The sequence below is a fragment of the Theropithecus gelada genome, chromosome 1, assembly GCF_003255815.1.
Source record: "Theropithecus gelada isolate Dixy chromosome 1, Tgel_1.0, whole genome shotgun sequence".
Lineage (NCBI taxonomy): Eukaryota > Metazoa > Chordata > Mammalia > Primates > Cercopithecidae > Theropithecus > Theropithecus gelada.
The window spans coordinates 17,915,567-17,987,655 of NC_037668.1; the positions used below are offsets into that span (position 1 = coordinate 17,915,567).

At 40.8% G+C, this 72,089-nt stretch overlaps 3 protein-coding genes and 1 pseudogene across 4 annotated transcripts in view; 2 read left to right on the plus strand and 2 right to left on the minus strand.

Moving 5' to 3' along the window:
* Positions 1-35,019: 35,019 nt before the first annotated feature.
* Positions 35,020-35,539, minus strand: LOC112611345 (late cornified envelope protein 3D). The gene has a single exon (XM_025365056.1). It carries the CDS (start codon positions 35,522-35,524, stop codon positions 35,246-35,248), a length of 279 nt encoding a protein of 92 aa, XP_025220841.1. The 5' UTR covers positions 35,525-35,539; the 3' UTR covers positions 35,020-35,245.
* A 6,346-nt stretch (positions 35,540-41,885) lies between these two features.
* On the plus strand, positions 41,886-42,585 carry LOC112631181 (annotated as a pseudogene). Its single transcript, XR_003121083.1, has one exon. The product of XR_003121083.1 is annotated as an NADH dehydrogenase [ubiquinone] 1 beta subcomplex subunit 8, mitochondrial pseudogene (transcript).
* A 6,745-nt stretch (positions 42,586-49,330) lies between these two features.
* Positions 49,331-50,446, minus strand: LOC112610796 (late cornified envelope protein 3D-like). Its single transcript, XM_025364313.1, has 2 exons — positions 50,417-50,446; positions 49,331-49,907 (listed from the first exon to the last, which is right to left on the minus strand). The coding sequence occupies exon 2, from the start codon at positions 49,884-49,886 to the stop codon at positions 49,608-49,610; it is 279 nt and encodes a 92-aa protein (XP_025220098.1). The 5' UTR covers positions 49,887-49,907; positions 50,417-50,446; the 3' UTR covers positions 49,331-49,607.
* A 21,601-nt stretch (positions 50,447-72,047) lies between these two features.
* The window catches only part of LOC112612546 (late cornified envelope protein 3C-like), a 405-nt gene continuing 363 nt past the window's right edge, over positions 72,048-72,089 (plus strand). The window contains exon 1 of the mRNA XM_025367219.1: positions 72,048-72,089. This exon is cut by the window's right edge and continues 363 nt beyond it. The gene's annotated coding sequence lies outside the window, so the exon portion shown is untranslated.

Genomic DNA, 72,089 nt, shown 5'->3' on the forward strand with positions numbered 1-72,089 from the left:
AAAGCCCACATATAATATTTTCCCCACCCACTAATACTAGAGTACATGTCTGTAATTGACATAGACATTTTTCTTTCTTGCACCATATGAATTTAAAAATAGTTCTTTCTGGTTCTGTGAAAAATGTCATTGGTAGTTTTACAGGAATAGCAATGAATCTGTAAATTTCTTTGGGCAGAGTATGGACATTCTAATGATATTGATTCTTTCTATCCATGAGCATGGAATTTTTTTTAATCTGTTCGTGTAACTTCTGATTTCTTTGAGAAGTGTTTTGTAATTCTTCTTGTAGAGATCTTTCATCTCCCTGATTAGCTGTATTCCTAAATATTTTACTGTTTTTGTGGTAGTTGTGAATGGGATTGTGTTCCTGATTTGGCTCTTGGCTTGACTGTTGTTGGTGTATAGTAGTGCTAGTGATTTTTGTACATTGATTTTGTATCCTGAAACTTTGCTGACATTGTTTATCAGCTGAAAGAGATTTTGAGCCAAGACTATGGGATTTTCTAGATATGGAATCATGTAGTCTGCAAACAGGGATAGTTTTACTTCCTCTCTTCCTATTTCAATGCCCCTTATTTCTTTATCTTCCCTGATTGCTCTGACCAGGACTTTGCATACTATGTTGAATAGGGATGGCGAGAGAGGGCATCCTTGACTTGTGCCATTTTTAAGGGGAGTGCTTCCATCTTTTCCCAATTCAGTATGATGTTGGCTATGGTGGCTCTTGTTATTTTGACATGTGTTCCTTCCATATCTAGTTTATTGGGAGTTTTTAACATGAAGGAATGTTGCACTTTATCAAAAGCCTTTTCTACATTTATTGAGATAATCATTAGTTCTGTTTATGTGATGAATCACATTTATTGATTCGTGTATGTTGAACCAACCTTGCATCCCAGGGATGAAGTCTGCTTGATCATAGTGGATTAGCTTTTTGATGTGCTGCTGGATTCAGTTTGCAAGTGTTTTGTTGATTTTTGCATCAATGTTCGTCAAGGATATTGGCCTGCAGTTTTCTTTTTTTGTTGTGTCTCTGGCAGGTTTAAGCATCAGGATGATGGTGGTCTCAGAATGAGTTGGGAGGAATCCCTCCTCCTTGACTTTTTTTTTTTGGAACAGTTTTAGTAAAATGTAGTACTATTTCTTCTTTTTACTCTGGTAGAATTCAGCTGTGAATCCATCTGGTCCTGGGCTTTTTTGATTGGTATGCTATTTGTTACTGTTTCGATTTTTGAGCTCAATATTGGTCTGTTTAGGAATCAATTTCTTTCTTCAGTTCAATCTTGAGTGTATGTGTGTCCAGGAGTTTATCCATCTCATCGAAGCTTTCTAGTTCGTGTGTATAGAGGTGTTCATAGTAGTTTCCAATGGTTATTTTTATTTCTTTGGGGTCAGTGGTAGCATCCCCTTTGCCATTTCTAATTGTGTTTATTTGGATCCTCTCTCTTTTCTTCTTTATTAATCTAGTTAGTGGCCCTTTTATCTTATTAACTTTTTCAATAAAACAACTCCTGGATTTGTTGATCTTTTGAATGACTTTTCATGTGTTGATTTACTTCAGTACGGTTCTGATTTTGGTAATGTCTTGTCTTCTGCTAACTTTGGGGTTGGTTTGCTCCTGCTTCTCTAATTCTTTCAGTTGTGACATTAGGTTGTTAATTTGAGATCTTTTTAACTTTTTGAGGTGGGCATTTAGTGCTCTGAATTTCCCTGCTAACACTGCCTTCATTATGTCCCGGGGGTTCTGGTATGTTGTAACTTTGTTTTCACTAATTTCAAAGATCTTCTTGATTTCTGCCTTAATTTCATTATTTACTCAAAAGTCATTCAGGAGCATGTTGTTTAATTTCCATGCAATTACATGGTTTTGAGAGTTTTTTTAGTCGTCTATGTTTATTGTACTGTGGTCTGAGAGTGTGTTTGGTATAATTTCAATTATATGATCAGCTTTAGAGTATGTACCACGTGGCAATGAAAAAAATGTATATTCTGTTGTTTTGTGGTGGAGAGTTCTGTAGAGGCCTATTAGATCTATTTGGTGCAATGTTGAGTTCAGATCCTGAATGTCTTCATTTTCTTCCTGGGTTATCTGTCTAATACTGTCAGTGGAGTGTTGAAGTCTCCCACTGTGTCTGGAATTGGTGTGTTCTTGGTCTCGCTGACTTCAAGAATGAAACCGCGGACCTTCCCGGTGAGTGTTACAGTTCTTAAAGACGGTAGTCTGGAGTTTGGTCCTTCAGATGTTCAGATGTGTCTGCAGTTTCTTCCTTCTGCTGTGCTTGTGGTCTCACTGACAGGAGTGAAGCTGCAGACCTTCCTGGTGAGTGTTAGAGCTCTCAAAGGCAGCGTGTCTGGCGTTGTTCATTCTTCCTGGTGGTTTTGTGGTCTCGCTGGCTTCAGGAGTGAAGCTGCAGACCTTTGTGGTGAACGTTACAGCTCACAAAGCCCGCGTAGACCTAAAGAGTGAGCAGCAGCAAGATTTACTGCAAAGAGCAAAAGTACAAAGTTTCCACAGAGTGGAAGAGTACCCGAGTGGGTTGCCACTACAAGCTCCAGCAGCCTGCTTTTATTCCCTTATCTGACCCCACCTACATCCTGCTGATTGGTCCGTTTTACAGAGAGCTGATTGGTCTGTTTACAGTCCTTGCCCTAGACACAGAGTGCTAGAGGGAAAAGTTCTCCAAGTCCTCACTAGGTTAGCTGGATACAGAGTACCAATTGGTGTATTTACAAACCTTGAGCTAGACACAGAGTGCTGATTGGTGTATTTACAATCCTTTAGCTAGACATAAAGGTTCTCCAAGTCCCCACTAGACTCAGGAGCCCAGCTGGCTTCACCTAGTGGATCCCGCACAGGGGCGGGTGGAGCTGCCTGTCAGTAAGCTGCAGAGCACCAGTACTTCTCCGCCCTGGGTGGTTGATGGGACCAAGCCCGCAGAGCAGGGTGCAGCCCTCCTTGGGGAGGATCCTGTGGCTCAGGAGCCTACTGCAGGGGGGTGGTTCGCGCATGGCAGGGTGCAGGTCGCAAGCCCTGCCCTACAGGAAGGAAGCTGAGGCCCAGCGAAAACTGGAGCACAGCGCCTGTGGGCCGGCACTGCTGGGGGACCTGGCACATCCACCTCAGCTGCTGGCCCAGGTGCTAAGCCTCTCACTGCCCTGGGTCGGGGGGCCGCCGGCTGTGGGGCCCCCTAAGGCCAGGCCGGTGGGAACTCGCGCTGGCTTGTGAGCACTGTGCGCAGCCCGGGTTCCTGCCAGCACCTCTGCCTCCACACCTCCCTGCAAGCAGAGGGAGGCGGCTCTGGCCTCAGCCAGCCGAGAGCGGGGCTCCCACAGTGCTGTGGTCAGCTGAAGGGCTCCTCAAGCACCGCCAGAGTGGACGCGGAGGCCAAGGAGGCTTGGAGAGCGAGGTCTGCTAGCAGGTGGTCTCCTCTCACCACTATTATTGTGTGGGAGTCTAAGTCTCTTTGTGGGTGTCTCTAAGAGCTTGCTTTATGAATCTGGGTGCTCCTGTGTTGGGTGCATATATATTTAGGATAGTTACATCTTCTTGTTGAATTGAACCCTTTACCATTATGCAGTGCCCTTCTTTGTCCTTTTTCGTCTTTGTTGGTTTACAGTCTGTTTTGTCTGAAATTAGGATTGCAATTTCTGCTTGTTGTGATTTCCATTTGCTTTGTAAATTTCCTCCATCCCTTTATTTTGAGCCTATGGATATCATTACACATGAGATGGGTCTCTCAAAGACAGCATTCCATTGAGTCTTGCTTTTTTATTCAACTTGCTATTCTGTGCCTTTTAAGTGGAGCATTTAGCAAATTTATATTCAAGGTTAGTATTGATATGTGTAGATTTGATCCTGTCATTGTGTTGTTAGCTGGTTATAATACTGGCTTGTTGTGTGGTTGCTTTATAGTGTTACTCATCTGTGTATTTAAATGTGCATTACCATTTCTAGCAGACCTAACAGTACTTCTTTAATATCAGGTAACACATAGTTCTTGTTTACATTTCCACAATTATCTAAAAAATGCAGCTTTTACTGGGGTGATCAGACCCAACACCAGGTCGTGGGGGCAATGAAGTCCAGCAGAGTCAAAGGAATGAGAAAAAGACAGTTTGAGAGAGAAAGTGGGACCAAAGAGCCATCTCAAGTGTGGAGGCTGCAAAGGTCCGAGCTCTGGGAGCCCACGCTATTTATTGGTGTTCAAACTAATAAACAAACAGGTGGTGAGGATGTGGGGGTTGAAAGGAAACAGTGTATCAAGTGAATGAGAAATATATGGCTGCTTAAGTGAATGAGAAACATATACTGCTTAAGGAGCCAGTAAGTCTAACAGACATGTTAGCCCTGCCTCAGCTTCTCTCCCAACATTCAGCTTTTCTCCCAATGGCTTTCAAGTTGGTTTCTTTGAGTTAGGATGCAAACAAAATCCACACATTCAGTTGATTTTTCTCTTAAGTTTCTTCTAATCTGTAGCAGCCCCTGTACTCTTTCGCATCATTTACTTTTTAAATAAATAGGTTATGCATCCTGAAAATTTTCTCGCATGTTGAGTTTGGCTGATTGCTTCTTTCTTGTGTCATTTGACTTTCTTGTTATGTTTCTATATTCCCCAGTATTTCTTATAAACTGGTAATTAGATTTAGAAGCTTAAATTAAATTCAAGTTCATTTTTTTTTTTTCGTGATAAGCATAAATAGGATGTGATGTGCACTTATTATTATACCGAAGAGGAGACACATACTGTCTGGGAGTTCTAAGTTTAGTGATGTTAAGATTCATCTGCAGATTTAGGGGTCAGCACCATCCATTTATCCATTTTAAGGCTCTCCACAAACCTTTCACCCAGTGGTATAAGCACCTCTTGGTTATTGTTTCTAGACCCACTTTTTTTCATTATGGGTTAATAAATAGTAACTTTCTCTCCCTCATCTTCATTTATTAACTGGAAGTTTTTTATTAAAAAATAACTTTTCCTCATCAACTATCTGGTAATCCAAAATACAATTTTATAGGAAATACAGAGTAAATGCGAAACTCTTCCTCTTGCCAGTTTTCAGAATAATAAGTTGGTGGCCCAGCAATTTCCAAAGATAACTCTTTTTATTTTTTAAAGTAGTATCATCATAGACTCATGGGTTTCTCTTTTTCTTTAATACATCTTGATCAATTGCAGTGATTATTTCTCTCATTTTTTAGACACTGGGAGTTCTTTAAAATTGCCCCCTGTGTTTTTTTGACACAGCCCCCCGAGTCTACCGTAGTTTGCTTGCTTTCTGTTACAATAAAATATCCTGGGCTAATTCTGTATATTACCTGCCTCAGATCTAGACCCAGGTATTTCTCCAATGGTTCCTTGCTTTGTTTTTTTTTTTTTTCAGTGGTAAATGGTATTTAGAGACCTTACTCTAGACACTATGGAGACAAAATGTGACTGCGTTTTTATTGCTGCTAGATCTTTTCTGTGAGCAGTTAGAAAACACATATTTAAAAAAAATGAATTAATAACCAATTCAAATTTAACATTTCAGAATAATAAGTACTTAACCTCTTTGGTTCTATACTTGCATTTTTTTTTTCTTATACTGAAAATTTGTTTTCTCTTTCTTTTAGCCTACAATATGGCTGTGTTATTTTCCAAGTGATAATGCCAACATTATTATTATCAATATGATCATTCAATGCTATTTACTTTTTCTCTGAAACTCATTTGTCCTTGGAATAGAATTGTGGGGTAAAAATGTGTTTTAGAATTACTTGCAGTAATTCTTTTCTGAATATAGTTATGCCACCAACCTGATATGCATTTGTACTTAATTTGGTTTGTTTTTACTATTTGTAGATTTTTATTTAATAATTTTGTTTTTAATTATGTATATAACATTTACATTAATCCAAAGTCAAAACTATCAAAACAAGATATATTCAACAAAGTCTAGCTTACATCTTTGTCCCCCTTCTTCCTCCTTTCTGTTCCATAAGTAATCGTTTGTATTAGTTTTTATGTTTAGCCCACATTTCCTTTAAGGCATTATCTCTTGACTGTATTTTTAACACTTTTATGTAGGCAAGAGAGATGATGCTTACCTACATCGTAAAGGAAGTAGCACTGTCCTGTTTAAACTCCTGCCCCAGGAATCCAAATCCTGTGCTCCTTCCTCTGCCCCATACTGCCCTCTACAGACACCTCGGAGAATTTCAAGGATTTCAAGGAGAGGCAGCCCTCAGTTCTTCCTGAGGTTAGCTGTCCAAATTAAGCAGACTCTCTGTGCTTCAGTGATACTACCTTCTACTCTAGAATTTTGTAAAATACGTGTGTGAACTGTTTTGGGGCTCCAGGCAGTGCTTGGTGTCTGGGCGAAAAGGTGTGAATAAGCAAGCACTCGTGTGTGTTGGGAAAACAAATTATCCCTAAATACTGTCATTTTCTCTTAACACCAGCTACGATGATGTGGAACTGAAGTACAATTAAAACGTATGAAGTGTTCTACAAGTTTAAAATGGCCATAGGTTTAAATATTTTTTCTAATTCAGTGTAATTTTAAATTGTCTTGACAACTAGGCAGAAAATAGAAACTACAGCTTTCCTAAAGAAAATTTCTGGCCGGGTGCGGTGGCTCACGCCTGTAATCCTAGCACTTTGGGAGGCCGAGGAGAGCAGATCACCTCAGGTCAGGAGTTCAAGACCAGCCTGGCCAACATGGCGAAACCCCGTCTTTACTAAAAGTACAAAAAGTAGCCGGGTGTGGTGGCGGGCACCTATAATCCCAGCTACTCAGGAGGTTGAGGCAGGAGAATTGCTTGAACCCGGGAGGTGGAGGTTGCAATGAGCCGAGATCACACCACTGGGTGACAAGAGCGAGACTCTGTCTCAAAAGAAAAAAAAAAAAAAGAAAGGAAGGAAGGAGGGAGGGAGGGAGACAGGGAAGGAGGGAAGGAAAGGAAGGAAGGAAGGAAGGAAATAAAATTCCTAACTGGGCAAGTGCACAGGTAAGACAGAGTTAAAATCCTACAGTATTGGGTATTGTTTACTCCCAAAGGGTTTCTTCCAAGTCCTCTCTGCTTCCGTCGGATCGCCTGGCCGGCAGGGAGACCTTGGGACAGCAAGAGCAAAGGTGGCACCGTTCTATACATAGACATGTTTTAGTGTTCTAGCGACCCTAGCCTCTTCCCTGCTTCCTTCTGCTCCCTGAGGCACCTGGAAGCAAAAGAAGGTTTTTGTTGTTGTTGTTGCTGTTGTTGTTTTGTTTTTGTTTGTTTTGTTTTTTGAGAAAGGGGCGCGAAGCAGGATGAGAATGGAGCCCTAAATTCAGGTCGTGGCTTTCCCAGCATCCAGTTTCTGCTTAGTAAAGATCCAAGAGCGCTTCCCCATAACTTTTGGATTTTTGTCTGTTTGAGATAAGGGTTCAAAAGCAGAGCATTTTAATGCCGTAGGTAGTTCACATGGATTCAGTAGAATTAAGTTATTTGAAAAACAAACAAATGATACAGGAGCTATAAAGAAGTTATTTAGGCAGTTAGTGAGTGTAAGAGAGTCCTTGGTAAGGCTTCCCTTTTAACAAAAAGCAGTCCCCAAATAATTGCTTTTCCAACAAAGAGCAGCTTGTAAAACTGAGCTGCAGACCTAAATAAGCAAGCTGGAAGCTTGCATAGTTAGATGCAGTTAGCTGTACTGATAGAAAAAAGGCTACCCGGGGGCCAGGCATGTTCAGCTTGGAGGATCCCTCTTCTCTTTTCTTTGTTGCCACTTGGGCAGTAAAAAGGCAGGCAACATGGTCCGGACAGGTAGAGACCCCATCTGCATAATAAAATATTAGATGGGGGGGATGGCCAGCTTCTTCACACTCTATGCAAACAGCACACCTGGTCCGACCAATCTCTTAGGCCCTATGTTAATCAGACACCTCCTCCTCAAGCTTGTCTATAAAACCCTGTGCATTTCGCCAGGAAACCCAAAGACACACTAGGGCACCCCACTCTCTCTGTAGGAGAGAGAGCTACTCTCTTTTCTCTTTCTTTTGCCTATTAAACCTCCGCTCTTAATCTCACTTCTTCTGTGTCCGCATCCTCGATTTCCCTGGCATGAGACAATGAACCTCTGGTATTTACCCTAAACTATGAGGCCGCTTCACAAACAAACAAACAAACAAACAAACAACAACAGTAAAAGTGGTAAAATACCAGTAGGAAGTGGTGAAAGTGGTGCTCAAGTGGGTGGGACCAGAAAAATCAACTTTGAGATTAGGGCAGGCAGGGAAGCCTTAATTTGTTCCCAGCAGAGCAGGCTCCTCCAGGAGGAGCTGCCACCGGTTTGGGTAGCCCACAGGTCATCCTCCCAGGTCTGGGGCAGGACCCAGGCAGGCTGCACAACTGAGCAACAGCCCTCGTGCTCTTATTTTCTGGGTAAGGCCCTGTCATTTTCCCGCACAGCAGTGGTCAGGAGAGGCAGTCACTGACTTGAGGTGACCAGGGAAGAGCAGGGCCATCCGTTTCTTCTGGGAAAAAAAAAAAAAAAATCAGAGTTTTAAAATCAGAGACATGCCCAGGGCTGAAGCCTGAAGCCGTTTCTTCCTCTGTGTCAGATAACCTCAGGATCCCTAATTCTTTGGAATCTCACCCTGCCGAATTACTGTCTTTCAAAAATAAAATTATTTTCTGATAATTACGGTAATGCACATTCTCTAAATTTTTGAAAACCGTGGAAACAAGAAAAAGGTGTGTGTGTGCACACAAAGGAGACACACTTTATATTCTGTAAATGCTGCTTTTTCACATCACATGATGACAGTTCGTCCAATTTTAAAAGTGGTTGTAATGACTGAGCAATATTTTACCCGTTTTAGGGATGCACAATTCTTTAGTTAACTATTCCCTTCGTGTTGAACATTGAGGCAGTTCTACTTCATTGCTCCTGTAAAGAATGATATACTTTTTCTTTTTCTGACTTTTACTCTAGGTTTAGGGAGTACATGTGCAGGTTGGTTACATGGGTAAATTGCGCGTCGCCAGGGTTTAGTGTATGAATGATCCCATCCCCAGGTAGTGAGCATATCGGAGAGTTTTTCATCCCAGGTCCCCCTTCACCTTCTTCCTTCTAGTCTCCCCAGTGTCTACTGTTCTCATCTTCGTGAAGAATGACGCACATTTTTAAAGAAAAATACTGTGTCTCTGATGATTTGACTAAAGGCATTGTCCTAGAATTAGTTAGACTCCATCAAATTGAATGACTTTTTAAGGTTTTGGACACACTAGTGGATGGCTCGCTACCACTGTTTTTCATGTGTTTAGTTGTTACACCTCAAGTGCCCAGAAGCTGGTTATTACAAAGAGAGCTAATTTGATAGGTAAGAATTTTTTGTTGTTCTTGTTTAGTAAAGAAGTTGAACCTATTTGTATGATTATGGATCATTTACAGTTCTTTTCTAAATTGCTTTTGTCCTTTATCAATTTTTCAAAATTCGAGAAATAATTAGTTATTTCTTAATACATTAGGACCTTTTGCTTATGTGTTGTATGGGGGTTATGCAGCATGGATAATAAGAATTAATAATAATGTTGAATATATGCTATAAACACATTTATCTTGTTTTCCATTTCCTTTCAAAACTTTGTTAGAATGATTTTTCCCCCTGGCACTGCAAATTCTATAGTCAGCTGGTGCAGCTCCCCACTGATTTAGAAGCTACCCCGGGGGGGAGCAGAGGAACATGGGCTGCAGATGGCTGCTAGGTGGCTCTGGGTCACTTTTGGTACCCCAGAAGGGTGACCTCGAGGCTGGCGGATGTGGTTGCAGTTGCAGTGTGGCTCTGTCCTTTCTTTGTCCTCATTTATGCTCCTGATTTTGATTAGTTTTCTACCCGGGTCTGCCTTTCTTTCTCTTGCGTGCTGTGCTGCTGAACAGGTCCTACTCTGTGCTTTGGGGCCAATGTGGGTCCAGCTGGGTGGCTTGGGGGCCACCAAGCCTGCCCATGCTGCTCTGGTCCTATTAGAGCAGGCAGCTCCGTATCCTAAGTGCAAGTTAGAGTAGGGGTGGGCAATGTACAGACATATGAGTGGGGAGGAGAAAGGAACATTATTCAAGGGAAACTTCAGGCTGCTTTCCAGAGGTGGAGCAGGTAGATGAGCTGACAATTACGGGTGAGACGGTGGGAGATGATCCCAACCTGGGTGATGAGGATGGGAAAAGAAGATTTGGAGCACTAGAGAGAAAAAGGAGGAGTTGACTTCTGTGTCCAGCAGGGTGGATAGAAATTCCCCAGGTCAAAGGGCAGTTTCAAACCAAGCACATGTAGCCAGGCACAGGTGCTGTCCTTGCCTCCCTCTCCTGCTTTGCTCTTTTGTTCCTCATTGTGTTCTCTATACTGTTCTCTCTTCTGTTTATGAAACATGCTGAGCCTGTTTTCATTTATTGAAATCTCATTGGACGGTTTTATGTTTACTTTTTAATTTTTTGTGTGTATATAGTAGGTATATATTTATGGGGTACATGAGATGTTTTGATACAGGCATGCAATGCATAATAATCACATCAGGAAGAATGGGGATCCATCACCTCAAGCATTTATCCTTTGTGTTACAAACAATCCAATTATACTTTTTTAGTTATTTAAAAATGTACAAATAGATTATTATTGACTGTAGTCATTCTTTTGTGCTATCAATAGTAGGTCATATTCATTCTTTCTAACCACTTTTTGTACCCATTAACCATTCTCACCTCATCTTCTATCCCCCAACTACTCTTCCCAGCCACTAGTAACCATATTTCTACTCTCTGTTTCCATGAGTTCAATTGTTTTGACTTTTAGATCTCACAAATAAATGAGAATATACAATGTTGTCTTTCTGTGCCTGGCTAATTTCACTTAACATAATGATTTCCAGTTCCATCCATGTTGTTGCAAATGACAGGATCTCATTCTTTTTTCTGGCTGAATAGTATTCTGTTGTGTATAAGTATCACATTTTATTTTTTCATTCATCTGTTGATGGGCAGTTAGATTGTTTCCAAATTTTGGCTATTGTGAACAGTGCTGCAACAAACATTGGAATGCAGATATCTCTTCAATATACTGATTTTCTTTCTTTTGGGTACATACCCAGCAATGGGATTGCTGGATTGTATAGTAGCTCTATTTTTAGTTTTATGAGGAACCTCGAAACTGTTCTCCATAGTGGTTGTGCTAATTTACATTCCCATGAACAGTGTACGAGGATTCTCTTTTCTCACGTCTTTGCCAGCATTTGTTATAGCCTGTCTTTTGGATGTAAGCCTTGTCGTAGGTTTTTAATGAATGATTTGACTTGAGCTTCTGGAAGTGTTATCTACCTACCATTAGGACCAACGGGAAAGTACAGGCGATGGGTGTTATCTGGCAGGCGATGAGAAGGACCTCAGCGATACTATGAACCCTGGAGATGTAAAGGAGGGAGCAGATGTTTGAGTCCTCCTGGAGACTGACTCACTGATTCCTTAGGGCTTGCAGGTTGGCTGAATGTGAGGCATGGGGAACCCTGAGACAAACAGAATGAACTTTTTTGGGGCCATTTAGCTCCCTTCACAGAATACCCTGGGTCTCAGCTTCCACAGTGGAGGAGAGGAAGTTGATGGGAACATCAGACTGGCCCGAGTCACCCACCCTTTGTTTCTTCCAGTATTGCTCCTCTGCAAGCCTCAGGGCCACCATCAGCAGCAGCTTCCAAATCCGTATTGTGGGGTAGGTTGGTCACTACATAAGGATATCTGGCCTGTGGGGAAAGTGGGTACTGAAATCCAGCTTGAACGTTGCTGGCCTACCTGTGTGTAAGCACAAGTCTGTGTCCACTCTTCTAATTCACTCAAAGGTGCACCATGGATTAGATGAATGAGTGGTCCTGGTAGCAGCTGGGGGCTGAGGCGGTACGTACATAGAAATGGAATACTATGATGTCTCTTTGATTTTTTGGTTTTATTTTAGGAATATCTTGGTTTAGGTTTGGCTTATGATTTCTGCTTTACTCTCATTTTAACACTTTACCATCAGTGGGAGATATCACTGTTGTTTTATGTGCAAAGTGATGGTTTTAATAAGGGGTAAAGAGGCATGGTTAGTTGACCACTGCACTTTCATCTGGGACAGCACCTTTCTTACCCAAACGGGATCGTATTGAAGCTATGACTTACATGGTTTGGGATCTTAGTGGTATAGATTTCAAAACGCAGTGTTAAACACATTGGGCTAGGCTGAAAAAAGTAATTTAGAAATAATTTTATTTCCTGGTTTGAAGTAAATCAGTATAGCATGGTAGTTGTGTTCATGGTCTTTGCATCCAGACTGCTGTACGACCTTGGCAAGTGAAGGCAACATGTGGTGATTATGTTTCAATAACTGTAACATGAAAGACTAAGAGTACCTACCCCAAAGGGTTGTTGGGAAGATTAATTGAGGAACTTTAGGTAAGACACGTAGAACAATGCCTGGCTCATCATAAGTGCTAAGTAAATGTTAGATTTATAATTAAATCCATTTATAAAACCAGCACCATTTCTCACTTCCACTTTTTTCTTCTTTCCAGTCTTCTTACGTAAGATACTTATTCATAGAACTCCAGTCTCATTTTTCTCCCTGCATCCACAACCTCTTCATGTTTAACTCTCCCCAATGCACTCCAGATATTTACTGAAAAAAAATGAGTTAATAGCTATTCCTGGGTCCTTCCTTTCCCACCCTGGTCTCTCAGCAGCTTTTCTTCTAGCTTTTGGATTCTTTGCCTCCCCGTTCCCTGTCTTATAGGTGGGTATCCTGGAAGATCTTTCATAACCTGATGGTAGTAGTTGCCTTTCACCAGAGCGTGGGCTCTTCATTACAAGGGAAAATCAGGTCTTATTGCTATGGCTATGAACTGGTACCCCTCCTCTTTCTGCCCCAATATAATCGCCCTACAGGCCCCTTCAGAGATGTTAGAACTTCTCCTTTTCTGTTCTGGAGTTGAGATATGTTTCTTGTGCCAGGCAGTGCTGGCTGGAGTAGCAGAGGGGAGGGGACACACACGGAGCAGCCTGGGCTGTAGCAAAGGCAGAGGGTACCACGTGGTGCTGATAAAACAAAGGCTTTATTCTTTCATAGGATCAGACACGGTGATGACAACTGGCTGTGCAGATATTGCACACACTGGCAGATACCAGGGTGGATATCCTGTGGGATCCTGGAGAATGGACATGAAGAGCCACTAGGGATAGCTCAGAGCTCTCTGGGGGGAACTTCTCAGCGCTGGCCAGAGGAAAGGAGATTTGAGTATAAGAGAGCAAGGCAGACCAGGATGCTTCTTGGACTTTCTGTCCTCTAAAGTTGCTTATTTCAGCTTTAAGATCCAGGTCAGTGGCAGCCTGAGCCCCTGCCCTGCTGACCACTGCCCCTGTCACAGGAGTTGGAGCTGTGGCACCGGCATTGGTGGGACCTGCGGTGCCTGTGGTGGTTCAGGCAGCACAGACACTTTGTATCCCCTCAAAGTGCTCCTGTCACTCATTCTCCACCGCCTGAGATCAGGTGTCCACAGTCCTCACACGCACAGGATTTGTCTTGTGATGTCCCCTCAAAGAGGGGACACAAAGTGTTGAAAAACATAGTGCTATTTCCCCCAGTTTTGCTGGTGATGGAGGCCAAGAGAATGTCAGCTGGGCAGAAAGTCAGTCTAATAAAGCTATGTCATTGTGGGGCTCTGGGCCTTCTAAAGGGTCCACTTTGGTCCCTAGTCCATGACTGTAGTTGGAGACACCACCTTCTGTGTTTCTTTATTATTTGGCTTAAGCCTCCTCCCCTTCCTAATGGCCAGCACCAGCCCTCCTCATTGCATGAAATTCCTTCTAATTCAAGTCCCTCATTCCCATATTCCTTCAATAATAAACTTCATCAATGTTTCCCATCCAAAGAGCACCAGAAAAGCACCTATAGTAGAATGACTTTATGTTGGGTGACTTGTGTTGCAATGATGGAGATAGGACACAATATGGAAGCATTAAGATGTGCTCACTGTAGGATTTGGGCTTGTGTGTTAGGTAGTTTGGGGGAATGTTGAAGGAATTAAAGTTTTGTTCTGGATTTGATGCTGTCAGAAAGCAAGGACACTTCAATAAGTAGGTATCTTAATGCTTTTTAACCAGGAAGTTGGAGCAATGAGGCAAGGTTAAAGTTGTAACTAGTAAAAAGGTAGAAGTAACTCATATGAGCTGAGACAAGTGAATGTTTGCTCATTTCTGTGGTGTGGGCAATGCTTTTGTTTCATTGATGCTCAGAGTGGTCTTGTTTTTGTCTTGCTCCCTGGAGGTCACAGAGTTAGCTTATCTAAGGTTAGAGTTCTGTGAAAGTATTTATATTCAACAGGAGAACATCAGAGCCTAGCTACTAGAGCCAGGCCAGCTTGCTGCCAGAAATCTGGGTTACTCCTTTTTTTCTCAGTGACAATTATGGGCCAGGCATCATGGCCAGTAGTAGTGGTAGGGTAGGTAAGAGAAAAGTCATGGCATCTGTCTTCAGTGAGTTTAAAGTCTAGCAGATCTAGCAGATCTAACAAACATAAAATAGTAAACTGCTAGTGATAACGGACCCCAGAAGGAGTTCCATATGCCATGGGCATGTAAAGAAAAGGTATTGAAGTCTATACTTTGTTGCAAACCTGAATATTTATTTTTTCATATCTTGTGGTTATCATAAGCAAGCCTTATCCTCCAGACAGGGCAAACATGGCAGCCATTTTCCTCCACAGATTGCAGCCCTGAGCCATTGGTAGCAGGGGAGGCAAGAGGTGGGAGCCAGACTTAAAAAGGAAAATAAATCACACAGTTTGGTCAAGTTTCAAAGAATCAAAACATCCTTTCCAATGACATTCAATACATCATGTTACCTCTGTTTTATGAAATACAGTGGATGACTGTTAGGCTTTCCTCCAGCCCCATTCTTGACTGCCTGTCTTGAAAGCCTCCCCACAAGACCTGGAGAGCGCATTAATCTCCCTTCTACCTTAGTGATTGCTCCTGTCACTCTTGTCCTCCTGAGATCAGGTGTCCACAGTCCTCATATGCGCAGGATTTGTCCTGTGATGACAAACAGTAGCTATAAGATCATGATCTGGTCATTCCCTCTACAGCACAAGGGCATCTTCCTGAGAATCACTAGTCCCAGGAGTCCCATCCTGAGGAGCCTTGGCTTCCTGTGGTCCAAAGACATCAAGGAAATACAGAGACTGCTCTGGCTGGATGAATCTAGGAAAAATTTCATGACTTAGTCATTCCAATTGGTACTTTAGGAATAGGCACTGCAGGACCTTAGGTTGAGCTCTTTGGAGTGCATTTTGGACATTCCACATCAGCAATCAAGGATGAGTCAACAAACAGAATTCTCCTCCCTTTGCTTACAGCTCACAGTTCCTTCTCCATTCTGCTGCTGCCATGACTGTGTCAATCATACTCCATGGCAAGCAGCTGAGTCATTCTGAAGGAAGATGGGAATAAGTAGCCAGAAAGTGCCATATACCTTCAACGTGCCTAAGTTTCTTATATGGATTCTAATTCTCCCCTCAGATTAAGTAGTATTTTGAGATATTTATACTTCTCTAGTCTCCTGAGAAAGTTCTGGTTGGACCTAGTGTGTAAAAGGACGTTGGACTCGAATTTTCTTCTTGTATTAGGATGTTGGATGGAGTTGAAAGATAAAAATAATATGTGCCCCTTATCCCCTTATACTAAAGTAACCTCAGCATAAGCTGCTGAAAATGTCTGCAGGACTTGCTAAGAAAAACATAACTCGATTTCTCTGGTCCAGTTATATATTTGGAAGGTTGAGTTTTGATAAAAAATTTTTTGGCAGGGGAGTTATTATCCTAGAAGACAGTACTATGGTTTCGCCCTTATCTTATATAGGAAGGGAACTGGTTGCTATCCTATAACAGAGATCAGTGGAACGGGGAGGACTCATGATTCGAAATTGTAGATATTAGAGGTCCCTTCAAGAAAGGAAGACAGGATTTTCATCCAGCAGCAAAAGTTCTGCTGCAGTAGTAGATTTGATGGTCTAACTTCCGAGCCTATTGTTTAATAAAGAAAACGAATGAAAGAGATAGAACAGGATATTGAGACATCATAGTAGATAACATCTGAGAAGGAAGACCAGCTTACACAGTGTTTCTAATGTTGTGTTTAGGATGGTTTTCTGTTGAGCAGCGAGACCTCATCATCAAGAAGCTGTGGCTGGTGTCAATGAAGGTGGGAGCTTAGGGAGTGTCTGAAGGGTTAAATCTGACTGCTCATCCCATGTCTGGGAGTAGTGCTGTGGGGAGAACTCTTGCAGATGCTCCATAAGGACTCACAAAAACACCCTATAAGACAGCCTTCCTGCAGAGCCTGCCACACAGAGGGAGCAAGCAACCAACAGAGGAGGTTAGTGGTACAGTCACATGTGTAATGATTTCCCCTCCCCTTTTCCATCTCCCAGTACAATGGAGGAGGAAGGGTTATTCAGGAAGAAGGTGGAGGGGTGGTAGTGAATGAGAGAAAGAGCCATACATGTTCCCTCCCAACTCCAGTCTCTTGGGAGAGCTGTGGGCAGTGCTCATTGGGAAGGGAGAATTTGAGTTTGAAGATGCATACAGAATTAAATTCAGCTTGTCTGGTCTTTAATATCCATAAAATTCACGCCAGAAATGTGGAATTTCCCTGAGATATTTTCAAGAGAGATTCAACACAGCATAGGAGAAGATAATGATGGGATAAGACAAAGCTTCTTGTTTTTATCAGACCAAGTTTATATGGTTTAATACTAATTTTAAGGCTCTAGCAATGTCTTTATAACAAGGTGGCATCTTTGGGATTCTCCACCTTTTCTAACATCAATGAAATCAATAAATGCCAAGTTTCCATGTCACAAAGGACAAAAAAGAAGCAGGTTCAGGGATGTTCGCTGGGGGCTTCAAAATGACCACACATGGGTAATGCTAAGGCAATAGGAAGTAGAAACTGGGAAGTTTCTGAGGGTGGGAGACATGTTGGGATTTTGGGGGCCAGATAGGAAGTCTTCTTGGGAGAGGAATATCTTAGGTCAAGAGCTGGAGGAGAAGGAGTTGGGTGCTGGATGGTGAGAATACTGTGTGCTACTCACCTGCAGTCCATGGGGAAAAAGAATAAAGGAAAACTTTTGGGGAGTCAGTAGAAGAGCCTGATCAATCTGACCCTTGCTAAGTTCCTTTTATTCAACATCTGCCATCTCCTTCACCAATTCCTGGTTACAGTTCTTTTCTTGTAACCACGTTTTCTCCCAACATTCTGTCTATCCTGAATGTAAGGAGAGGAGTGGATGTACTGGGACGTAAAAGATTTGTGCTAGGTCCCAGGCAGGTGTATCACATTAGTGACTGATGCTTGCTACTCAAGAAATAAACTTTGGCTCTGACAGAGTTCTCATCTCCAGGGGGCATGGAATAGGTTTATTTATTGTGGAACGGATAGCTGCAGGGTGGTTGGAAGATTAAAAAAAAAAATGAGAGCATTGAAAGAACCCAAGGATATTTGACAGAATCTGGAGTGGGCACCATAAGATTGTGCTGGCTGGGACTACACCTGGGCAATCTGCTAAGTGAGAGTCTTTCTGGAAATTAGGCCAAAGATGGGGTTATTAATACCAGCACACACTGAGTGCTGGAATCCAGATATTTATCAGTGCAAGTTTTTTATTTAAAGATTAGGATTTATGGTTTATTCCTGATTTCCAAATTAAACGGTAAATTCTGTAAGGGAATCCCCACCTCTACTATCTTCCCTAATGTTCCACGGAACTTCTCCACCCAGGAGATACAGAGGTGATGGAGGAGGAAAAACATCACACTGGGGGGAGGCTTCTCTCTTTGCTTCACTGGGTCATCCAGCCCTGCTCCTCTGTGGTTTTCAGGGCCCTGGTTGCTGCATGAGTGACAGCACCCAGAACTCTGATGCTGTACTTAGTGGGATGTGTGAAGCTTGTGATGGCTCAGGCAGGAGCGTTCTCCAGAGCTGAGGCTATGGCAGCCCCCAGAGCTGAGGCTCCATGGGAAGAGACTACAGAGGGCACCGAAGAGCATGTTTGGGTAGCCATTTTGCCTCCAAAGCCATTTGGGAGAGGCTTGAAACTCCTCCTCATTTTACTTCCAAGGCACCTGGGGGGAAGTTTAGCGACTCTAGAAAAAGTAAAAATGGGAATAATGGCATGTAATTGTATCAGTTTTAAAAACTGACTGTTTTCTTATTTACTTCAGAGAATGTGGCTTTGAATCCACAACTTAGGGAAAATTCCTGAGCAGAGGAGAGTGGGAAATGGAAAGTTAACTTGGGTAAAGGGGTCTTCATCCAGTGAGGACTGACTATAACTTGGAGCTGTTTTCCTATTTTGTTTTGGAGGCAAGAAATGAGTGGTGGGATTGGGAGGGGTGGGAGTGATGAATCTTGTTTAGGGGTCAGCTTCTTCCCTTCTGTAGCCCCAAGCCCTCTGCATCTCCATGGCAGGTGTCAGGAGTTATGAGGAAAGCAGGGATCCAAGAAACTCTAATATCCAAGATACTCATATATCTGCGCCTCAATCTTTCTGTAGGTCTTTAGCTCTTTATTTTTCATTTTCTATCATCATTCCTTCTTTAATCAATTTATATTGAGATGATGGGGATATGAGAGGGGGGCAGGGAAGTGCTGGGTAGAGAAGAGTGGAGTCCCTGGTGAGGGCTCCACCCTCAGGCCTATGCCCATGGACCTAAGTGAGGACAGGCACTCCTGGTTTTGCACCCAAATGTTGCATTTTCTAAGCCCACTCTGACCCACCATGCCCCACATCTTGGGCCCATAAAATCTCCCAGACCCTAGTGGGCATGGACACAAGCGGCTGGACATGGAGGGGAGCAGAAGAGCACACTGACCGATACCAGCAGATGCCGGCAGGCCATCAACAGTAGGACCTCATGGAATTCAGTGGGGGCATTTGGAGGTGAACTGGCCACTGGATGGCCCGACTCCAAGCGAAGCCCGTCTTCCCACTCCATCCCCTTGCTGGCCTCCCCATCCATCTCAGTGAGAGTTACTTCCACCACTTGATAAAACCTTGCAGTCATTCTCCAAGCCCATGTGTGATCTGATTTTTTCAGTATACTAGAGCCTACAGAATATGGGATACAGAAAGCCCTCTGTCGTTGTGATAAGTCAGAGGGTCTAATTGAGCTGATTAACACAAGCTGCCTGCAGATGGCAAAGCTGAAAGAGCACACTGTAACACACACCGACTGGAGCTTTGGGAGCTGTAAACACTCAACCCTAGATGCTGCCATGGGGTCAGAGTCCAAAAATGCTCCCACGACCTGCCCATTTACATACTCCCCCTAAGGGTTTGAGCAGCAGGGCACCAAAGAAGCGAGTCACACCCCTGTTGCATGCCCTGCAAATGGGATAAGGGAACTCCTCCCATTTCAATGGCACACTCTGTGCTGGGCAAGGCATATTCAAGAATATAGATACTATCCCTACCCTTAGGCTGATGAGGTAGTGGGGCTGAGAGATAAGTAGGAAACTAAGTCTGAGCCAAGTGAGGGTGGTGAGATACACATGTGTGGGAGTCCTCAGGCCTGAGGTCAGAGTTGTTGGATGTTAGTCCCTTGTTGCTCTGCAGTGACTTCTAGTGAATGATGAATCCAGATGGTGTCACCTGCTGTCACTTGGGATGGTTGATGGGATGAGTAAGATGTGGATCCTGCATCTGTTCAAGGGCAGTAAACTCCGGCATAGCAACTAAGAGGAGCTTGTGGACCCAAGAAGCATGAAGGGGATGACCAGGAGGAAGAGATAATGCTGGGGCGTGGAAGGATGTGGCTGATGGAAGCATTGAGGCATCTACAATCTTGAGGGCAAGATGATATGCTCATTCAGAGCATCTGTTTTGGAGACAGAACTTCCTAGTTTAATCTTTTGCTGCTTCTCCTAATAGCTGTATCAAGTTACAGATGTCTGAGGCAGAAAAATCTATATGGAGACAAAATTATCCAGGGATGTCCCAGCTAAAACCAGAGAGAGGGATAAGAAATCTAAAATGGCTGTGATGGTAATGTGTCACAAATTAACATACATTTAAGACATTGTGTCAGGATCTTAGTGACTATAGTATTGATTCTAACAGAGCTAGGAAAGAGAGTGATTCAGAATGGCTGCAATGGCTAAGAGAGATTAATCCAACGATAAATGGTAATTAATGGGTGTGTTATAATGAGGTTGATGGGATAAATGTCAACACCTGACATAAAGTAGACTAAGTTTGTGGAGACAGTTCTAAATTCTATACTATTTTCCATACTATTATATACATACACACACACACATATATGTGTATACATACACACACACACATTTCATCCTGAATTATGATATATTAAAAATAAGTAAAAATGAGGCCAGGATAGGTGGCTCACATCTATGATCCCAGTGCTTTGGGAGGCTGAGGTAGGAAGATCGCTTGAGTCTGGGAGTTTGAGGCCAGCCTGGGCAACATAGCAAGACCTCATCTCTATCAAAAAAATAAAAAAGGAAGAATAAGAAAAACATTTAAACTTCAAATATATGCTAAAATCACAAGATTTCAATAAAATATTTTTATTTATTCTGGTTTAAGATGGTTGACTAGAAGCAGCTAGTGTTCACTGCTCTTGTGGAGAGGAAACAAAGTGGTGAGTAAATACTAGCTCTTCAAGTGAATTGTCAAAGAGATCACATTGGGATTTACCAAGGAAGTGACAGTACCCAGAGAGCGGAGAAGAGCAAAGCTGGGCAGCCACTCATCTGAGACTGGCACAGAGGTGGGGGAAGCTCCCTAAAGCAGAGAAAGAGTGAGTGAGAGTTCCCAGGGACTCACATTTCTGCCATGAACCTTTGCAATACTAGGCATGGGAGAGCCCCTCTGACTCCTTGAGCCTCCAGACCAACACAGAGAGCCTGTGCAGAGGCACCACTTAAGTCCACTTGGAGCCCCATAGGCCTTGTATCCCTGAGCAGCCAGTGCCAGCTGCTGTAGCCCAGCAAAAAAAGGGCCTTTTGCACACCCCTGGGATAGCGGCTGCTCCTGCATGGCTGAGGAGTGGTCAGGATTCAGACTCTATCCCCTGCTGCTACTTAGCAGATAAGGCCTGCAGACCTGGGCTCCCCGAGCAGTGGCCTCACCCCCACCTGAACAGTGCAGTTAGTCTTGGTCCTACACTCCTCTGCAGCAAAACTCCCAGAGGTAACAGACAAGGCTTGGCACCTTTGCATACCCCTAACAGCAAAATCCAGTGGCAGCAATGGAGACTGGTGGCTATGTGGGCACACAGCATACTGAAAATGGGTCTTCCAGCTTGTAAGGTTTCTGACGAGTAGTCCACTGTTAGCCTGATGGGCTTCCCTTTGTATGTGATTTGACCTTTTTCTCTAGGAACCTTTAAGATTTTTTCTTTAGCATTGACCTTGGACAGTTTGACTATATGCCTGGGTGGTGTTCATTTTGTATATGCATCACTTGGGTGGGAGAGAAGTGTGAGCATGCCACTGTGTTCCCACAGCCACCAGTCTCCATTGCCACCACTGAGAGGTCCTGCCCTCCCCAGTGAAAGGCCCACAGCACAGCCACCTGCCCCTGACTGAACATTTCAGCTACAACCCAGAGCCCTTCTAAAAACTGAACCCTCACAGGCCTATAATACATCCTAAGGCTCTCACCACCTAAGCATTCTGTCTGCCACTGCCTAAGAGTTTGGCCCATGACCCAGGGACCAGCCCAGCCCTTCCCATCACAGCCAACACCTGAACTCTGGGCTAGCCTGACCCTGGTCCAATCCCTTTAGGACTCATAAACACTGTCCAGGGGGCCATGTAGGAACTGGGGAACTCCCCACCCCATTACAACTCTGCTGACACCAACTTCATGGCCTGAAGCTGGGCTAACCTAACCAACCAACACCACCACAACCAGTACCCATTCACACAGCCCCAACGATGTAGCCCCTCCACTTAAGAGAAGCAGCTGTATTGCCACATTAAAGAACAGATGAGCAATAAAGCTATCTGTTGTAGGCTGAGTGACAACATTATGCTCTGAAAACACTCCCATGGAGTATCACAAAACATGCATTTCCCATGGTTGTCAACCACATTGTGGCCAAGAGATAGAGTACAGTATGCTTCTGAACTAGGAGTCATGAGTTCTCGGTCAAAGATATGATAGGGAAACAGATCAACTTTCTGCCTACCTAAGATGAGGAACAAGTGCAGCTTCCTTGTCTCCCCACAGAGACTTCAGTGTGCTTCACTGGGAGCTCCTGTCAGCCACCCTTTTCAGGGCTTGTGCCTGTGCTTGCCATTGGGGTGTTCACGGGCAAGCCAGGGACTCTCGTTCTGCCCAGCGGTGTCCCCTCCCTCCATGGAGCAGGAAGCTCAGGTCACTGGGTACTCCACTGTTCATCCTGTCACCTGAAACAACAAAGAGCACTTCACAGTAAACAAAAATTATACCCACTTGCTTGTGCTGCAGCTGGATCTTACTTGCAAGACCTATCTACTGGCTTGTAGGTTGAACTGCACAGCCCAATATAAAACCTACTAATGTAAGTGCATAGGGCTATAAAAGCAAAGCCAAAAGACTTCTCCCAATATACTTTACAGTCATACCCTAAAGGGAAAGAAATAATATATAGGAAAAGAGAAAAAAGTCTATTTGCATGAAAATAATTACAGTAATTAGAAGTGTCAGCCTTTCCAGACGAGAACAAACCGGTATAGGATCTGGCAACATGAAAAATCTGAATGTTGACACACCACTCAAGTATCACACTAGTTCTACAGCAATGGTCCCTAACTAAATGGAAAAACAGAAATGACAGATAAAGAATTCAAAACATGGATTTCAAGAAAGTTCAACAATATCTAAGATGATGTTGAAAAACAAAAAGAAAATTCTAAAGCAATGCAGGAAACAGGAAGAGATAAACATCTTAAAATAAATCAGTTGAAGGTACTGAAATGGAAAAACTCATTTAGGAATTTCAAAATACAACTGAAAGCTTTATCAACAGACTCAATCAAACAGAATAAATAATTTAATAGCTTGAAGACTGGTCTTTCAAACTAACCCAGTCAGGCTGTGTTAGTTTGAATGAAGAATATGAAGAAAAAGAATTTAAAAATGAACAAAGTTTTTGAGAAATATGGAATTTTGTAATGTGACCAAACCTATGAATTATTGACATTTCTGAGAGAGAAGGAGAAGGAGTAAACAACCTGGAAAACATTTTGAGGGAATAATTCAAGAAAATTTTCTTAATCTTGCTAGAGGAATAGACATGCAGATATAGGAAAACCAGAGAACACCTCGCAGATACTATAAAAAATGAACATCACCAAGGCATATAGCCATAGACTGTCCAAGGTCAATGCTAAAGAAAAAAATCTTAAAGTTAGAGAAAAAGGTCAAATCATGTACAAAGGGAAGCCCATCAGGCTAACAGATGATTACTCATGAGAAATCTTACAAGCCAGAAGAATTTGGGGGCCCAGTTACAGCATTCCTAAAGGAAAGAAATTCCATCCAAGAATTTTACATCCCACTGAACTAAACTTCATAAGCAAAAGAGAAATGAAAACTTTTCCAAACAAGCAACCACTAATTTGTTACCACTAGGCCAACCTTAAAAAGGATCCTTAAGACTTGATTTATAAACATAGAAATGAAAGAACATGTGCTACCACAAAATCACATGTAAATACATGGTCCACAGTCCCTATACAGCAACCACACAATGGAAACAACAAAGCCATCAACCATCAACTTCACAAGAGGATTAAAACCTCACATATCAATATTAACCTTGAATATAAATGATCTAATGCCCCACATAAATAGCACAAATCTGCAAATTGGCAAAATAAAAAACAAGACCCATTTGTATGGTGTCTTCAAGAGACTAATTTCATATATAATGACACCTGTAGGCCCAAAGTAAATGGGTTAGAGAAATATCTATCATGCAAACTGAAAACAAGAAAGAACATCGGTTACTATATATATATGTGTGTGTGTATATATATATACTGTGTATATATATGTGTGTATACACATATATACACACATATATATACACAGTATATATATATACACACACACATATACACATACACACACATATCAGATAAAACAGACTTTAAATCAACAAGTAAAGAAGGGTAAAGAAGGGCACTACATAAACTGTAGTTCAACAAGAAGATTTAACTATCTTAAGTATATACACATCCAACATTGGAATACTTAAATTTATAAAACAAGTACTTCTAGACCTATGAAAAGACTTAGTCACACAATAATAGTGGGGGACTTCAATACCCCACTGGTAGCGTTAAACAGATCATGAAGGTGGAAAACTAGCAATTCTGGACTTAAAAATCAACATTTGACCAATTGAACCCAATAGACATCTACAGAACACTCCACCCATCAACAACAGAATACATATTCTTATTGGCACGTAGAACATACTCTAAGATTGACCACATGCTTGGCCATAAAGCAAGTCTCAATATGTTCAAAATCATTAAAATTATGCCAATCATACTTTCTGATCATAGTGGAATAAAATGGAAGTCAATATAAAGAAGATTTCTTAAAAACTACAACATGACTTGTAAATTCAACAACTTGTTCCCAAATGACTTTTGGGTAAACAGTGAAATTAAGGCATAAGTCAAACAATTCTTTGAAATAAATGAAAACAGACACACGACATATCAAAATATCTGGAATACAGCAAAATCAGTGGTAAGAGGAAAGTTTATGGCACTAAATGTCTACATAAAAAAGTTAGAAAGATCTCAAGTTAACAATCTAACATCATCCCTAAAGGAACCAGGAAACAGGAAAAACTAACTACAAAGCTAGGAGAAGAAAATAAATACTTAAAATCAGAGCAAAACCAAATGGAAGAGACCTAAAAATTCCTACAAAGGATCAACAAAACCAAAAGCTTGTTGTTTGAAAGGATAAACAAGATCAATAGACTGCTAGCTAGATTAGCAAAGAGAAAAGAGCACAATTATCAATGACAAAGGTGACATTACAACCCAGCCCATAGAAAAATAAAAGATCGTCAGACACTGTTATGACCACCTCTATGCACACAAACTAGATAAACTAGAGAAAATGGATACATTCTTAGAAACACACAATCCCCCAAGACTGAATCAGGAACAAATCAAAACCCTGAACAGACCAATATTGAGTCCAAAATTGAATCAATTAACAAAAAACTTACCAACTAAAATGATCCCAGGACCAGATGGATTCACAGCAAAATTATGCTAAAGGTACAAAGAGGAGCTGGTACCAATTCCACCAAAACTATTACAAAAAAAATGAGGATGAGGAGCTCCTCCCAACCTCATTCTGCAAACCCAGTATCATTTTGATACCAAAATCTGGAAAAGAGGCAATGAAAATGAAAACTATTGCAAATATCCCTGATGAAACAGATGCAAAAATCCTTAACAAACAAACTGAATCCAGCAGTACCTCAAAAAGCTAACTCACCATGATCAAGTTTGTAGACTTTATTCCTGGAATGCAGAGCTGGTTCAACAAAAAGCAAATCAATAAATGTGATTCACCAACTAAACAGAATTAAAAACAAAAGCCATATGATAATCTCAATAGATACAGAAAAACTATTGGTGTAATCCATCATTGTTTCATAATAAAAATCCTCAGCAAACTAGGTATTGAAGGAACATACCTTAAAATAATGAGAGCCTTCTATGACAAACCCACAGCCAACATCATACTGACGGGCAAAAGCTGGAAGCATCCCCTAAGAACAGGAACAAGACATTAATTCTCACTCTTACCACACCTATTCAACATAGTGCTGGAAGTCCTAGTCAGTGCAGTCAGCCAAGAGAAAGAAATAAAAGGCATCCAAATAGGAAAAGAGGAAGTCAAATTATCTCTGTTTGCTGAATGTAAAATAAAAGTTAAAATAATATAATAAAAATAATGATTCAAAAAATTATTAGTAGGCATTTTAAAAACACTATTATTACATAAAACATGTCTGAGTATCCTGATACAGGAAGGCTGCAGGTGTGGCCATCTTTTTTATTTGCTCACGTACCTTATAGCCAAGTAGGAAACAAAAGCACTTTTAAGACACCTGGGTGAATGAGGTTGTTCCCTGAGAATGAGACTGGGAAAGGATGAGGACTTTTCAACTTTTAAACAAACATTTCATGGTTGGAATAACCACCTATTCCTTGCCTCACTAAGCTCTTACCTTGGGTGTGGAAGCAAGCAGATATTAGATGTCCTTTTTGTATCCACTAAGGCAATAATATCCAGTTCTCAAAAGTTTGCCCATGAAAGGGTGCCTTCACTGGGTTTAACCACCCTTTACCAGCATCTGCCAAGTGCACCAGAGTGGGAATCCAGTTGAATATAGAGCCACCTTTGTCTAAATCTGCTGCCAGGCAAGGAAACCAGAAGATGCCTCCAGTGGGCCCACTGGAACATAAGCTCCCTGAGAGGGGACTTCGTCTTGTTTCAAACTGATCCAAGCACGTAGACCAGTGCCACATAACTATGTACTGAATGAATAAATTTTTGAATGAATGAGACTTGGCCTAGAAGTCCACTGATGAGGACTGAAAAGTCTGTCTTCACAGTTACTGAGACCTCACTTGTGGGAGTCAGCTTCCAGTGGCGGGTCACTACTGCTGTAACTTCTGGCTTCCATGAACTGTACTAATGTCTCAAATCCAAACTTTCTTAGTTGATTCTAGGGCCATCTTTCTACATCTTGGGGCAATTCACTGACAGCAGGAGTTCTAATGGTACTTTGGAGCACAGATCTGACTCCACAGGCATGGCTAAGTCTCTCTGCCCAGGTCTAAGGATCCTTTTTTTTTTTTTTTTTTCATATTTCTTAAAGCGTTTTAGAGGAATTCAGGGTACCTTGGTGGTCAGGGGCATGTGGTCAGTGAAACTGTCTGGGTTTGCACGGCAGCTTCTGGGAGACCTTCGGCACCCATTCTACGTTGATTCCTCTCTGTAAAATGGGAGAAGGCTAATATTAAACTCAAAGGACTGCAGTGAGGATTAAGTTATTTACTGTATGTCAAGCCACTGGTACATTATGAGTCCTATATAAATTATCGATCCTATGAATATATATCCAATTTGCAACTCCTGGAATGATCTCACATTTTCCCCTTTCCCTAAGTTCCTCTCAGTATATATCCTTGCAACCACCTCCATTTCTCTCTTTGCACCCATCACCTATTCAGCTTTCAAGGATCCCTTCCTACTCCCTCAACACCCAGATCTTCCCTATAGAAATAATATGAACGTTTTCTCTGCAGCTGTGTGTCCTTCTGCAGCCTCTTTCCAGTCACAATATGTAAACTCCTCACGGTCTCCCTATGAATGGAGATCAGTGTTATTTCTCATTCTTTTTGTCTGGGAGGTACTCAGTCTGGGAGATAAGAAGGGGAAAAACAATGGAGCAGCCTTGGGAGGGGCAAAATAGAAATGTAGGTAGAGAAGAGAAGCTTTATTTTTCACAGAGTGAGACGTAAGTGCTGCTAAGCACTGACCAGAACATGGGTGTGGAGACAACCATGAGGGACACCCAGGGAGACCACTGGAGATCACTGACAATCCTCGTCAAGATGAACTTAGGAGCTCAGACCATGAACAGAAGGTTAGGAGTGGGTACATCAGATTGAGGTTAATCCTGGGCACTTAGGGTCTCTGATTCCTCTAAAATTGCTCATCTCGATGTACTGCCAAGGTCAGCAGTAATTCTCTAGCAATGGCTGGAGCCCCTGGCAGGCTCACTCACAGCAGTAGAGGCTGTGGTGCCTGTGCCAGTAGAAGAGATGGGGCCTTTGGTATGTCAAGCAGCAGTGCCCTACAAAAGTTGAAGTGGCCCCTGAACTGGGGCCGCAGGGAAAGGCTGGAGGTGGGCATGAGGCTTAGTACTAGGGTGTGCACTTTGAAGGCTTTGGGGGTTATCACTGCTGCTGGTTTTGCTGGAGGGCATCTGATAAGACATCTAGAATCAGATGTTCTTGTAATGCACAAACCTCTGGTCAATATCTCTTCTGTGGTGGGTGTCATAGACCCCATGCTCTGCTACTGAACTGAGCAATGCATGGAAGAAATGAAAAGTTACTTGGAGTTCGTTCACCTTGGAAAACACATTTTTCTATGGTCTCCTACTGGAAAAGGATGCTGAGTCTTTTCTCATTGGGCCCCTCAGGTATCTTATCTCCATGTGATCACAGAGGAGAATAAACCTGTTTGGGTAAAGCTTCCTTGATGATGTCTGGTGAGATCAGTGCATCTCTCAGAACATATGTAGGAAGAAGATGAGGGTGTGCTGAACACCCATGACCTTCACAGTCACAGGACACCTGAAACATCCTGGGAGGGTGCCCATTAGCCCTACACTCTTCCTGCTGCCTCCATCTCATACCCTCTGCTTCCTTCTCCCCTGATGGAAGCCTGGGCTTGTCTTCCTAGGTCTTCCAGCTCAGGTCCTGTCTCCAGCTAGACATCCATCTGATTTCATGGAAGCCAGAGAATGCTGATTTTGAGAAGTCCATGGACTAGGGAGCCCAGGATAGGAGCTCCTAGTGTGTGAGAGGCAGCATGAGTGGGCTGCTGGGGGAGTTGACAGCACTAAGCACCCCAGCCCAGCTTCAAGACTTATCCACCTTCCCAGGAACAGGATGGCATGTTTGACCACAGAGAGCCTGGTCGTCACTTGTGCATCTTCCACCCAGGCCTACATGTGTCCTTAACAGAGGCCGTGCCCTGTGCTTTGTGGTGAAAGGTAGAGTTCAATATGACACGTCACCAGACCTATAGAAATTAACTGTCTAACTGCACAGGCAGTCAAGTAAATAGGGAGCCTGCTTCCATGAGAAAATTGCTATAATGTAAGTCATTATGCACAAAGTCTGCAGGTCTTTGTCCATCTACTTTTTTTCTAGCATGTTCCCTTAGGAAAACCAAACACCCAGATGTGGTGTTGGGGTGGTGCCTTGCTGTTGGAGCAGTGACTGAGCTAAGGACACTGGACATTCAGTATGGGCTGTGTGTAAAACAGATGGAAGCGTAAAGTCAGGGGAGGTGAGGGTCCCTGAAAGAGCCCCCGGGTAGGAGAGGAGGGGAGCCAAATGAGTACCCTATTGAAGGGCAAATGTAGGGAAGGAAAGTACAACAGTTGCAGTAATAAGAGTCACAACTGACACGTTATAAAAAAGCATGACCTTCCATCAAAATCCAGGGAATGTGTGCTCTTTATTTGAAGACCATGAAAACACTGAGGAAGGAGTCGTTCATCTGCTTGGACTTGGTAAGGAAGTTGTGCAAATGTGTATGATAATGGATGGGCTTGATGAAGATGGCTTTGCTGTATGTGTTGCTGCTTATGAGGTTAATGGTAGTGTTGGGTGCAGCTCATGTAATGAAGCTGACCTGATGGTGTCTATGTTTGGGTATGGAGAATTGATGCAAACTGAATGCTATTTCCCTGTTAATTTCATTTTAATTTTAAATGAATTTATCATTCAATTAATCTCTAATATTAAAAAAACGTTTTGCTAGATATTTTTCAAGATAAATCACAGTCAGGACTAAAACCAAACTTTATCCATACTAAAATTATAATTTTCAAAGAAAATTAAATTATGTTCACTATCAGTGGGTGTAATTTTTCTTTTCTTATTCCGCCTAAGAGTTTGCCCCTTTAAGTACATAGTGATGCCTGTAGGAGCATAAATGCACTGGGCTGTAAGGAGGACGGTGGCTCTGAGTGTGGATGGGTAGAGAGTGGGTGCAGATTTTGATATCCTCAGCAGCCTTTTCCTGCCTCCGGCACATGGTCCCTGCCTCTGGCTGGGAGGTGTTTTCAGAATCATCTCCAGAACTACTCCTGAGTGGCCATTTTACTCATATTGTTTAGGGTTTCTTCAGTAGACCCTGGCCTGCAAAAAGGCACTTAAGAAAGATGGACCAAGTACTTTCTCATGTTACCTGGATTGTGAAGCTGAACAAAGCTGGGTGGCCACTTTTGCTTCTTGGGAGTAAAATCACTAGTCTTTGGGATGCCACAATGTGGGGAGTAAGTTCTAAAGTTTCAAAACACCCCAGGACTGTAGTGGGGGCCCTCCTTCTGTCTCATGGAATGCAGTGGATGTCCGCACATGGGCCTCTCCACAGCCCTACCCCTGATGCCTGACTTGGGGAGGCTCCACACTCGTTCCTGATGAGGATGCCCATCAACCTTTCTTCCCCTCCATGAGGAACTCCCACTTTTGGCCCCTCTGTTTGTTATCAGAGCAGGAGCTCTGTAGGTTCGAGGCTGAGCAGGTGTCCTGGGATGACAGACGCTTGACTGGAGGACCACTGCCTTGCCACTTACCCAGAGCGTGAGGTCAGCTCTCTGAGGGTAATCTCTATCAGGAGCATCACCCTTAAATCTCTGGCTTTCTAAGGTCTGGAGAGGTCAGGTGACAGGGGAACCTGGCCTAGCTGGATATATCTGGATAATTTCATGACTTAGTAGTGCCAATGGGAATGATGGGAACAGGTGGTATAGTGGCTCAGGTTTGGCTCTTTGGAGTGCATTTTAATCAGGCCGTGTAAAACACATGTAAATGACAATCTAAATGACAAAAAGATCTTCTTCATTCCCTGCAGAACAGAGTTTCCTTTCAGTTTAGGACCTTCCCATCCCCAAACCATTAGCATGACCATGGCAAGCAGCTGAGACAATCTGGGTTCTCAACATTATCCTTGTGCCCCTATTAGAGACACAGGTACCACAGAGAGATGTGAATCCCTCCCTCCATGTTGTGGTGGTTGGGAGTAAAAGGGGAATGGGAAGAGAGCCTTACTAATGGAAAGGATCCAGGAAGCCCCCAAACTGTCCAAATATCTGTTCTTTAAATCTTCTTTAGTTCTACCATCTCTTATTTTTCTTTGTCCTTCCTCCCCTCATCCCTTCCCTTCTTCCTTCCTGCCCTCTTGACCTTCTCTTTCCATTCCTGCCCCCTCCCTCTCTATTCCTTCCCCATTCCTCTTCCCTTTCCCTACCTTTCTTTCCCTCCTGTTATTCCTTCCTTCTTTGCTTTGGAATATGTTGAGCTGAACAGCTATAATCTCTATTACTAGGCCCTCTATATCTTCTTGGGCAGATGCTAAGAGTTTTCTTATGAGGGGAGTCACAGGACTCTTGAAATTCCTGGGACCCAGGTTTCCTGTAGGCCTGTCATTTTTTCATTCATTCAGTCATCCATTTATTCAGTTATTCAAATGAGATGTGTTGCACTGATATGGCACACCAGGCATTTTGCTATACACAGGAGAGTTGTAAATGAATAAGATTTGTTCTCTGTTCTTGAGTAGCTCACAGTGCAATGGGACAGACAGACAAATAACAAAATAACCATGATCTAGTGTGGCAAGTGCAGGAATACAGGTGTGTGGAATGTCCTTGGGCTCAAGTTCACACTCTGTGGGTGTCAAACCCCTTTTACTCTTTTACTTGGAGTGACTCTGTGGGAGAAAATGTGTCTAGATGTTGCCACATGCTATCATTTGAGGATGAGATCACTGGCCTTTGACAATAGTATTTGTGCAAGTAGCAGGAGCAGAAGTATAAATCCTTGATCTCTGTGGGCAGCCAGCCCAGAGGGTGATACCAAGAGGGGCTAATGGAACCTCACCAGGAGGAAGAGATCATGCTAGTGCTAAGGAGAAGGGAGCTGAGGGGGACCCTGGGGTTTCTAAGACAAAGTGGAGTGGGCAGGATAATGGGCTTGTTCAGAGCATTCATTTTGGACTCAGATATTCCTGAGTTTGAATCCTGCTTCCCCAGGTATCAGCCGGTATGGTGATGGGGAGCTATAAAGTGATGAAAGCACAATGGACCAAAGATGTGAAGGGCAAAATCAGAGAAAGAGACAGGAAGTCTATAGAGGTTGTGAGGACATGGTTTACAAATTAAAGTACATCTGAGGGCCATTGCATCAGTATCTTAGTGACTGTGGTATTTACTCTAAGAGCTCCAGAGTAGTTTCTGGGAAGGAGTGATCCACCTTAGCTGGGGTGGCTAAAGGAAATTAGCTGAGTTGTGAATAATACTTCATGGATGTGGTGATGATGAGGCCAACAATGGGGAAACTTGTGAACACTGAATGGGCAGTGACTGAACAGGATTTTGCAAATTGCAATTACACAAGCTATGTAGTATGTTTTCCATTGCATTTTACTATAACATTAGAGATGCATTGCCTCTGAAACACCACATTTAAAAATGGGACAAATCTTTTAAATCAAAACACTAATTAAAATGATCACAAAATGTTACTGTCTTTTATAAACGTTGATGAAAATTTTGTGTCTGGTTATCCTGTTACAGGAAGACTTATAAGTGATGAAATCTCCATTAGATGATGAAATAGGTAATATGCATGGGGTAAAAAGAGAACCTGTGAGAAGAGGTTTATTCACTGGGCTGTGGAGAGAGGGAGGGAGATGGGTAAGGGCATGAGGAGAGAGGCCTGCTTGTGCAATAACTTCGTCCCCTTGGTAGTCATGATTTATCCCTCTTCTTTCTTGGCTGTTGTCTTTTGATGTGGGAGCTAGAAAACACTTGATGCCCTTTCCTTTTGTTACCACCAAAGCCGCTGTCTCAGAGCCTCAATATTTTGCCTAGGCTGAGTGTCTTCTTTGGGTTTATTAAATAAATAGCAGTGTCCACTCACCTCCAGAGGCTGAGAGGCCAAATGAGGAGAAGGCCACTGTGTTCCACTCTGCGATGCATGCAAAATCGGGAACTGTCTCCTTTGGACCAGTTTTGAATGTGAGTTCCCAAAAGAAGGAACTTTGTCTCTCTGATTCCCTATTGTGTCCCTAGTGCCTACAATCAAGCACATAATCAAGGCTCAGTAAAAATGTGTCAAGTGAATAAATGGGTCCAGGGCTCAGGACTTGGTATTGCCCAGATGCAGTTTGGGGCATCTGTTTTTCTCCACTGCTGGAAACTCCCTTACTGGGCTCCATTTTTGAGAGGTCCTTTTATACTTCTTTATAGATTCCCAGGATCTCACTGGTTTGCCAGCAAGTTACTTTGTTGACTCTGCTCAGTTTTCTCTCCACTCAGATTTGATCCAACCATAGCCAGAACCCCGTCATTCTTCAGTGTAGTGGAATGAGGTGCTCTGGGCCTCTAAGCTTGTTCCACAGCCCCTGACTGGTGGCAGGATCTAATTCTCCAGTTATGTCCAGCCTGTGTCATGCTGTTTCCAGGTCTGCACAGAGATGCTGGGTCCGCATGTGGGTATCGCTCACATTCCAAGTGTGGAGCTTTGCAGGCTGTTTCAGGCATGGCACACTCTTCCCTGGGTACTGGGCCTTCCACCCCCTTCACTGTCCCTGGGTGAGAGCTCTCCAGTGATTTCAAACCGAACTTAAACCAATGGCCCAAAGATGTGCCTTCTGCTTTAATTTCAACAAATTTCTTTCTTTTTTTTTTTTTTTTAAATAACCATTGGTGCATATCTGAATATCTGATATTAAACTTCTCTCAGGGTCTTTTTTATTTCTTATTTTTGCAGATGGAGTCTCACTCTGTCACCCAGGCTGGAGTGTCGTGGCATAATCAGCTCACTGCAACCTCTGACTCCTGGTTCAAGCAATTCTTCTGCCTTAGCCTCCTGAGTAGCTGGGATTACAGGTGTCCGCCACCACGCCCAGCTAATTGTTTGTAATTTTAGTAGAGATGGGGTTTCACCATATTGTCCAGGCTGGTCTTAAACTCCTGACCTCAAGTAACCCACCTACCTCAGCCTCCCAAAATGCTGGGATTACAGGTGTGAGTCACCATGCCAGGCCTCAGGGTCTTTTTGATTCCTAAATTTTAAGAATTAATTTACAGGATTTGACAAAATCCTTTTTTAGCTCCATGGACTCATAAGGTTATCCATGTTTATTTTTAATGCCCTCCCCCCACACCTGCTCTACTTAGCCCTCACGTCAACTTCTCTCAATATTTGTAATTTGACCGTAGCTCTATGTGATACTTCTTGGGTTTTCTGGTAGTCAAAGTGAGATGTTACTCTTAGTTCACATGAAAAAACATTCCTTCAACCCCAGGAGCATCTCAGTCTCACAATTTAGGCCAAAACATGTGACTCCATTGAAGTTGTAACTTCCATGTGGTGATGTCAAGGTTGTGTAGTTACAAAATTAATAAATGTTTGCTTCTTTGGTATATCTATTCATAATTCCAGCAACACTTCTCATTTTCTTCCTTTTTCTTTTTCCTAAAATTCTCATTTTGCACATTCCAATCATCTCATTGACTAAACTCCCAGCCACATCTCTGCTCCATTATCTCATTAATTTAAGCATCTCTCTCAGCTTTCATCTCTGTCCCTGGATTTTCAGTCACTGAGTTATACTTCTTCCCCAGGCTTACATCTCTTCCCTCCATCTTTTGATTCTGCTTCTCCTCTGCCTATTTTCTGTTTCTTTGCCTCTTGATTTCCTGTTTCTTAGTTAGCACCCCAGAAATGGCTCATCAAAACAAACTAGTGACCTTCTGTCAAACACTGGAAATTCCAGAATTGTATTAATGTCCTCTCAGATTTTACAGGAAAAGTCAATTTTTGCACTGATACCCTCTTTGAGTTTGAGGTTGAGTTTCAGGGCCTCAAACCAACACAACCTGTATCCTTCTCTCCCTCCCACTACAACATGAAACTCTCCCCTTCCCTTCCATCAGTGGAGCAGGGTCAGATCCACTATGTTTTCCTGATGCAGAGCTAAGGTTTGCTTCCTGAGCTGGGTTGTACTGACCAAGGAGCTGAGAAGAGAGACAGTGAAATGCCCAGTGAGACACCAGTGGTAGTGAGGACAAGAAACTTTATTTTTTGACGAGGTTGGGCACAAGCACTGCCAATCCTTGGCAGGTACAGGGGGAAGGAGACATATGACATCCTGGATTTAAAACAGGAAGTGCCTTCAGGGGAGAGCTCAGATGCCCCACTGGAAAACCCTCAGCTCAGCCTGTGAAAGTCAGAAGAGAGTATCTGGGAAAGCGTGCGTCAGGATGGGGCTGTTCCTGACCCCTTGGGATTCTTGTTTCCTCCAAAGATCGCTTATCTCGGCATCAGGATCTGGATCAGCAGCAGCCCCCAGAACCGTGGCCACAGCCAGAGCCCCCACCTTGCTGACCACTGCCCCTGTCACAGGAGTTGGACCTCTGGCGCCGGCATCGGTGGTGGTGCCTGTGGTGGCTCAGGAAGCAGCCGCTCTCGGAGCTGGGGCCACAGCCCCCGGAGCTTGGAGCACAGCCAGAGGAAGCTGGAGGCAGACACTGTGCTGGGCTCTTTGGGGGGCACTTGGGTGAGGGGCACTTGGGTGGAGGTTGGCACTGCTGCTGGTTCTGCTGGCAGGACATCTTGTCAGGAGTTGAGTTGTCCTGGACGAAACAAAGCCACTTGTTAGTTTAAAATCTACAGTCCAATGTCTCTAAGACCAGCTGCCTCCTGAGGCAAGAGCTACAGGAGCGTGAGGCTGATGTGGAGTTGGTGGGACATGCCAGATACTTCTCACATTGCTCTCCACCCTGGACAGATTGCTGTCAGTCTAAGTGGGCATGTGTGTTTCTGTTTCTCCAAAGAACCCCTAGGGGATGCACCCTTTTGGGAAAAAGAATTCTATAGAATGGATGCTACAGGAAATGTGCCTGCGTGAGTAGAAAGGGGATGGGAGGGAATCGTGAGCTCTGTGGCCTTTGCAGGTCATGGAATTGCTGTCAGCTCCTGCAGGGTCTCCCTCCTGCCCCCCTCCCCCATTGCTGCTCTCTCACAGCCCTGTATCTGGGTCTTTGTTTCAAACCTCTCTGTTTCCTGTTCTAACATCCCATATCAAGCCCTGTCCCCTGCTGAACACTTACCGGGTGCAGAGAAGGCAGGAGAAGTCTGTTCCTGAAGAGACTGCGGATGTGGAGCCCAGGGCAGGAGTGCTTTTATCCTGTGCAGGGTGTGTGATGTACAGGCTGGGCATGCTGCTGCTTTCACAACCAGGGAGGTGACAGCCAGGCACACCCTTGGGACTATCCATTCATCACCTTCCTGTGCACTCACCAAGATGCCTGACAAGAGGGAACCAGGAAGGTCTGACGCCTGTATACCGTCTTCTCATTAAGGCCTGCTGGAGGTTGCAATCCTACCTTCCTTGAAGCAATTGTTTTTTATCACCACCCATTAGTAGTCACTCCTCATTCCACATGGCATTTTGCATTAGCTTCTTTCACTTAACATATTGTTTAAGATTTATCCATGTTGTAGTATGTATCAGAACTCCATTATTCTTCATGGTTGAGTAATATTTCACTTTATGAACTTAGCACGTTTTATTTAACCATTCATCAAGTGATGGACATTTGAGTTAGCTCCAATTCTTGGTTATTGTGAATAATGCAGCTATGAACTTAATCTTTATTATTTCCTTCCTCCTGCTTTATGTTTAGTTTCTTCTTTTTTTCAGTGTTCTAAGGCAGAAGGTTAGGTAATTGATTTGAGATTTTTCTTCTTCCTTAATGTAGGCATTTGCAGCCATATATTTCTCTCTAAGCATTTCCTTTGCTGTATCCCATAATTTTTGGTAAGTTGTATTTTTATTTTCATTCATCTCAAAGTATTTTCTAATTTTCCTTGTGATTTCTTTCTGAACTCATTGGTTGCTTAAGACATTTCTGAATTTTCTAGTTTTCCTTCTGTTACTGATTTCTAGTTTCATTCTACTGTGGTTAGGGATGATACTTTGTCAGTGTTTTAAAATTTAATGACACTACTTTTATGACCCAACAAATGGTCTACCCTGCAGAATGTTCCATGTGCAATTGAGAAAAATATGTATTCTGCTATTGTGGTTGGAGTGTTCAACAAGATGTCTGTTAGATCTAATTGGTTTATAGTGTTGTTAAAGTCTTCAGTTTCTTTGTTGATTTTCTTCCTCGTTGTTCTTCCATTAATGAAAGTGGAGTATGAAAGCTTCAACTATTATTGTTAAATTGTTTATGAGTTTTCTGTTTCTCCCTTCAATTTTGTTAGTTTTTGCTACATGTAATTTGGGACTCCATTGTTAGGTGCATATGTATGTATAATAATTATTTCTTTAATAGATATAGATCCTTTTATCATTATAAAATGTCCTTTTTGCCTCTGCTATTAATTTCGTCTTAAAGTCTATTGTGTCCAGTATTAGTATAGCCACTCCGGATCTCTTGATTACCATTGCATGGTGTATGTTTTTCTACCTTTTATTTGAATCTATTTTGTCTTTGAGTCTAAAATCTGTGTCTTATAGACAGCATATAGTTAGTTCATGCTATTTTATCCACTTTGCCAGTCTTAGCCTTTTGATTGGGGTATTTAATCTATTCACAATTAGTATAATTACTATTAAGGTAGAATTTTTATCTACCATTTACTGTTTATTTTCTATATATTTTATAACTTTCTTTGCCCCTCTTTTTCTTCAGTATGGCTTTGTTTTTTGTTGAACAGGCATTTTGTAGTGTACCCTTTTAATTTCAATGCTATATATTTTAGTATATTTTTTGAGTTATTTTCTTAGTGGTTTCATTGGGAGTTCTTATTAACATCTTAACTTACAGCGATTATAACTCAGATCAATACCAACTTAATTTTGATAGCATGCAAAACTTTGTTGTTGTGTAGGTTTGTTCCCTCCCCCTTCTGTATTCTGTAATTGTCATAAAAATCATATATTTACATTAGAAGGCCATCAATGCAGCTCTATAAGTATTTCTTTATGCAGTTGTCTTTCAAATCAAATTGGAGAAAAAAGACTTAAAAGCACAAAATACATTTATACTATCTTTTATATTTACCAGGTAGTTAACTTTACCAATGCTCTTCATTTCTTCATAAAAATTTCAAATACTGTCTAGTGTTATTTCATTTCAGACTGAATTAATCCTTTTAGTATTTTTTGTACAGCAGGATTTCTGGAAAAAAAATTTTCTCAATTTTTGTTTATCTGGGAATGTCTTAATTTTTAGAGAATAGTGTTGCTGGATATAGAACTCTTGGTTTACTTTTTTTTTCTTTAGTACTTTGAATATGTTATCTGACTGGCTTCTGTCCTCCATGGTTTCTGATGAGAAACCAGCTGTTAATGTTATTAACTTTTTTTTTTGTATTTGATGGGTCTTTTTTGCTGTTTTAAAAATTCTCTCTTTGTCTTTTGACATTTGTACTACGATGTGTTTAGGTATGGAGCTCTTTGACTATACTCTGCTAGGAGTTTGTTGATCTTCTTAGATGTGTAGATTAATATTTTTCATTAAATTTGATAAGTAATTAACTGTTATTCCTTTGAATATTCTTTCTGTCTTTTTATTTCTCTCATCTCCTTCTGGGATTCTTATTATAAATATGTTAGTGTGCTTGATGGTTATCCACAGGCCTCTGAGGCTCTGTTAATTTTTATTCAATCTTATTTCTTTCTGTTCCTTAGGTTGGATAATCACAATTGACCTATCTTCTAGATCAATGATTTGTTCTTCTAGTTCAAACCTGCTGTTTAGTCCTTCTAGTCAATTTTAAATTTCAGTTATTGTATTTTTCAAGCCTCAAATTTCTATTTGGTTGTTTTAAGAAATTCTTTTTAATTCTTTATTGTTATTATCTATTTGGCAAGACAATATTCTTATATTTTCTTTTAATTCTTAAGACTTAGTTTATTTTAGTACTTTAAGCACATTTAAAATAGTTGATTTTTTATCTTTGTCTAGTAAGCCCAATGTTTTAACTTCATTAGGGACTGTCTCTCTTGACTACCTCCCTGGACCTTGCCCCTTGTGTAGGCCACATTTTCTTGTTCATTTGTAGCTCCCTCTCTTTTTGTTTTTTTGGTTGATAATTGGACATTTAAAATAATATAAAATCCTGGAAATCAAATTTCCCACCCCTCTCTGGGGTTTGTTGCTATTTGTTTTCACTGTTCATTTGCTTTGTGACTTTCCTGAACCAATTTTGTAAAATCTGTATTCTTTATTGTGTGTGGTCATTGAACTCTCTACTCAGTTAGCTTAGTAGAGATTTCCTTAAATGCCTTGAGTTAATGTCTTTCAACCTTTGCGGAGATCCTCTCTGTGTATGTTGGGGCATATTTTTAAGACTTAAGAAGACAGTTTACAAATCTGTCTTAGGTTTCATTTCCTGCTTGTGTGGAACTTCGAGATCAGTCAAAGTTTGAGATATTTGGGTCTTACCAGGTCTTTTCTGCACATGCACACAGCCCTGTAAGTCCACATAGTCTCCTAGATTTCCAGAAATATGTCATAGATTTTTTAAACTCTCTATGAGAATCTCATTCCTCAGATTTTCCATCTAAGTTTTTGGTCAACTTCTGGTTTGCCCAACTGTTATCACCATCACAGGTACCTGTGATGCTAAACATTTTTTACTGATTGTTTTTGGCAAACACCCTGGGGTAAAAGCTGTTTGCAGTGAGAGAGCTCTGAGTCAACCGGAATGAAAACAAACTCTGCCAGTTGGGATTTCTAGGGGAAATGGGAATGGGATCTTCATTATGTGCTTTATAGTCAGATAATGACGTTTCTCTAGGGATGGGGTTTTCGGATAGTGTCAGATATGTTCTGTTACCTCCATGTGCTACTAGGATTTTAGATTTCAAGACTAAGATGGCACTGGGAACAGGGAGATGACAATAGGGCAAGTAAAAATGTCACAAAGCTCACTGCTCTTGCCCATATTCAACTGCTTTTCTTAAGTGAACACTCTAATATTTTTGCAAGCCTTTGGTAAATCTCCAGAGTTTTGCAAACGTTGATTTTCACAATTTTTCATTTTCAAGGTGTTTTTAATGGAAGAGCAGATTTTTGGAGATCCTTGCTCAACCATTCCCAACCTTCTCTTCTTAAGTGAAAACATGCGTCCCTAGTTTGTCAACTGGGTCACAAACTTCACATCCAATAAGCATTATTATTTTGAGATATACAGCTCTTCTCATCACCACAGAGATACTTCCATATAATATCCAGGTCATATATGAGAAAGTAAGGTTAAGCTTTTCCTGTTTCATTGAGATTTGACAAAAATAACTACCAAGTTGTATACAATAGGCACAAATAACTCTCCACCTTATAAAGAGGTTGGAAGGAGCCCTGATGCTATCACTCTTCCCTTGTTATAATGATGAGAAGTTTCCAAAACTGGATAGAATGCTGTGGATTTCCCCCTTACATTTCACATGGGGAAGCAACAGGTTATTATTCTCACCCTCCACTAGAGGAAAAGTCATAGGAATTTCAAGGGGACAAATTGTAGAACTTATCAAGCCTAAAAAACAGAAAGACTTAGCTGGGAGCGGTGGCTCATGCCTGTAATCTCCGCACTTTGGAAGGCAAAGGTGGGTGGATCACTTGAGGTCAGGAGTTCAAGACCAGCCTTGCCAATGTGGTGAAACCCCATCTCTACTAAAAATACAAAAATCAGCTGGCTGTGTTGGCTGGTGCCTGTAATCCCAGCTACGCAGGAGGCTGAGGCAGGAGAATCACTTGAACCGGGGAGACGGAGGTTGCAGTGAGCTGAGATTTCACCACTGCACTCCAGCCTGGGTGGCAGAACGAGATTCCATCTCAAAACAAAACAAAACAAAATGATAAAACACACACAAACACACAAACACACACACAGCCCAGGAAGACTGAAATTTCAGGCCTCAGCATTATCAGTGGACTTGCTGAACAGTTCTCTGGCTATTCTGGAGAGTGAAAAATATTTGGAAAGAGAAAAATGGAAAGGAGAATGGGGAAAAGAGAAGCAGCCAGTCCCTTACTGATTGACATGGCCAGAGTTGATGAGTTTCCCTGAGCCAGTGGACAGTTTGGAGGGCAACTAGGCATAGCTGTACTGCCACAGTCCTGTTAGGAATGTGACTAGCAAGGCAAGAGACCTGTACCAGTGGGGCTAAGAGTGTAGGAGAGTGTCAAAAGAGGCCAAGTTTATCACATCAGGTCACTGTGCTAAAGATTCCTTAAAGAAATCAGTCATTTATCTAGTAAGAGAGCCATCATGGGTCAGCATAGAGAGGATGCAGCCACTGAGAAACACTAGCAGTACCAGCCAAATATGAGATATTTGCTTCATCCCCGCTTTTCTCATTCCAGCCTCAAAACAGTGCAGAATAAAGGGAACCCACAGGGGACAGGAGGAGGTGGACAATACGTGATGGAGCTGACCATGTCTCTTTTCTACACACTAGATGCCTGTTTTCCACACAGTCCTTTAAGAGACAGGTGGGCTGTGCTGGGTTGGAGAGGGAAGAGTTAATATTCTTATTCTGAGTTATATACAACTGGACAGGATGGGGTGCTCCCTGAGTACCTGAAAAATGATTGGAAAGCCCTGAAACACACTTGAGATATCATCAAAGTAGAGTCAGTATAACATAGTAGAAGACAGAGACTGGAGGAAAAATAAATCCCTAATTGTATCTGACACTGAGTTCAGACTACTTAATAAACTTGTTCAGAGGCCTTTGGAAGATTTTCCTGCCAAGGATCTCTCTTGGTTCTTCCTCTCTTTCCAATATCAGTCAACAAATAAATGAATACTCAATTTCATGAATTGCATAATATTTTTTAAACTGCATGTAGGAAAACATTCCTTCTTGGAGCTAATCATCACTGTAAAATCAGGGCTTTGTGGCAAAAAATGTGAAAGACTTCAGAGGTCAACAATGAAAAGTTTTGTCTCGAACGTGAAGAAGGTGAAGATGGCGGTGGCCAGGGCCGGGGTCCTGGGAGTTCAGTGACTGCAAAGGGCATCCCGGAACGTGGTGCCGCCGGGCGCACGGACAGCCTCCCGCATGACCAAGGACATGTTCCCAGGGCCCTATCCGAGGACCCCAGAAGAACGGGCCGCCGCCGCCAAGAAGTATAATATGCGTGTGGAAGACTACGAGCCTTACCCGGATGAGGGCATGGGGTATGGCGACTACCTGAAGCTCCCTGACCGTTCACAGCATGAGAGGGATCCATGGTATAGCTGGGACCAACCGGACCTGAGGTTGAACTGGGGTGAACCGATGCACTGGCACGTAGACATGTACATCAGGAACCGTGTGGATACATCCCCCACACCTGTTTCTTGGAATGTCATGTGTATGCACCTCTTCGGTTTCCTGGCTTTCATGACATTCATGTTCTGGGTGGGGGACGTGTACCCTTCCTACCAGCCTGTGGGACCAAAGCAGTATCCTTACAATAATCTGTACTTGGAACGAGGCGGCGATCCCTCCAAGGAACCTGAGCCGGTGGTTCACTGTGAGATCTGAGGAGGCTTCGTGGGCTTTTGTGTCCTCTTAACTAGGACTCCCTCATTCCTAGAAATTTAATCTTAATGAAATCCCTAATAAAACTCAGTGCTGTGGTAAAAAAAAAAAAGAAAAAAAGAAAGAAAAGTTTTGTCTCCAAACCCTATGTCACCCTCAAACCCTTCAGTTTCTGTAAGCCATCTTGGGTGGTCTGTAACATGATCTTTCTTTACTTTTGAGCTGGGCTCCAATTTTCAGTACAGGTCGTGGTGGGCCTGAAGTGCTGAGGAGTGGGTCAGACCTCCAATCGTCCAGGGGACTTTGAGTTGCTACGAGTGGTGTAGGGAAAGCAGATAAAGATGAAGAAAGTTTTGTTATTTCACAAAGTCACATATAGAAAGTAGGAGATGGGGGTGGGGGAGGTAGGGAGAAGATGGATGCCAGGCGATCAGAGAGGGTGAAATTTCTGGAGAGAAAAGAGATCTCTCTACCTCAGAAGTTCTCAGCTTTGGCTGCACATTGGCATCATCTTGGAGGGTTTTTAAAAAATACAAAACTCTGAGTTTCATCCCTCAAGATGCTGGTTGGCTTGGACTAGGCATCAGGGTTTTAGTATCTCCCAGGTGATTCTGATGCACAGTCAGGTTTGAGAGGATCAGATCACATGAGATGGAAGAGAAAAAATTGGAAGTTGGAGAATGAGATCACCTGTGGGCTTACATACATAAGTACCTGTTGTCCACAGAACAAACAAAAAATTCTTTGGCTACAGTACTAGTCTCTGGCTGGTCAGGAACTGGCTGATTTCTCTAGTCTCAACTTCTGCTATCCTCTTCTACTTCTTTACCTGTCTTTGTCACACCAAGGGGTCCGCGGCTTTTGCCTGGGCCTGAGCTGGGGGCACCTTAGTGACTGATGCTTGGTGCTCAGAGACTATCTGTCTGAACACCTTGAGGAAAGAGGCAGATGTCTCAGTAAGTTCTAGTTCATAGACTGTCTGGACAGGATCTTGTTACCAGGTTCTATGTTGCTTGCTTATAGGCTGCAGGGTCCTGGTAGTAGGTCGGCGGTGGGGGGGCGGGGGGGTGGCGGCGAGGAAAGACTAAGTTTTTCTAAGAGAAGGATCTGGGATGCCTCAAAACTGTCCAGGTACCTATTTCTTAAGCTTGTTGTTGATGTGTTTTCTTCTCTTTCTCCCATCCTCTTTTGCTCTCCCCTTCTCTTTCTTTATACATTCCTTCTTTACTTTCTTCTATTCTCTAAAAAAAAAACCCCAGATATTACACAGTGGGCATGGTGATATTACACAGTGGGCATGGTTGGATGGTGGACACACCTCATAAATAAATGAGATGTGGTTCTCGTTGAGTAGCTCACTGTGTAGCAGGGCAGACGGACAGGTGATCAAATGACTATGACCCAAGATGATGAAAGCTACATAAAATGTGTGTTGAGTCCTGAGGTTTAGGCAAGAGCTTTTGGGTATCAGTCTCCTGTCTCCTCAGTGTGCCCAGAGGTTGTCATTTGGTATCATTCGAGAGTGGTCGAGGTGAGGTCGGCAACCTATAGGAGCTGAAGATGGACATAGACCAGGAACAAAGGGATAAGGAGTCTGACCTCTCCTTGGAGCTTCTGGTCAGGGAGACACAGAGAAACTCATGAAACCTAGGAGGTAAAGGTGTTCCTGAAGAGAGAAGGGGAATGGACAAAATTTCTGTCTGAGGGCAGAATGTGGTGGATAGAAACGGCCAGAATAATAGGTTCATTAAGAACATAGGTTGAGGAGTCAGATATTTCTGGCTTTGTTTTCTTATTTCTTCAGGTGATAGTTGTCATAAGGTAAAGGTGTTTGAGGACAGAAAAAACTACAAAGGAATGAAAGCGCAGTGGACCACGGATATTAGAGCTGCAACCAGAGATGGAGATAAGGAACTAACCTACATCTGATGACTGATGTGTCAGTAAGCCACTCACTTTGTAAGTTTCTGAGTTGCAGACATGGGTCAGAGAAGAAGATGATTCACCCAGGCTGGGATAGCCAGGGAGGATTTATCTGAAAGGTAAATTATAATTAATTGAAGGTGAATAATTATAGATGCATTTGGTAGTGTTATTATGTATACCTGACGTAATGCAATTGATGTGTGACTAATGCCTGTAAAAACTGCATTTGAATCAGCTCTGTAGAATTTTCCTATTGTATTTTATTATAACAATAAAGATGCATTTTCTTCTGAAATATAAGCATACTCAAGAATAAGACAAATCTTTTATATCACACGTGTAATTAAAAATGTATATATTTTTTCAGACAAATACACCAGTGGTTCAGAATAGAAAGCCAAAAAAATAAGACCACACACCTACAACCATCTGGTATCAAAAATCTGACAAAAACAAGCAATGGAGAAAAGATTCCTAGTCAAAATTGGTGCTGGGATAACTGGCTAGCCATATGCAGAAGATTGAAACTAGACTCCTTCCTTACACCATATACAAAAATCAACTTAACATGGATCAAAGACTTAAATGTGAAACTTAAAAAATATAAAATCCTTGGTAGACAACCTAGGCAATACCACTCCGGACTTAGGAATGGACAAAGATTTTATGACAAAGACACCAAAATCAACTGCAAAAATGGACAAATGGGGTCTAATTAAATTGAAGAGCTTCTGCACAGCAAAATAAACTATCAACACAGTAAGCAGACAACCTACAGGATGGGAGAAAATATTTGCAAACTATGCACCTGACAAAAGCCTAATATCTAGCATCTATAGGGAACTTAAGCAAATCTACAAGAAAAAAAAAACACAATTAAAAAGCAAGCAAAGGACGTGATCAGACACTTTTCAAAAGAAGAGGTGCATGCAGTCAACAAGCATATTTTTTAAAAAGCCCAACATCCCACTGATCATTAGAGAAATTCACATCAAAGCTGCAGTGAGGTCTCATCTCAAACCAGTCAGAATGGCTGTTCTTAAAAAGTCAAAAAATAGCAGGTGTTGGCGAGGTTTCAGAGGAAAAGGAATGCTTATACATTGTTGATGTGAGTGTAAATTAGTTTAACCGCTGTGGAAGACAGTGTGGCTATTCCTAAAAGACCTAAGGACAGAAATGCCATTCAACACAGCAATTCCATTACTGGGTATATACCCAAAATAATATAAATCATTCTATCATAAAGACACATGTACACATATGTTTATTGCAGCACTATTCACAATAGCAAAAACATGGAATCAACCTAAATGCTCATCAAAGATAGACTGGCTAAAGAAAATGTGGTACGTATACACCATAGAATACTATGCAGCCATAAAAAAGAGTGAGATCATGTCCTTTGCAGGAACATAGATGGAGCTGGAGGCCATTATCCTTAGCAAAGTAAGACAAGAAAAGAAAACCAAATACTGCACATTGTCATTTGTAAGTGGGATGTAAGTAATAAGAACACATGGACACATAGAGAGGACAACAGACACAGGTACCTACCAGAGGGTGGGGAATAGAAGGAGTGAGAGGACCAGGGAAAATGACTAATGGGTACTAGACTTAATATCTGGGTGACAAATTAATTTGTACAACAAATGCCCATGACACAAGTTTACCTGTGTAACAAACCTGCACATGTACCCCTGAACTTCAAATAAAAGTTAAATAAAAACACATGGCTTTTGAGAAAACATTATTAGTACAGTAAATGTGTCTGTTTATCCTACTACAGGAAAGCCTATAGTTGTGGCTACCCATTTTGAGATAAGGTCTAACAGGAGGAAAATGAGAGTACCTTCATACTACTGGTGCAAACATTACTTTTTTCACTGGAAAGGGTCTGAGAACATAGGCCTTATAGTGCACTAATATTCTTCCCATCATCACTAGCAACTCATCCCTTATTCTTACTTGATTGCTGCCTGTGGTGTAAAAGTAAGATGTTACTACATGAGCTTTTTGCAATGGCAAAGCCAGTATATTTAATCATCAATGTTGTTCTCAGGCTAGTGTCTTTCATTGTGTTTATCAAAGCTACACTGCTGCCTCCTCAATCCAAAGATGTGGGAAACCAACTGGATAGAGGGGTGTTGATACCTTACTTTGCTGTTTTACAAGCAAATCAGAGGACTGTCTTGAATGGACCCACTGGATTGGGAAGTTTCCTGAGAACATCTTATTTGTTCATTTTCTCTAATGTATCTCCAGTACCTGTAGTGGTGTCTGTAGTAAATGTTTAATAAATAGTTTTTAAATGAATTATTAATTATTAACTATTGAATCCTCGGCTGGGTCGAGGTGGTCTTTATTAGTTGACCTATTGGGGTCCACTTTTAGGGGCAGCATCAGGAACTGCTTAACATCTGTCTTTGACTGTCTTGGTATTGCAGGTTCCAACTTCATAAATTGGTCCAACTCCTATTTCTTCTTCCTCCTGAGTGAACTCACAGTGTGTGTAGGAATTGGCGGACAATTTGACATCAAGAGCTTGACCTTGATAGGTGCTTTGAGTCTCCAATCCTCTTTCCATAGACTTTGACAGATGGCAGGCTTTATTTCTTCAAAGGCTGGATCTTTTCTCTTGCAGGTGATACGCAGTTAGGAATTTGTCTCATCAATTCTAGTCCTGCTCCAAACAGTGGTCTTCAGTTTCTGGACTAGTGGAGTGGTTCTGGCTAGATCTGTGGGTTCCCTGGTGTGGGGTCCATGTGGCAAGGCCTCACACACAGGGTAGCAACTCCAACCTCCCAGCCAACCTTATGCATTCTCAATATTTTTGAGACAAATTTGAATCATGACTTGACACTGTTTCTGTCCCATGGTGGAGCGCTACCCAAGAATGTCTCCGGTTTTGAGTAACAAGCAGCTTGTGGTGATGAATCAAACAGGACAGCTGTGGTTCCTATCTTCAGCAACTGTGCTGAGCTGGAGAGTGATCAGAACTGGTTAGAGTATTTCTCACATCAAACTCCTTGAGAGCCCTTTTCTCTACTAAATTCCAGAGATTTTAGAAATCCTGAGTTCTTAGACTTTGCAGTAAAAATAGCCAGTTTGATATTTTCAAAAGAATATTTTTGATTCAATAAACTCCTAATGTGCTATCTATATTTGTTTATTTTTGCTTGTTGTACGCAGCTCTACACAGAGTTCACATTTTCCATTTGTAATTTTCACATCCACATTTTCAATTTGTAATTTAATTCATGTCCTATGATGTTGCTTTGGCTTATTCTTATGGATTTGATGAACTGTTTTCTCTATGATGGTATTTCAACAATTTGGCAGACAGAATGAGACTCATCTCTCTCTCTAAGGAGGTAATTAAACCTAGAGGGCAGTTAAGTATCACACATCCAAAACATGACAGAGACAGATTTTTTAAAAGTTTTATTGAAGTTATGATTCACATAGTTGGGCTCTTAGCTCTGCAAATTTTAAAAAATCAAACAAAAATAAGAACAAAACACGAAGTTAAGTAGGACAAAATAAATGTAAAGTATAAAATACTAATTGTTTCTAAAAATCTCTTGAAAAGTCTCCAGGAAGGTACAAATGGCATCAGCCAGGATCATGGACTTACTGGCTGTGTGGCCTGGGTCCTGTGCAGAACTGTTGGACCCACAATTTCCCTGTTTGTAAAATATGGTTATTAAGAGCACATGGCTTATCAAGTTAGAAAATTAAATGAGTTCATAGTAGTCACTTCGGGTTTTCTAGCACCTAATAAGCAAATAAATTTTTGATCTTACAATTATACTAATTTATAAGCCTAGCAATACTTCTCATTTTCTCTCTTCCTTTTTCTTAATGGTCTCAGTCTACAGCCTCCACATTACTACATTCCCTAAGCTCTCAGCTCCATTTCTCCCCTAACCCAGGACTTCTTAAGCTTTAATTAATTCTACTCCCTCCACCTTCTCTCTCTGGGAATTTAATTGTGTATATGGAGTTATCTGTTTTTCCTGAGACCAGCTTTTACTTTCTTTCTTTCTTTCTTTCTTTTTTTTTTTTTTGAGATGGAGTTTCACTCTTGCGGCCCAGGCTGGAGTGCAGTGGCACAACAGGCTCACTGTGACCTCTGCCTCCCAGGTTCAAGCAATTCTCCTGCCTCAGCCTCCTGAGTAACTGGGATTACAGGTATCTGCAACTACGCCGAGCTATTTTTTTTTTTTTTTTGTATTTTTAGTAGAGACTAATCATATAACATGTGGTTTCACCATGTTGGTCAAGCAGTCTCAAACTCCTGACCTCAGGTAATCCACCTGCCTCAGCCTCCCAAAATGCTGGGATTACAGATAGCTGAGGCCACTTTTTTCTTTACCCATCTTTTAATTTTAGTCTAAAGGTTTTCAGCCTTGCAATTATTGGCTTTCTGGGTCAGATAATTCTGCACTGTGGGGCTGTCCTATGCTTGGTAGGAGGCTTAGCTGCATCCCTGGCCTCTACCCGCTAGATGCCAGAAATTCTCTAAGTTTTGACAACAAAAAATGTCCCTTGGAGAGTCAAATTTACCCCTTTAGAAGAAATGCTAATTCTGCCTTTTTTTTTTTTTTTTTTGATAATTGCCTGCTACATCTTCACTATTTTGTAATTGGGATGTCAGAAACATCTAGTAGCTCCTTCTAGGACTGGGGAGTCCATTATGAAAGGAACAGTCACATTTCAGTCATTCTTTTCTGACAGAGGCCTCACTACAATCCCTCTCATCACATCCTGTCCCCCACTACCTCACAATCCCAGGACAAAAAGACTCGACAGACTCCAGAATTTTGCAGCCTAGAGCTAGAATTCTGCATCTTCCCTGTGGTGGTGCTGGATGTCAGGGGCAGACAGGAGGGCACACTTCCAGCCCCACATAGGGAGAGACAGAATGAAATGCCAAGGGAGACACCAGTGGTAATGAGGACAAGAAGCTTTATTTTTTGACGAGGTCAGGCACAAACACTGCCAGTCCTTCACAGGTACAGGGGTAAGGGAACATGTGACATCCTGGACATCAGATAGGAAGTGCCTTCTGGGGAGAGCCCAGACCTTCCACAGGAAAACCCCCAGCTCAGCCTGTGAAAGCCAGAAGAGGGTATCTGGGAACTCGTGCATCAAGATGGGGTTTTCCTGGGCCCTTGGGATTCTTGTTTCCTCTAAAATCGCTTGTCTCAGCATCAGGATCCAGGTCAGCAGCAGCCTCCAGAACCATGGCTGCAGCCGGAGCCCCCGCCTTGCTGACCACTGCCCCTGTCACAGGAGTTGGACCTCCGGCGCCGGCATCGGTGGCGGCGCCTGTGGTGGCTCAGGCAGCAGCCGCCCTCGGAGCTGGGACCGCAGCCCCCGGAGCTTGGGGCACAGCCAGAGGAAGCTGGAGGCAGACACTGTGCTGGGCTCTTTGGGGGACACTTGGGTGAGGGGCACTTGGGTGGAGGTGTGCACTGCTGCTGGTTCTGCTGGCAGGACATCTTGTCAGGAGTTGAGTTGTCCTGGACAAAAACAATTTGTAAGTTCAAAATCTACAGTCCAATGTCTCTAAGACCAGCTGCCTCCTGAGGCACGAGCTGCAGGAGGGTGAGGGAAGCTGATGTGGAGCTGGTGGGACATGTCAGATGCCTCTCACTTTGTTCTCCACCTGGGACAGATTGCTGTGAGTCTAAGTGGGCATCCATGTTTCTGTTTCTCCAAAGAGCCTCTAGGAATGCACCCTTTTGAAAAAAGGCATTCTGGAGAATGGATATCATAGGAAACATGTGCCAGCCTGAGTAGAAACAGGATGGGAAGGAATCATAAGCTTCTGTGGCCTTTGCAGGTCATGGAATTGCTGTCAGCTCCTGCAGGGGCTCCCTCCTGGCCCCACTTCCCGCATTGGTACCCTCTCTGCCATCCCCTCTCTGGGCTTTTGTTTCAGACCTCTCCATCTCCCTCTCTTCTGCTATGATCTTAGTTTTCCGTTCCAGCATCCCAAGTTGAGTCCCATCCCCTGCTGGACACTCACCAGGTGCAGAGGAGGCAGGCGAAGGCTGTTCCTGAGGAGACTGCGGATGAGGAGCCCAGGGCAGGAGTGCTTTTATCTTGTGCACGGTGTGTGATGCACAGCCTGGGCATGCTGCTGCTTTCACAACCAGGGGAGGTGACAGCCAGGAACACGCCCAAGACTAGATTTGTAGCTTGGGTACTTCCATAATATCCAACCAATGACACTGAATCTGGAAGCAGGATCGCTGTCCACATACCTCTCACCTGGGAGCCTACCACTGCTTCCTTTCTTCCTCCCTTCTTCCTTCTTTCAACTCACGTGCTGTGGAGCAGAGTCTGTCCCTTACAATTTCCTGGGAATTAGTATGACATAATTCTTTCTTGAGTCATGACTGGAGAAATAATAGTCATTTCAACAAATGGAGCTGAAACATTTGGGCATCCATATGTAAAAGAAATCATACCTAATGCTAGATATAAAAATTATTAGATTGTAATTTAAAAAATTAAAAATTAAACTATGAAACTTCTACAATAAAACAAAAAAATCTTTGTGACTTTGGGTTATGCAAAATATTTTAGATATGCCAAAAAGGTACAATTCAAAAATAAATATAGGACTTCATCAAAATAAAAAACTTCTGCTTTTCAAAAGGCATTGCTAGGCAAATGCAAAGAAAATTCACAAATTCACAGACTTGGAGACAATATTGTAAAACACATATCTTACTAAGGACTTGGGTCAATAATTTTTTTTTTTTTTTTTTTTTTTTTTTTTTTTTTTTTTAGATGGAGCCTTGCTCTGTTGCCCAGGTTGGAGTGCAGTGGCATGATCTCGGCTCACTGCAAGCTCCGCCTCCCGGGTTCACGCCATTCTCCTGCCTCAACCTCCCAAGTAGCTGGGTCTACAGGTGCCCGCCACCACGCCTGGCTAATTTTTTTGTATTTTTAGTAGAGATAGATTTCACTGTGTTAGCCAGGATGGTCTCGATCTCCTGACCTGTGATCTACCCCCTTGGCCTCCCAAAGTGCTGGGATTACAGGCGTGAGCCACTGCACCAGGCCAATATTTTTTAAATTCTCAAAAATAGGTAATAAAACAGAAAATATGGGCAAAATATTTGAAGAGACATTTTAACAAAGAAGATACATGGGTGGCAGGTAAGCACATGAAAAGATACTCAACCTAATCAGTCATTAGAGAAACGCAATTTAAAAGCAAAGTGAGATACCACTCTATACACATCGGAATGGCTAAAATGAAATGTGACAATATCAAGTAATATGAGGGATGTAGAATAACAAGAAGCCCAAGTCATTGCTGGTAGAAATGCAAAATTACATTAGTTGGCAGCCTATCAAAACAATTAAACATACAACTTACAATTTGCCCCAGAAATCCTATTCTTAGATATTTAGCCAAGAGAAATAAACTTGCATGTTCACAGAAAAACCTGTAGGCCAATATTTATAGTGGCTTTATTCATAACTGCCCTGAACTTGAAGGACCCCACATGCTCTTCAATTGATGAATAGAGTTTTAAAAATGGTATATCTGTGTAATGGAAGGATACTTAGCAATAAGAAAAAGGAATCAACTACTGATACGTAAAACAACAGGGATGAATTTCTTTTTTTTTTTTAATTTTTTAATTTTTTAATTTTTTAATTTTTTATTTTTTTTTTTGAGGCGGAGTCTCGCTCTGTCGCCCAGGCTGGAGTGCACTGGCCGGATCTCAGCTCACTGCAAGCTCCGCCTTCCCGGGTTTACGCCATTCTCCTGCCTCAGCCTCCCGAGTAGCTGGGACTACAGGCGCCCGCCACCTCGCCCGGCTAGTTTTTTGGTATTTTTAGTAGAGACGTGGTTTCACCGTGTTAGCCAGGATGGTCTCGATCTCCTGACCTTGTGATCCGCCCGTCTCGGCCTCCCAAAGTGCTGGGATTACAGGCTTGAGCCACCGCGCCCGGCCCAGGGATGAATTTCAAATGCAAAATAAGTCAGACTTTATACTACATATTATATGATTTTAATTATAGGGCATTCTGGAAAAGGCAAAATTATAAGAACTGAAAAGAGGTCAGTGGTTGCCAAGGATTGGTATGAGGGAGGGGTAGATTTAATAAGCACATGAGGGAATATTTTGGGGTGATAGAACTGTTGTATATCTTAGTTGTAGTGGGGTCTACCTGACTATGTTAGTCAAAGCTCATAGAATTGGATAATTAAATGGATGATTTTATGGTACTCAATATCTCAAGAAATGAAACTTAGAAAAAACAAAATAACAATTTTTAGAAATAAAAATAATGAAATATAAAAAAAGGGAAGCAAAGAATGATGAATACAAGATTTAGAATCATGGTTATATTAGGTGGGACAGGCAGGGACATGGGTGAAGGCTGAATTACACAGGTGCATATAACTTTCTATCAAAGTTATCATTTTCCCTTGGATGGTGAATTTTTGTGTGTTTGTTATTTAAATAATAAACAAGCAGGTAGGTACATTAATTAAGAAGGCCAAGCATGGATGAATTGTGAGCATATAATATGAACAGAGGATATTTGTTAATCCAATTTTGTGTTTCTGGAACCCAATAGTAAGAAAATTAAATGACATAAACTCCACGACGACTTGGACAACTTCCCAAGTTGCCTTTTTTGGCTTGTTCATCTCATCTTCCCCAAGAATGACTCAGCTGCTTTTCTAGCATCAGTCATATATTGCAAAGGAGAAGGGTTGATCCTTGGTTGGTTGGTTGTCCACTCATTTATTACTAATACGCCTTCTCAGAAGACTCACCCTGGAACTAGACCTCAGATAAAGCACCCCCTGGTCCAGAGTTAACATGCTTGTTATTAGGTCATAACTTCCTCATTTTGAGCCAGTCAGGTAAATTTCTTCTTCATTATCCCAGGTCCTCAGGATGTCAGGGATACTAAGAAGTTCTCATAGTGCAGAACATTTGGAACTGCTCCATGCTCTGAGAGAAGTAACTGGGCTGTGGACAGTATTCTGAGAAGAACAAATGGTTGGAGATTTCATAAGAGATGTGTGAGAATAAAGAGTTCCATCCCAAGAAGAAAAAGAATGTCTCCAAATCAGGATATGGAGACAGAAACTCAGACAGGGACTCAGTGGTGGGGCTAGGAAACAGCCAGCTACAAGTCAGTTTTCAATTCATGAGGAAACGGGGACCCTCCTGCTGACAAGTTCTGAAATGCTTTGAGTCACACAGACAGGGGGACATGTGTTATACTCAAAATGAAGTCTTACAGCAATGTAAAGTTGTACATCATTGGGATTAAATACAGACTCTGTACTTATTTCTGGACAATGACTGTACGTGGAAAAGTAATTATTCACTTCTGAAGCTAGGTTTGAACTCCAAGACAAAGACAGTTCTCTCACCCACACTATAATGCCTACATTTAGCCTTTGGGCTCAATCATCACAGATATAAATACCGTATTTGTGTAGTGTCTATCTTCTCTGCTAGGTTGTAAGATCCCTGAAGAAAGTAAATGTGCCCCTTATTCACTGCTGAAACCCAAGCTGAGCAAGCCACTTACTGGCCTTAGCAGATATTCAGCTTGTGTTTCTCAAATAAAGGATGGTGAGAGTCAATTTCAGCATGTAAGATTGGTGATGGCATGTTGGAAGTAGAGAGGCTCAGGTCAAACTTTGGGCTTGAGGAGAAAAGTTATGGAGTGATGTCTCCAGTGAGGGTTGCAGATCAGGGGTCAAGGTAGACCCAACAGAGTGTTTGGGATTCTCTGGGTGCACCCTCTCACTCCTCTCACTCAAGCTGCCCCATCCCTGTTCTCTAGGCTTTAGGTCTGACACCACCGGCATTTTTTCCAGTATTTTTTTTCCACTCTCTTGGTTCCTTTTCAGCCTCACCATCTAGTTTGACATAAAAAAGCACATTGCTCCTGTTATGGGACAGTCAGTAGATGAGCTAATGGGCTGCTCTTAGTGCAGCAGTTAAGCTGAAAATGCAAACACAACCAGAAACCCAGAAGGGAATGGGGATCTGATTTTGAAGACCGAGAGGATTTTTGTATACGGGGTGAGACGAGGGTCCAGTTTCATTCTTCTGCATGTGAATATCTAGTTTTCCCCAAACCATTTATTTAAGAAACTATCCTTTCTCCATTGTGTGTTCTTGGCACCTTTGTCAAAGATCAGTTAACAGGAAGTGTGTGTGTGGGTTAATTTATGGGCTCTCTATTCTGTTCCACTGATCTATGCATCTTTTTTTTTTTTTTTCTATTTTGATTACTGGATATTTGTAGTACATTTTGAAATCAAGTGGTGTGATACATCCAGCTTTGTTCTTTTTTCCTTAAGATTGCTTTGGCTATTCAGGGTATTTCATAGTTCCACATGAATTTTAGGATTTTTAAAAAAATTCTATTTTATTTTTCAAGATGGTATATTAGAGGCTTTGGCATGCCTCATCCACTTGGAAATAGCAAAATAATGCATAAAGGTTGAAATTACTAGCTTTAATTCAAGAATGAAAATGGGAATTCACTGGAATAGCAAAAGACACCACAGATCCTAAGCAGGAGAAAGTGGGCAAACAACCCTTGTTATAGAGTCCATCTGAAAAGTGAGGGAAGCCCCAGTTTGTGAGAGGGGCACAGAGTTGCTCTCTGTGACTTAGTTTTCTAATGGGGATCCATGCAACGCAGGCCAAAGGAGAGCACCGTGTTTCTCCCAAGCCCTGAAGCTAACTTGAGAAGAGGTTTGGTGACACTGAGAGGGAAAGACACTGGGAAAAGCTGCAGAGATTTTCCCAAACCCAGTACTGAAAGCAGGATGCCATTTTTAACCCAGGCGCATACAAGGTCAGCCATTCTCTGATGACTTGGCAGTATGGCTGTGCAGGCATTTTAGTCTTGGGCCAGAGACTGGAGCACTTACCCTGGAGTAGAGTAGGGGTCTCTACAGCCAGAATCTAATGGCAAGTGTGGAAAGTGCCCCACAGGTAGGTGCTGGAACTGTGTTCTCCCCTATGACAGCAGTAGGAGAACTACTGCAGCTGCTGTTTCTTCTGGGTGATAAGACTTGCAGCCAGGGCCACCTGGCGTGGAGACCTGGAACCTGTCTGTACGTGTCATTCATGGGTGCGCCAGCCTGCTCCCTGAGACTGTGCTGCAGCAGGGCAATTTCTGCTCCATGCTCCTACAGATATTCAAACATTCAAGACTCCAGTTGCCTGGATCAGCAGCCTGAGCTGCCCCATTCTTCCAGTGCAGATTGTGGTAAAGCAGGGCCCTCTGTGCTCTAGGTCCAGGCAGATATTCAGGCGTCTGGAGCACCCACTCTCCTGGATTAGGAGTTTAGGCTGCCCCCAACACTTCCATGCAGAGAACTTGGGGCCAGGGAGGTTTCCCAGCTCCAGGCCTAGGCACCCCTCTGGGAGCCTTTCTCCCTTGGTGCTGGTGCTTGTGCCTGCCACTGGAGGATCAGTTAGGTGGGCTGCCCAGTCTGGCTTTGCCCATCTTGGTATGTCCCCAAGGACTGAACAGGGAGCTCAAACCACTGAGCACCCCACAGATCAGCCCATTGCCTGAGGCAATTCAGAGCTTCTGTCTGTAAACAAGTATCAAATATATGACTATTTGCATTGGCCACTGCTGGCTTTTACTCATAAGCACCATCTACTGGCCTATAGGTCAAACTGACCAGCCCAAAATAAAACCTGCCAATAGAAGTGCATGGGGCATAGGGCTATAAAGGCAAAAGACCCTACCCAACATTTTCTACAGTCACACCTTCTAGGGAGGAAGGGGGAAGGAAAAGAAAAATAACAAATCAATAAAATTATAGGAAAATAAAGAAAAAAATCTTATCCACATGAAAATATTTACATAAATTAGAAGTGCTAGCTAGCATCAGCAGATGAGAAAGAACTAGCACAAGGACTCTGGTACCGTGAAAAATCCGAATGCTGTGACACCTCCAAAAGATCTTCAGCAATGGTCCCTAACCAAAATGAAATCTCAGAAATTACATATAACAAATTCAAAACATGGATTGCAAGAAAGCACAATGAAATCTAAGACAAAGTTGAAAATCAACATAAAGAAACTTCTAAAGCAATGCAGAAAATAAAAGAAGAGATAAAAAATCTTAAAGAAATCAAGCAGATATTCTGAATTTAAAAGCTCACTTAAAGAAATTCAAAGTATGATTGAAAGCTTTACCACTAGACCAAGTAGAGAAAAGAATTTCACTGGTATAAATACCAATCTTTTGAACTAATCTAGTCAGACAAGAATAAAGAAAAAAGAATTTAAAAAATGAACAAAGTCTTTGAGAAATAGGATATTCTGTAAAGCAACCAAACCTACAAATTACTGGCATTTCCAAGAGAGAAGGAGAAAGAGTAAACAACCTGGAAAATATATTTGAGGGACTAACTCAAGGAAATTCCCTTCATCTTGCTAAAGAGGTAGACATTAAGACACAAGAAATACAGAGAATGTGTGCAAGATACTATACAAAACAAACATCACCAAGGCAGATAGTCACCAGACTGTCCAAAATTAATGCTAAAGAAAAAAATCTTAAAGGCAGCTAGAGAAAAAGGTCAGACCACATACAAAGGGAAGTCCATCAGGCTAGCTGCAGACTTCTCAGTAGAAAACATACATACAAATCAGAAGACACTGGGGGCTCATTTTCAGCATCCTTAAACAAAAGAAATTCCAACCAAGAATTTAATCCCCTATCAAACTAAGCTTCAAAAACAAAGAAGAAACAAAATATTTTGCAGACTAACGATCACTAAGGAAATTTGTTACCACTAGACTAACCTTACAGGAAATCTTTAAGGGAGTTCTAAACATGGAAACAAAAGAACAATACCTGGTCCACAAAAACACACTAAGTACATAGCTTGCAGACCCCATGAAGCAACTACACAATAGAAACTACAAAGCAGCCAGCTAAAAACTTCACAATCAAAACTTCACATATCCATATGTGGGCTTGAGTGTAAATGGTCTACATGCCCAATTTAAATGGCACAGAATGACAGGTAGGATGAAAAAGCAAGACTCATCCATCTGATGTCTTCAAGAGACCCATCTCAAATGTAATTACAATTATAGGCTCAAAGTAAGGGGTTGGAAAAGGATCTATCATGCAAATGGAAAACAAACAAAGTGGGAGTCAATATTTTTAGATAAAATAGACTTTAACTCAACAAAAACTAAAAAACAAAAACAAAAACAAAAACACCAAAGAAGGCAATTACATAAAAATAACACATTCAATTAAACAATAAGATTTGACTATCTTAAATATATATGCATTCAACATTGGGGCACTCCAGTTCATAAAACGAGTACTTCTATGTGTATGGAAAGAACTTAGACAGCCATACAATAATAGTGAGGACTACAACACTCCATTGGCACTGTTAGACAGATCTTCGAGGCAGAAAACTAACAAATTCTGGACTTAAATTGGACACTTGATGAATTGGGCTAAGAAACATCTACAGAGTACTTCACCCATCAATCACAGAATAAATTCTTCTCGCCTGCACATGGAACATACTCTAAGATTAACCACATGCTCAAACATAAGGTGAGTCTCAATAAATTTTAAAAAATTGAAATCATACAATTTATACTTTTGAACCACAGAGGAATAAAAACAAAAGTCAATACTAAGGAGATATCTCAAAACCAAGCAATTACATGGAAATCAAACAACTTGTTTCTGAATGAATTTGGGGAAAATAACAAAATTAATGCAGAAATAAAAAATTCTTTGAAATAAATGAAAACAGAGATGAAACATCCAAAAAGTTAACAACCTAATATCACACCTAGAGGAACTAGAGAAACAAAAACAAATTAATACCAAAGTTAGAAGAAAAGAAATAACTAAAATCAGAGCAAAACTGAATAAAACTGAGATCCAAAACCATACAACTTCCCAAGACTAAATCAGGAAGAAACTGAAACTCTGACCAGACCAACATTGAGTTCCAAAATGGAATCAATAATACAAAAAATCTACCAACCAAAAAAAAGCCCTAGACCAGATGGATTCATAGCTGAATTCTACTGGAGGTACAAAGAATAGCTGGTACCCGTTCTACTAAAACTATTCTAAAAAAATTGAGGAGGAAGGAATCCTCCCTAACTCATTCTATGAGTCCAGCATCATTCTGATACTAAAAATCTGGGAAAGATACAATGAAAAAGGAAAATATAGGTCAATATCTCAGATGAACAGACACAAAAATCCTCAACAAAATACTAGCAAGCTGAATCCAGCAGCACATCAGAAAGTTAATTAACCACAGTTAAGTAGGTCTTATTCCTGGCATTTAGGTTTGGTTCAACATATGCAAATCAATGCGAGTGATTCACCTCATAAACAGAATTAAAAACAAAAACCTTACGATTGTCTCAATAGTGCAGAAAAATCTTTTGATAAAATCCAACATCCTGTCATAATAAAAAACCCTCCACAAACTAGGCAATGAAGGAACATACCTCAAAATAATAAGAGCCATCTATGATGAACTCAAAATCAACATTATACAGAATGTGTAAAATCTGGAAACATTCCCCTTAAGAACAGGAACAAGACAAGTAGGCTCCTTCTCACCACTCCCGTTAAATCTAGTACTGGAAATTCTAGTCAATCAGGCAAGAGAAAGAAATAAAAGACATCCAAATAGGAAAATAATAAGTCAAATTATCTCTTTTCTCTGATTTTGTACCTAGAAAACCCTAAAGACTCTGCCCTAAGTCTCCTAGAACTGATAAGCGACTTTAGTAAAGTTTCAGGATACAAAATCAACATACAAAAATAAGTAGCACTTCTACTCACCAATTATGTTCAAACTAAGAGTCAAATAAAGAATGCAATCCATTTACAATAGACACAGAAAAATACCTAGGTATACATCTAACCAAGATGGTGAAAGATTTCTATAAAGAAGACCAAAAATCACTACTGAAAGAAATCATAGATGACATAAAGAAATGGGAAAACATTCCAGGCTCTTGGATTGGAAGAATTAATGTCTTTACAATGACCATATCACCCGAAACAATCTACAGCTTCAACACTATTCCTATCAAACTACCAATATAATTTTTCACAGAATTTTAATAAAAACTACTCTAAATTCAATATGGAACCAAAAATGAGCCAAAATAGTCAAGGCAATTCTAAGCAAAAAGAACAAAGTTGGAAGCATCATATTACCCAACTTACACTATACTGTAAGGCCACTAACCAAAACAGCATGGTACTGGTACAAAACAGACATATAGACCAAAGAAACAGGCACATTACCCAGAAATAAAGTGATACCTCTATAGCCAGCTGATTTTTGACAAAGTTAACAAAAATAAGCAATAGGGAAAGTATTCCTTATTCAATAAATTATGTTGGGATAACTGGCTATTCATATGCAGAAGAATGAATCTGGACCCCTACCGTTCATCATATACAAAAATTAACTCAAGGTGAATTAAAAATGTAAATGCAAGACCTCAAATTATAAAAATTCTGGAAGAAAACCAAAGAAATACAATTCTGAACATCAGCCTTGGCAAATAATTTATGATTAAGTCCTCAAAGGCAATTGCAACAACAACAAAAGTCAAGTGGGACCTAATTAAACTAAAGAGCTTCTGCACAGCAAAATAAACCATCACAGAGTAAACATACAACCTACAGAATAGAAGAAAATATTCACAAACTGTGCATACAACACAGTTCTAATATCCAGAATCTGTAAGGAATTTAAACAATTCAACAGGCAAAAACCCCCCACAAATAACCCCATTAAAAAGTGGGCATCGGACAATACAGACACTTTTCAAAAGAAGACATATAAGCGGTCAACAAACATTTGAAAAACATTTGATATCACTAATCTTCAGAGAAATGCAAATCAAAACCACATGAGATACCATCTCACAACAGTTTGAATGGCTTTATTAAAAAGTCAAAAATAGCAGATACTGGCAAGGTTGTGCAGAAAAAGAAATGCTTGTACACTGCTGGTGGGAATGTAAATTAGTTCAGCCACCATGGACAGCAGTTTGGAGATTTCTCAAAGAACTTAAAACAGAAGTGCTATTTGACCTGGCAATCTCATTACTGGGTATATATCCAAAGGAAAATAAACAGTTCCACCAATAATAACAATAATAATAATAACCCATACATTCTTAAGTTAATCACAGCACAATTCACAATAGCAAAGACATGGAATCAGCCTAGATGTCCATCAACAGTGGATTGGAAAATTATAACGTGATACATATACACCATGAAATATTACACAGCCATAGAAAAGAATGAAATCACATCTTTTGCAGCAGTGTAGATCCAACTGGATGCCGTCATCCTAAGAAAATTAATGCAGGAACAGAAAACCAAATATTTCATGTTCTCACTTATAAGTGGGAGCTAAATACTGGATACACATAGACATAATGGTGGCAACAATAGACACTAGACAACTAGAAGGGAAGAGAGGAAAGGACGCAAGGAGTGGGAAACTACTATTGGGTACTATGCTCAGTACCTGAGTGAGGGGATCATTTGTACCCAAACCTGAACATTGTGTAACATACTAATGTAAAAAATCTGCTTGTATACACCTGAATCTAAAATAAAAGTTGAAACTGTAAAAACAACATCAAAAAATTCTGTCAAAATGTCATTGGAAGTTTGATAGACATTGCAGTAAATCTGTAGATTGCTTTGGGGAATACGGACAGTTTATTCATTTATGTATTTTAATGTATATTGTTTTTAATTGACAAACCAGAATTGTATTACATTTATTGAGTACAATGTGTTGTTTTGACATTTTGTGTAGTGATATATTTGAAATTTGCTCTCTTTATTTTGAACTATACCATACATAATTATTGACTATAGTCATTCTCCTGTGGGAAAGATCCCAAAACATATCCCTGCTGTCTTGTTAAAAATTTTAACTTTTTGATTAACAACTCCCCAAGTCCCTTGGTGCCCTCTCCCTCTAGCCTCTGTTAACCACCGTTATACTCTCTGCTTCTATGAATTCAACTATTTTTAGATTCCATATATAAGTGAGATCATGCATTGTCTTTCCATATCTGGCTTATTTCACTTAGTGTAATGTCCTTTAGGTTCATCCTTGTTGTCACAAATGACGGAATTTCCTTCTTTTAAAAGGCTGAGTAGTACTCTGTTGTGTTTGTATGCTACATTTACTTTTTCCATTGATAGGCACAGGTTTATTCCATATCTTAAATACTGTAATTAATGCTATAATAAATATGGAAATGTATATATCCCTTTGATACAATGATTTCAATGCCTTGAATATATTTTCAGAAGTGAGATTGCTGAATCATATTTTAGTTCTATTTTTAGATTTTTCAGGAACATCCATGTCATTTTGCATAATGTTTATAATTTACATTCCCACCAACAGTGTACAAGTGTTCCCTTTTCTCTGCATTCTCACCAACACTTTTCTTTGCTTTTTTTTTTAAAATATATTAGCCATTCTAACAGGTGTGAGCTCTTATCTCACTGTGGTTTTAATTTTCATTTTCTTGATGAGTAGTGATACTGAGTCTTTATTTTTTCCTAAACCCATTGGTCATCTCTAGATCCTCGTTTGAGAAGTGTCTGTTAAAGTTCTTTCCCTATATTTAATTTTTTTTTCTTGCTACTGAGTTGAGTTCATTATATATTTTGGATATTAACCATTTATCAGATATATGGTTTGCAAATTTTTTTTCCACTCTGTGGGTTGTCTGTTCACTTTGTTAATTGGTTCTTTGGCTGTGCAGGTTTTTAGTTTAACTAACAAAAGCAGTCCAATTTGTCTGTTTTTGCTTTTGTTGCCTGAGCTTCCAGGGTCATATTAAAAAAATTATTGCCCCAAGCAATGTCATGGAGCTTTCACCTTATGTTTTCTTCTAATAGTTTTAAAGTTTCAGGTATTATGTTTATGTCTTTAATCCATTTTGAGTTTATTTTTGTGCATGCTGCTAAATAAGGATCTAATTTCACTTTTATGCATGATAACCAGTTTTCCCAGCACTAGTTATTGAAGAGACTGTCCTTTCCCCATTATGTGTTCTTGATACCTTTGTCAAAAGTCAATCAACTGTAAACGCTTAGATTTATTTCCTGGCTTTCTACTCAGTTTTTCCATTTGTCTATGTGTCTGTTTTTATGCAAGCACTGTGCTGTTTTTTACTACTGTAGCTTTGTAGTAGATTTCAAAAATAGGTCATGTGATACCCCCAGCTTTGTTATTTTTGCTCAACATCGCTTTGACTATTTGGAGTCTTTTGTGCTTTCACGTGAATTTAAATATTTTTTTTTTCTATTTCTGTGAAAATGACAATGGAATTTTGATGGAAATTTTATTGCATCTACAGATCTCTTTGAGTAACATGAACATTTTAACAATGCTAATTTTTTCAAACAATGAACATGGGATATTTTTACATGTTTTCTTCAATTTATTTGATCAGTGTTTAATAGTTTTTAGTGTACAAGTTTTTCATCTCCTTAAATTTACACCTTAGTATTTTATTTTCTTTTGTTGCTGATGTAAGTGGGATTGTTTCCTTAGTTTTCTGTTTGAGTAACTCATTATTAGTGTGTAGAACACTACTTATTTTCATATGCTGATTTTGTATCCTGCAACTTTACTGAATTTGTTTATCAGTTCTAACAAGTTTTTGGTGGACTCTTTAGAATTTTCTTTATACGAGGTTATATTGTCAGCAAATAGAGACACTTTCATTAATTCCTTTTGTCTTAGGATTCCTTTTATTTCTTTCTCTTTCCTAATTGCTCTGGTTAGGACTTCCAGAACTACGTTGTAAAGAAGTTGTGAGAGTGGGCCTTCTTCTTTTGTTCCTAATCTTAGAGAAAAAGCCTTCAACTTTTCATGATTAAGTACGATGTTTGCTACAGGTTTGTCAGATATGGCTTTTATTGTTTTGAGGTGTATTTCCTTTATACCTATTCTATTGAGAGTTTTTATCATGAAAGGATATTGAGTTTTGTTATATTCTTTTTCTGTATCTAATGAGTTGATTACATGGCTTTTATTCTTCATTTCATTAGTGGAATGAGTCATACATATTCATTTGTATATTTTGAACCATCCTTGCAGCCCAGGGTTAAATCCCACTTGATCAGGGCAGATGATTTGTTTAACATGTAGTTGCATTTGGTTTGCTAATAGTTTGGTAAGGATTTTTGCATTTAGGCTTTTCAAAGACATTGGCCTGCAATTTTCTTTTCTTGGAGTGTCCTTGTCTGGATTTGGTATCAGAGTAATGTTGTTTGATCAGAGTAATGAGTTTGAAAATACTCCTCTTCTTCAATATTTTGGAAGAGTTTCAGAAGGGTTGGTATACAATCTTCTTTAAAAGTTTGGTAGAATTTATTTTTAAAGCCACCCAGTCCTGGGCTTTTCTTTGATAGGATAGAACAGGAATTAAAAGAAATTAAATAATGTGTAAGCAAAAACTCAGTTGTATGTAAGAAAACCCAGTTCCCCCTGCAGAAGAAAAGAAGCTAGAGTCCTTTAAAATTAACTGCCTGTTTTTCTGTGACTAGTGAGCCTTATCTCTCCCTTTCCTAGGCATTGTAAAGACCCTGTTTCTCTAGCTGTGCAGCTGCAAGGTCACTAGACAGATAATGTCAAGTCATAAAACATGTTGCTCCTTGAAAATTAAGAAATGATGTAATGTGTGTCTTAATTGAATAACTGTCTTTGTTTCTCGCTTCTGTAATATGCTTCCCCCTGCACAGATCTCCCCCCACCCCACAAAATGCTTTAAAGGTAACTGAACTCTTTGTTCAGGGCTCAGTCCTTTGGGTGTTAATCCGACTGGGTCGATGCACCTAAATAATTAAATAATTCCTCCTCAACCCCTCAGTATCTCTGATTCCTTAATCATCCCGCTGCAAGGAGACTGTTACTGATTTAATCCCTTATTTATTGCTGGTTTAATCCCTTTTCTCACTATTGGTCTGTTAAGGTTTTCTATTTCTTCATGATTCAGCTTTGTTAGGTTGTATGTGTTTAGGAATTTATAAATTTCTTCTAGATATCCAATTATTTGGCATACAATTGTTCATAGTAGCTTCCTATAATCCTTTGTATTTCTGTGGCATCAGTTACAATGTGCCCACTTTCATTTCTGATTTTTATTTCTTTGAGCCTTCTTTTTTTTTTTTTTTCCTGGTTAGTTTAGCTAAGGTTTGTCGATTTTGTTTATCTTTTTAAAAAACCAACTCTTCTTTTCTTTAATTTTTTTCTACTGTTTTCCTAGGCTCTAATTTATTTATTTCTGCTCTGATCTTTGTTATTCTTTTCCTTCTCTTAACTTTGGGCTTAGTTTGTTCTTTTTCTAGCTCCTTGAGGTGTAACATTACACTGTTTATTTGAAATCTTTTGTCTTTTTGATATAGACATTTATTGTTATTATTTTCCCTCTTAGCACTTCTTTTGCTGCATCCCACAAAATTTGTTTTGTTGTGTTTTCATTTTTGTTTATCTCAAGGTGTTTTTTGGTTTTCTTTTTTATTTCTTCTGTGACCCATTGGTTGTTTAAGAGCATCTTGCTTGATTTTCACATATTTTTGAATTTTATAAGATTTCTCCTGTTACAGATTTCTAGTTTGATGTCATTGATTGATTGATTGGTATAGTGTTAATCTTCTGAGATTTGTTAAGAATTGTTTTGTGGTCTAACATAGAGTTTATTTTAGAGAATATTCTATGTGCTCCTGAGAAGAAAGTATATTCTGTTGCTGTTGGGTTGTATGTTTTATATGTGTCTGTTAGGTCTCTTTGGTCTGAGGTGTAATTCAAGTCTAGTGTTCCCTTATTGACCTTCTGCTTAGATGAGCTGTCTATTGTTGAAAGTAGAGTATTGAGATTTTCTGTTGTTATGGTATTGCAGTCTATCACTCCCTTCAGATAATTTAATAATCGCTTTGGTTATATGTGCTCTTATATTGGGTGCATATATATTTACGATTATATTCTTTTGATGGCTTGACACTTTCTATTGTTGTAAAATGACCTTCTCTGTCATTTTTATAGTTTTTGACTTAAAGAATATTTTATAGGCTGTAAGTATAGCTACCATGCTCTTTTCGTTTCCATTTTTATGAAGTATCTTTTCCTATCCTTTCATGTTCAGGCTATGTGTGTCCTTAGTAGGAAAGTGAGTCTCTTGTAGGCAGCATATGGTTTGATCTTTAAAAAAAAATCTATTGAGCTGCTCTGTCTTTTGATTAGATAACTTAATCCTTTTACATTCAAGATAATTTTTGATAGTTATAAACTTACTACTCTTATTTTCTTAATTGTTTTCTGGTTGTTTTGCAAATCTTTGGTTTCTTTCTTAATTTCTTGCTCTCTTCCTTTGTGGTTGATAGTTTTCTATGGTGGTCTTTGAATTTTCTTTTTATATTTTGTTCTACAGGATTTTGCTTTGTGGCTACCGTGGGGCTTATAGAAAACATCCTAAATTTGAAACAAGCTATTTTAAGCTAATAGTGACTTTAATCACAAACGAAACTGCACATTAATTCCCTCCTTCCCCTTGTATACTTTTGATATTTACCTAGTTTTAAAATTTGTATCCCTTATTTATTGTAGCTACAGTTATTTTTAATAGTTCTGTCTTTTTAATCCTCATAGGACAGATACAATTGTTTTATGCTTCACCCTTACAGTTTTAGAATATTCTGAATATGATTACATAGTCATATTACTTATACCATTGAGTGATTTACTTTTGTGTTTTACGTTATTAATTAGCAGCCTTTCGTTTTAGCTTAAAGAACTCCCTTTAGCAATTCCTAAGGAGCAGGCCTAGTGATAATGAACTCCCTTAGCTTTTGTTTGTCTGAGAAAGTTTTTTTCTGCCTAATTTCTGAAGAACAGACTTTACAGGTAATGTATCCTTGGTTAGCACTTTTTTCTTCAGAATTTTGAATATATCACTCTACTCTCTCATGGCCTGAAGAATTTCTGCCAGGAAAGCTGTTAATGGCTGTACTGGGACTGCTTTAAATGTGATATTTCTTATCTCTTGGTGCTTTTTTTTTTTTTGTCTTTAATTTTTGATAGTTTTATTCTAGAATTTTTCGATAATTTTATTCTAGAATTCATCTTTGGGTTGGATTTACTTGGAGACTTTTGAGCTTCCTGTACCTGAATGCTGTCATCTTTCTTCAGACTTGGAAAATTTTTAGTCATTATTACCTTAAATATGCTTTCTGGGCCTTTATCTCTCTCTTGTTCTTCAGAAACTCCTATTATGTGGAGGTTAATTCTCTTAGTAGTGTCCCATAATTTCTGTAGGTCTTTTCTATTCTTTTTTCTTTTTACTCCTCTAACTGGATAATTTCAAATATCCTATCTTCAAGTTATTCTTTCTTCCACGTGATCAAGTCTGCTGTTGAGGCTTTCTATTGAGTTTTATAGCTCTGTGATTACATTCTTTATCTCTAGGATTTCCATTTTTATTGTTTCTATTTATTTGGCAATATTCTCATTTTGATTTATAAATTATCTTCCACATTTAATTTAGTTTTTTATCTGTATTTTCTTGTAGTCCCCTTTAAGTAATACAACTATGTATCATATTCAGAATATTCTAAAACTGTAAGGGTGAAGTATAAAAAAACTTTATCCCTCCTGTGATGATTAAAAAGACACAACTATTAAAAATAACTGTAGGTACACTAAATTATTAAGGAATACATTTTACAAAACCAGGTGAACTACTGTTTTTTTTTTTTTTTGGAGATGGAGTCTTGCTTTGTCACCCAGGCTGGAGTGCAGCGGCACAATCTCAGCTCACTGCAACCTTTGCCTCCTGGGCTCAAGTAATTCTCCTGTCTCAACCTCCCGAATAGCTAGGACTACAGGTGCATGCCACCACACGTGGCTAATATTTTGTATTTTAGTAGAGACGGGGTTTCACTGTGTTTAAGATAATTATACTGAATTCTTCATCAGTCATTTTATAAATTTTCACTTCTTCAGGGTCCCTTATTGGAGCTTTATTAATTTCTTTATGATAGTGATGTATTTTTTCAGATTTTTCATAATCCTTGTGTCCTTGCATTAGTGCCCAATCATTTGAGGAAATGGCCATCTCTTCTATCTTTGTTTGTGTTATTTGGCCATGGTATACCTTCACTATTTGATCAAACCTGGAATTCTGATTAAGCTAGTTGGTTAAGACCTTGAATGGGAAGACCTTGCTGTCATGCTCTCTAACTGGGCTGAACTACTAACTGTGTTGGTTGAGTAGAATTTCTGACTGTGTTCCATGGTCTGGTGAGAGCACTAACTGGACTCTATAATGAGACAGAGCTGCTGGCTGAAATTGCCTCTGATTGAGCTGTATTGTTTTTTGTCTTCCTTGGATGGCCAGTACTACAGTTTTGAATCTGTAGTTGGGCAAGGCCATGTTCTAGGTGTCAAGGCTGAACAAGGACTCTGAGATTGCTACATATCCACACAGGGTGACAGGACCAGAGGCTATGCTCCACAGATTTACGTGGGCATGGATTCACCTCTAATCCTAGGATGACCTAAAGCAGAGCACCATGGCTTGATATGTTAGCCACTTGGAAGCTGGGCCTGGATGGGACAGATGCTCCTTCTACAGTTAATTGCCACCATGCCCCTGTTTTCTGGCCTTGGGAAGCATTAAGGAGCACTGCTGAGATCAGCTCGGTAGGGGAGACCCTAACCCAGCAGCGCTAGAGGAATTAAAGACACACACACAGAAATATAGAGGTGTGAAGTGGGAAATTAGGGGTCTCACAGCCTTCAGAGCCGAAAGCCTGGAACAGAGATTTACCCACGTATTTATTAACAGCAAACCATTCATTAGCACTGGTTCTATAGATATTAAATTAACTAAAAATATCCCTTATGGGAAACGAAGGGATGGGCCAAATTAAAGGAATAGGTTGGGCTAGTTAACTGCAGCAGGAGCATGTCCTTAAGGCACAGATCACTCATGCTATTGTTTGTGGCTTAAGAATGCCTTTAAGCGGTTTTCTGCCATGGGCGGGCCAGGTGTTCCTTGCCCTCACTCCGGTAAACCCACAACCTTCCAGTGTGGGCGTTGGGGCCATTATGAACATGTTACGGTGCTGCAGAGATTTTGTTCATGGCCAGTTTTGGGGCCAGTTTATGGCCAGATTTTGGGGAGCTTGCTCCCAAGAGAGCACAGTGGGTGGGGCTTGACTGGGTGAAAGCTTGGCGGCTGGGAATGAGTGGGGCCAGATATTCTCTTTGTGGGTAATTGCCATCCTACCCTTATCTCCTGGCCTGGGGAAGTTTCAAGGGGAGCACTGGGGCTGAATGTGGAAGCTGAGCAGAGATTCAAGCCTGGGAGACTAATCAACTGTGCTTCTTGTTGAGCATTGCAAGCCTCTCTGGTAGTGTGCCTCTGCTGGCCAGAATGCAGAGCAACTGTCAAGACCCCTGAACTGGTCACTGTGAGTCTCACCCTGTTCTTAGTTTCTAAATAAACATTACTAATGTTTCCTGTGAGATAAGACAAGAGAGTTTCTTCTGCGAAGGATCCCAGAATGGTGGGAAAGCTGAAAGTTCGTTCTCAACTCTCTCTTCCCTCTATAAAAGTCATGGGTTCTGGAAATCCTCTTTTTTTTTTTTTTTTTTTTTTTTGAGACTGAGTCTCACTCTGTCGCCCAGGTTGGAGTACAGTGGCGCAATCTCGGTGCACTGCAAGCTCCACCTCCTGTGTTCATGCCATTCTCCTGCCTCAACCTCCTGAGTAGCTGGGACTACAAGTGCCCACCACCACGCCCAGCTAATTTTTTTGTACTTTTAGTAGAGACGGGGTTTCACCGTGTTAGCCAGGATGGTCTTGATCTCCTGACCATGTGATCTGCCCATCTTGGCCTCTCAAAGTGCTGGGATTACAGGCGTGAGCCACCGCGCCCATCCCTGGGAATCCTCTTATGTGTGATGCTGTGCTGGCTTGGGGGAGGGACAGTGTGGTCAAAGTAAAACCTCCTCTTGCCCTATGTGTGTGATTTTTCTCAATACTGTGGTCCAAGGGAATGTCTGTGCCTCATTTCAAGTTCTGAGATATTCACAAGGGTATTCTTGTCTGCTGTTGGTTGCTAGTTGGATTTCTGTGGTGGGACTCTTGGAGTCAGAGAATTCCTATTCTGTTATATTTCTAACATCTCCCCTAGTATGAACATTTTAGCAATATTCACTTTTCCAGTCTGTGAACATGGAATATCTTTCTGTTTGTGTCTTCATTTTATTTCCTCAATGTTTTATATTTTTTAGTATACAGATCTTTCAACTCTTTGGTTAAATTTCTTCCTAAGTATTTTTTGGATGATATTATAAATGAGATTTTTAACTTCTTTTTTGGATAGTTTTTATGGTATATGTAAGTGCTACTGATTTCTGTATGTTAATTTTGTATTAAAGTCTTAAACATAAGACTTGAAATTTTAAAACTACTGAAGTAAAACACAGGGGGAAAACTTCTTGACATTAGACCTGGGCAAATATTATTTTTGAATTTTGACCCCAAAAGCACAGACAACAAAATAAAAAAATAGACAAATGTGGTTGCATCAAAGTAAAAAGCTTCTGCAAAATAAAGGAAACGATCAATGGAGTGAAGAGACAACCTACAGTATGTGATAAAATATATGTGAACTGCACATCTGATAAGGAGTTAATATCCAAAATATTTTAGAACCTCAAACAACTCAATAGCAAGAAAACACATAAACCAATTAAAAAATGGGCACGGGGGTTTCCCAAAAGAAGCCATACAAATGGCCTACAGTATATATAAAAAAGTGCTCAATATCACTATTAACCAGGGAAATGCAAGTTAAAAACACAGTATCACCTCACACTTGCTAGAATGGATATTATCAAAAGACAAGAAATAACAAGTATTGTCAAAGACTTGGAGAAAAGGGAACCTTTTTCCAGTATTAGTGGGAATATAAAGTAGTATGGCCATTGTGGAAAACATTATGAAGTTTCCTTAAAAAATTAAAAATGAAACTACCATGTGATTCAACAATCCCACTACTGGGTATATACCTAAAGGAAATGAAATCAGTATTTTGAAGAGATATCTGCACTCCCATATTTATTGCAGCATTGTTTACTACAGCCAAGATAAGGAATCAACCTAAGTGTCCTTTAGTGAGTAAATGGATAAAAAAACATGATATATAAGCATAATGAAATACAATTCAGCCTTATATAAAAAGGGAAGTTTCTAATTTGTGACAACCTGGATAAACCTGAAAGATATTATGCTAAGTAAAATAAGCCAGATATAGAAAGACAAATATTCCATGATCTCACTTATATGTAGAATCTTAAAAAGTGAAGTGCATAGAAGTAGAAATGATCATTATCGGGGGTTGGGTTGGGGAGTGGGGAAGAACTGGGGAGATGTTGGTCAAAGGATACAAAATTTCAATGAGACAGGAGTAATAAGTTCAGGAGATTTATTGTACAGCATGATGACTATAACAATGTATTATATTCTTGAAAATTTCTAAAAGAGTAGACTTTGTTCTTATTACAAAAAATGGTAAGTGTGTCCAGCTGCCATTCCTGGAGAACACCTGAACACCGTCACCCTTTGGGACCATCACTGCAATGGAGGACTGACTTACAAACGCTGTGGTCTTAGGCTTGAAGTCTTTTTAAACACTTCCGTGATAGTGCTTATTTCATCAGATCAAATATATTTACTTTTCTGAGTGATAGTCCATTTAGACTGCAAGGTATTCAATGGAAGAAATACATCCAATACATCTCCATACTACTACTGTTGAAATAAGTGAAACAAACAGAGCCTGTGAATGAACAAGCAGAGGTGGGCAGGAGGTTCAGGGTGGACCAGAGTGGGAAGTACTCACAAGGGCATCCTGCTTCCATCTTATTAAATCTTTAGGCATGTGCCCAGGAAGACACATGGGGTCATCTTATTACACCTTCAGGCACATGCTGAGGAAGCAGACAACTGGGAAGTATCTGGTGCTGTCACCTCCCTGGTTGTGAAAGCAGCAGCATACTCAGGTTGTGCATCATGTACACTGCATGGGATAAAAGGGCTCCTACCCTAGGCTTCTCATCCACAGCATCCTTAGGAGCAGCCTTCTTCTCCTACCTCCTCTACATCTGGTGAGTGGCCAGCAAGGGGACAGACCCTCAACTGGGAGTGTTTGGGAAAGAGAGGCCTAGAACTGAAATGGAACCATCAGAAAGAGGCCCACAGTGGGCAGCAGTGGGGGAGGTGATAGTGAATAAGGAGCCTCAAAGGTACATATCAGGAACTCATGAGCTGCAAAAGCCATAGGACCTTAGGATTCCTTCACATTCTTGTTTGGAGCATGTTGTCAGGAATGCACATAGATCCATTTTACATTCTTGAGGATGCTTTATCCAAATGTATGTGTAGGGTTCCCTCTACTGCGTTTCCATTTCTCTCGCACAGATCTTGGCTTGGAAAGTGGCTTCATCAAGGGTATCATTGTGTGACAAACCCCAGAATAAAGAGATGGTCTGAAGGTTCTGTGCTCAAATGTTTCTATTATTTTGTTCAAGGTA

Coding starts and splice junctions, on each gene's coding strand:
- LOC112611345 (XM_025365056.1), bottom strand. CDS start 35,524: ATGTCCTGCCAGCAGAACCAGCAGCAGTGCCAACCTCCACCCAAGTGC.
- LOC112610796 (XM_025364313.1), bottom strand. CDS start 49,886: ATGTCCTGCCAGCAGAACCAGCAGCAGTGCACACCTCCACCCAAGTGC.